At 43.4% G+C, this 72,089-nt stretch overlaps 1 protein-coding gene across 4 annotated transcripts; it reads right to left on the bottom strand.

Annotated features, from left to right (window-relative positions):
- Positions 1-30,102: 30,102 nt before the first annotated feature.
- Positions 30,103-54,395, bottom strand: fam169ab (family with sequence similarity 169 member Ab). Of its 4 annotated transcripts, none has more exons than XM_021622773.2 (13): positions 54,184-54,395; positions 42,231-42,367; positions 42,047-42,146; positions 41,709-41,794; positions 40,815-40,986; positions 39,063-39,242; positions 33,960-34,076; positions 33,569-33,672; positions 33,280-33,322; positions 33,042-33,153; positions 32,799-32,925; positions 32,348-32,503; positions 30,103-32,148 (listed from the first exon to the last, which is right to left on the bottom strand). In XM_021622773.2, the coding sequence occupies exons 1-13, from the start codon at positions 54,392-54,394 to the stop codon at positions 31,315-31,317; spliced, it is 2,379 nt and encodes a 792-aa protein (XP_021478448.2). In that variant the 5' UTR covers position 54,395; the 3' UTR covers positions 30,103-31,314. The 4 variants fall into 4 exon arrangements, with proteins under 4 accessions (XP_021478448.2, XP_036792928.1, XP_036792929.1 ...); XM_036937033.1 differs by lacking the exon at positions 54,184-54,395 and adding an exon at positions 54,057-54,115; XM_036937034.1 differs by lacking the exon at positions 54,184-54,395 and adding an exon at positions 53,987-54,081.
- Positions 54,396-72,089: the final 17,694 nt, after the last annotated feature.

The following is a 72,089-nucleotide window of genomic DNA, read 5'->3' as shown; positions in this document are numbered from 1 at the left end:
TCCAGACCCCCCTCGTCACAGATACTGGTGTTAGAAGTGGATTTTTATAATATATATGTTTCATATATGTTTGTCTTACATAGATAACACCATTGATACCCAGGGCTGATCAGGCCTTAGAAAAACAGCAGCACTTACAGTATTAACAAAGGCAATGTACAGGAAAGACAGTTGGCTGACTTAGGTAGAAAAGTTAACACTGGTCATGAAGGAGCCTGACTTACAGATCTGACCCAGCTCCTATCACAGAGAAATAGAGGGAAGGAGAGAAAGAAAGACTGTCATCATACAGTCATGGAAGCCAGCAAACACTGATTGCATTATCAATGGTGGTTATGTCCTACATTACTCTGAAATGGGACTGGTATCTGGCCACTGGTTCCTTATCTGGGGATCTGTCATCATTATTTTTGCCCTATAAAATACACAATAATGTTGTTGCTTGTTAGCATATTTTTTGGGGTGTGCTGAAGCCCTCAAATGCTAGCTAGCTAGTTTGCTTGATAATTTAGCAGGGATCTTACAGTAGCAAGCCAGTTCGAATTAAAACATTATTAAAAGCAAGCTGGCAACATGCATTGATTATTAGCTAACTAGCTAACGTTAGCTTGCACGGATCAACATGAGTTCAGGTTCAATGTAAATATTCCTCTCACATTACACATTAGGGAGAGGCTATGTATTCAGCGAGTTACATCACAGTATCATAGCCTAGCATCATGGCGGCATAACCTGTCAAATAATGTCATGTTGCTATCTATAAAGAAAACATAGCTACTTACCAACAACACACCAGTCTCAGGTTTGACGTTTACAGGGTTGGAACCATAGACATTAAAACCTGTAAAAGTGATAGCACTGACGTCACCCACGTATTCCTATGGCAAATAAATGTTGCAAATAAGGTCTGAGGTTAATAAATAAATGCATATATAAATGGATGATTGAATGCATACAAATAATACAATAATGAATCTCACTTTCATCTTATTCATTTAGATTATTTATTAATTTCTGTCTTTCTATATTTCTTCTTCCAATATGATAATAAGGAGGTGTCAATCAAACATATGTGGGTGGTATCTAACAAACCATTGGTTGATCAATGCCACGGTGCGTTGCTCAATTGAATTTGTTTTGTCTGAGTTCAGCATGACAGAATGTGTTCAAAGGTCATGTTTCACGTTAGCACCCCCCCCCCAAACAACGTGTAGCACATATACAGTTGAAGTCAGAAGTTTACATACACTTAGGTTGGGGTCATTAAAACTCGTTTTTCAACCACTCCACAAACTATAGTTTTGGAAACTAGGTTAGGACATCTACTTTGTGCATGACAGAAGGAATTTTTCCAAAAATTGTTTACAGACAGATTATTTCACTTATAATTCACTGCATCACAATTCCAGTGGGTCAGAAGTTTACATACACTAAGTTGACTGTGCCTTTAAACAGCTTGGAAAATTCCAGAACATTATGTAATGGCTTTAGAAGATTCTGATAGGATAACTGACATCAGTTGAGTCAATTGGAGGTGTACCTGTGGATGTATTTCAAGGCCTACCTTCAATCTCAGTGCCTCTTTGCTTGACATCATGGGAAAATCGAAAGTAATCAGCCAAGACCTCAGAATAAAAATTGTAGACCTCCACAAGTCTGGTTCATCCTTGGGAGCAGCTTCCAAACACCTGAAGGTACCATGTTCATCTGTACAAACAATAGTACGCAAGTATAAACACCACCCGACCACGCAGCCATCATAGCGCTTTGGTGCGAAAAGTGCAAATCAATCCCAGAACAACAGCAAAGGACCTTGTGAATATGCTGGAGGAAACAGGTACAAAAGTATCTATATCCACAATAAAACGAGTCCTAGATAGACATAACCTGAAAGGCCGCTCAGCAAGGAAGAAGACACTGCTCCAAAACTGCCATAAAAAAGCCAGACTACGGTTTGCAACTGCACATGGGGACAAAGATCATACTTTTTGGAGAAATGTCCTCTGGTCTGATGAAACAAAAATAGAACTGTTTGGCCATAATGACCATCGTTATGTTTGGAGGAAAAAGGTGGACGCTTGCAAGCCGAAGAACACCATCCCAACCGTGAAGCACGGGGGTGGCAGCATCATGTTGTGGGAGTGCTTTGTGCACTTCACAATATAGATGGCTTTATGAGGAAGGAAAATTATGTTGATATATTGAAGCAACATCTCAAGACATCAGAAGTTAAAGCTTGGTCGCAAATGGGTCTTCCAAATGGACATTGACCCCAAGCATACTTCCAAAGTTGTGACGAAATGGCTTAAGGACAACAAAGTCAAGGTATTGGAGTGGCCATCACAAAGCCCTGACCTCAATCCTATAGAAAATGTGTGGGCAGACCTGAAAAAGCGTGTGCGAGCAAGGAGGCCTACAAACCTGACTCAGTTACACCAGCTCTGTCAGGAGGAATGGGACAAAATTCACCCACCTTATTTTAGGAAGCTTGTGGAAGGCTACCCAAAATGTTTGACCCAAGTTAAACAATTTCAAGGCAATGCTACCAAATACTAATTGAGTGTATGTAAACTTCTGACCAACTGAGAACGTGATGAAAGAAATAAAAGCTGAAATAAATCATTCTCTCTACTATTATTCTGACATTTCATATTCTTAAAATAAAGTGCTGATCCTAACTAACCTAAGACAGGGAACTTTTACTGGGATTAATTGTCAGGAATTGTGAAAAACTGAGTTTAAATGTATTTGGCTAAGGTGTATGTAAACTTTTGACTTCAACGGTAGCTATGTACCAATATAATGTAACTTTTTTGGGGGAAATTGGAAATTATATCTATGATATGTGCATCATAAAGACACACAAAATAACAAATGGAATGTTGTCCTTACTTGCTGTAAAAACAGTTGAATAGTTTTGAAAGACTGAGCCATTGACTGACTGCCTGCCTGCACCAGCTGGCTGTGTTACGAGTGGGTTGCTTTTGATAATAAGGCCCTGGACTACAGCCATATAGTTTTGAACCTAGATGAAGATCATAAGACGGGAGTAGGCAAGAAGGAGTTGACCGGGAGGAGCGAGAGGAATGTCCAGTTGGCCAGAAAAGTATCAGGATAAGGTAAGACCCAGATGCAGACCGTGTCGAAGTAACAAAGTTTATTACAGCAACAGAGGCAAAGGTACAGGATGGCAGGCAGGCTCAGGCTCAGGTCAGGCAGAGGTTGGAAATCCATATAGGGGCAAAGATACAAGAAGGCAGGCTCAGGGTCAGGCAGAGTGGTCAGGCGGGCGGGTTCAGGGTCAGTGTCAAAGGCAAGTGTCAAAAATCAGGAGGGCGAGAAAAAGAGAGTCTGGGAAACGACAGGAGTTGACAGGACAAACAATGGTAAGCTTGACAAACAAGACGAACTAGCAACTGACAAACAGAAAACACAGTTATAAGTACACAGGGGATAATGGGGAAGATGGAGCAGGGTGGAGACAAGCACAAAGACAGGTGAAAAAGATCAGGGCATGACAGAAAAGCATGGTAAGCTAACGTTAATGAGTATCAAGCTATCTAACTTGGCTAAAACTGACAAAGTTGAGTTGGCTAGCTAGCTGCATTTTACATCCAGTGTCTCAGTCTTAGACTTAGCTAGTTAGCTAGCTTATGGAGGACCAAACCTGCTGCAATTATAATTAAATGAATGAATAAATAATACACATAAATAGATAAATAAATCATCTGTATTTCAACCTCCAATATGATAATGAGGGGTTGTTAATCAAATGTCCGTGGGTGATATCTTAAACACCATTGGTTGATCAATGTCAAGGTGCGTTGCTCGACTGCTTTTGCTTGATTTTGCACTACCAATATGAAATTAGCCACAATAAGGATTAGCCACAATAGTAGAATTTGCAGTTTGCCTTCAGAATAAAAGTCCTGACTTAAAACTGATGCAAACAGATACAACTTGTGTAGTCATGGCATATTTGGACTGGATAATGTTTAACGAGTTTGGAATGGTATATAAATCCAACAAAAGACAATAATTAGTTGATTTGACCAAAACATTTAAATCAGTTGAAATCGCAGTGGATGTATTAGACTTCACAGAATTGATTTGTGGGCATACTGTATGCATTGTACAGCCTTACCTATATATATTGGGTTCATGAAATGTTCACATCTGTGAAGAGTTTACACAAATATTAGCATCGTAACTTTTATTGCTGGACGTTAACTGTGGGAAATCATCTCACTATTCAGCGTAATGGGCGTACTGAACATTCAAATTGCAATGTACAGCTTTACCTATTGATCTTGGGTCCACGAAATGGGCTATTAGTCCAGAACACAACTGAAATGGGCTATTAGTCCAGAACACAACTGAAATGGGCTATTAGTCCAGAACACAACTGAAATGGGCTATTAGTCCAGAACACAACTGAAATGGGCTATTAGTCCAGAACACAACTGAAATGGGCTATTAGTCCAGAACACAACTGAAATGGGCTATTAGTCCAGAACACAACTGGAATGGGCTATTAGTCCAGAACACAACTGGAATGGGCTATTAGTCCAGAACACAACTGAAATGGGCTATTAGTCCAGAACACAACTGAAATGGGCTATTAGTCCAGAACACAACTGGAATGGGCTATTAGTCCAGAACACAACTGAAATGGGCTATTAGTCCAGAACACAACTGAAATGGGCTATTAGTCCAGAACACAACTGAAATGGGCTATTAGTCCAGAACACAACTGAAATGGGCTATTAGTCCAGAACACAACTGGAATGGGCTATTAGTCCAGAACACAACTGGAATGGGCTATTAGTCCAGAACACAACTGGAATGGGCTATTAGTCCAGAACACAACTGGAATGGGCTATTAGTCCAAAACACAACTGAAATGGGCTATTAGTCCAGAACACAACTGTGAAGAGTTTACATAATATTAGTGTCGTAGCTCTTATTGCAGGACTTTGACACAAGTGTGAAATGAGCCACATTAGCTCACCAGTCAACCTACTGTCTATTGAACGTTCACAATGCAATGTACAGCCTTACCTACTGTATGGATCTTGGGTCCATTTCACACCCACAGAACACACCTGTGAAGAGTTTACACAAATATTAAGGTTGTACTGTAACTCTTATTGCAGGACTTTGACACAAGTGTGTAATGACACTACTGTGAAATGAGCCACATTAGCTCACCAGTCAATAAGTCGAATAATGAGGTGATTTCCCACGTTAAAGTCCAGCAATAAGAGCTATGACGTGTGTTGTGGCAGAATCAGAATTATTTAGGTAATATTTATAAATCAAATGTTTTATTTATTTATTTCATGCTTATGTGAGATATGTCATTAGAATGTCTATTTTTGGATAATACTGTTGGCCGGTTGCAGTTATCTGTTCTCTGTCAGGGTTCAGTTACTTGGGCCGTGGAAAGGGGAGAGGTCAAGCTTGTCTTCACATGTAAACATATCTTTTAAACCATGTGAATGGATTGATTGAGGGGGAACCAATTATCTCTTGGCTCCACAATGTCTGTGTGCCAGTCACTGTGTCTCTGTGAGCTTGTCCGGAATGGGAGTGTCTAAAATGACAATTGATATATATCCTAATGTCTTGGTACTATGTTGTACCAAGAACGAGAAGTAGAACCTCGTTTTAGGAGAGCAAACTGAACGATAATTTATAGCTAATGCTGTCTGGCTATGGGATACTCCTCTCTCAAGTAAAGTCTTCCTTTGTAATGTTCCTAAGATCTGTTATTCGTCATGTGAGTTGAGAGGGGTGTGTCTTGGCTATAAATGATACTAAGACCGGTTTTGTAAGGACTCTCAGAGAATTCATTTATAGACACTGAATTGATCTGAGAGTCATAGGGTTGTGATGGAGCTCATATAATTAAAGATGGACTTCATGATAACTCTGACTTGTGTGTGGTTTGCTCTCGTGATTTGGTAAATACAGGACATTTCCACTACACTCAAATATTTATGTACTCTTTTCACAGTTGTGTTCTGTGGGTGTCACTGAGTAGGCTGATACCCCATTTCATGGACCCAAGATCCTTTGGTAAGGCTGTATATTGCAATGTAAATGTCCAATACAAACAATAAACTGACTGGGGAGGTGATATACCACAGTCAAAGTCCTGCAATAAGAGCTACCATGCTAATATGTGTAAACTCTTCACAGTTGTGTTCTCTGGGTGTCAGTCACTGAGTAGGCTGATTTTTACATGTGGGTCAGCTTGCTGCTACAAGGGACACATAGGTTAATGAATATATTTGCAAGCTGTTCTGATTGATAAATTGCAAGCTGTTCTGATTGATAAATTGACACATCTGTCATTCTGCCCCTGAACCTAGGCCGTCATTGAAAATAAGAATTTGTTCTTAACTGACTTGCCTAGTTAAAAAAAAAGGTAAAATAAATTAAAAAATGTAAATTAAAAAATGCCATGAGCTATTGCCTTACTACCGCCAACAGAGTTCACGTTAGCTAGCTAAGTGGACTCAAGCTAGGTTTCTAGAAAATAACAACTAGCTATATAATTGGTAGCTTTAAAGACAAGCTAGTGTAAGAATATTTAAAGATAAATACACAACGCAGGGAATTAACGATCAATGGAAATAGTTTGTTTTTCTGTAATAGGGAATTAAACATCAATGGAAATAGTTTGTTTTTCTGTAATGGGAACCTGAAGATTAATGGGTCAGGGACACGGGTTGTTTTTCAGTTCAACATATGTTTAGAATCTGTGTAGGGGTTCCAGTCCGGGAATCATAGCTACATGTGGCAATTTCTCATTGGTCTCATTGTCTATACATTGAGCCTGAAACAGGATGCTGGGTATTTGGCCATTGGCCCAATTTTATTGCAAGGAATTCTAATTGGTCAACCACAGGCTAGGCTTGGGTATAAACTACATCCAGTCTCTTTGTTCAGAGGAGAAAACACTGAGAACAGGGAAGAATGAAATTTACCATCCACTTTCCAGCACAACTACTATGATTTTTTCTCTTGAAATAAATATATTTTTCTCCTCCTGATTTGCTCTGGCGTCTGTGTTATTGAAGAATAACATCAACTGCTAACACTAGTTACCATAAATTATGTTGATCTGCACACACAAGCTCGTTAGCTAGCTAGCTTTGGTCCAACGTTAGTTAACTCTCTGAAGTTCAGAGAAGCCACTCCTCCGTATACAATTCTGTGGACCTAATTCAGATAATGCATGTCATAACAACAAGATGCACAACGCTTCAAGCCAAACCTCCTCCTCCTCCACCTTCTCTTGCTCTCTCCCCACCCACAAAATGTCAGTCGCATCTCGCGCCCTACACTCGTCTGCCCAACACATGTAAATAGCTTGCCCGCTCCATAGCAAGCTGCTCTATCTGCACTGATTGGAGAAGTAATTTAATGTTGATCTAAGTATATAAAAATATGTATTTCAGAGGTTTAAAAAGGAACAGAAAGGAACAATATAAAGCGTTACTTTTTTTTGTTTGAAAAGGTTCCGAACTTTATTTCGCTGGTCAGAATGGTGGAACAGAACAAAGAAATATATGGTTCGGTTCAGAACAAAACAATTAGAAAATCATTTTGGTTCCAACCCCTGGACGGTTAGAATCCATATCCTGCCATCTACCCAAGATTGTTGAACAACTTTATGGAAGCACATTTTTATTAGAGTAGCAATTTCCTGAGCAAGGACAAGTACTAACCACATGTTTCTTGTCTGGGTACCAGCACATGTTAATAAGAAAAAGGGAGCATGAATTGTAATCCAAACCCAACCTTCAGATTACAAACTCTGTTTTGGAAGAGACTGACTTTATAACCAAAATGATGCTATTTACACTTTGTAGTCAATTTTGACACTAGAATAAATGTTTCTGACTCATATCGACGCCACATAGGCCATTTTCAAAAGGATTAGTTCAAAGGGGTGAAGTCAGAGTTGGGATGTTCCAAGGATCCCGTTTATACTTTCCCCATCCTCGAGGTCCTCCTCCCTACTCCCTCCAATGAAAGTTCTGGACATACAGGCCTACATGGGGTTTTACAAGGGCAGCCCATAGGCATAGACTGTGTGTGTGCCTGAGTGTGTCTATGCTGGGGGAGCCAGGCAGGCTGGCAGGCCCATTAGAAATGCAGCGCTGGGGAGCAGGCCAGGGATTCACAGTAATTAGATGACAAAACGGTGTCGGCTGGAGATGAGAGAGAGAGGGTCACACACACACACACACACACACACACACACACACACACACACACACACACACACACACACACACACACACACACACACACACACACACACACACACACACACACACACACACACACACACACACACCCATACACACTGCCTCCAATGCAGGGCAATCTGTAAGTGTCAATCACCACACTACCGTGGGGAAAAGAGAGGGAGAGGGATGGGAGAGAAAAAGAAAGAAAGCGAGAGGGGGACAGAAAGGAGAAAGGTGAGAGAAAGTGAGGAGGAGGGAAGAGAGTGTGATGAAAGAGAGGGAAAGAGGGGGAGAGGGAGTAAAGAAAGAGAGCGGGGTGAAAGAGAAGAAAAGAGGGAGGGAGGGAAGAGAGTAGGGGTGAAAGAGAGGGAGAGAGGGGAGAGGGAGGGAAGGAAGAGGGCATGGGTGAAAGAGAGGGAGGGAGGGAGGGGAGCAGGGGTGAAAGAGAGGGAGGGAGAGAGTGAGGGAAGGAAGAGGGCATGGGTGAAAGAGAGGGAAAGAGGGGAGAGGGAGGGAAGGAAGAGGGCATGCGTGAAAGAGAGGGAAAGAGGGGAGAGGGAGGGAAGGAAGAGGGCATGGGTGAAAGAGAGGGAAAGAGGGGAGAGGGGGGAGGGAGGGGAGCATGGGTGAAAGAGAGGGAAAGAGGGGAGAGGGAGGGAAGGAAGAGGGCATGGCTGAAAGAGAGGGAGGGAGGGATGGGAGCATGGGTGAAAGAGAGGGAGGGAGGGAGGAGAGCAGGGGTGAAAGAGAGGGAAAGAGGGGAGAGGGAGGGAAGGAAGAGGGCAGGGGTGAAAGAGAGGCAGGGGGAGGGGAGCATGGGTGAAAGAGAGGGAGGGAGGGAGGGGAGCAGGGGTGAAAGAGAGGGGGAGGGAGGGGAGCATGGGTGAAAGAGAGGGAGGGAGGGGAGCAGGGGTGAAAGAGAGGGAGGGAGGGGAGCATGGGTGAAAGAGAGGGAGGGAGGGGAGCAGGGGTGAAAGAGAGGGAAAGAGCGGAGAGGGAGGGAAGAGGGCAGGGGTGAAAGAGAGGGAGGGAAGGAAGAGGGCAGGGGTGAAAGAGAGGGAGGGAAGGGGGGGAGCATGGGTGAAAGAGAGGGAAAGAGGGGAGAGGGAGGGAAGGAAGAGGGCATGGGTGAAAGAGAGGGAAAGAGGGGAGAGAAAGGGAGGGAGGGGAGCATGGGTGAAAGAGAGGGAGGGAGGGGAGCAGGGGTGAAAGAGAGGGAGGGAGGGAGGGGAGCAGGGGTGAAAGAGAGGGAGGGAGGGGCGCATGGGTGAAAGAGAGGGAGGGAGGGGAGCATGGGTGAAAGAGAGGGAAAGAGGAAGGGGAGCAGGGGTGAAAGAGAGGGAGGGAGGGGAGCAGGGGTGAAAGAGAGGGAGGGAGGGTGGCATGGGTGAAAGAGAGGGAGGGAGGGATGGGAGCAGGGGTGAAAGAGAGGGAGGGAGGGAGGGAGGGGAGCATGGGTGAAAGAGAGGGAGGGAGGGGAGCAGGGGTGAAAGAGAGGGAGGGAGGGAGGGGAGCATGGGTGAAAGAGAGGGAGGGAGGGAGGGGAGCAGGGGTGAAAGGGAGGGAAAGAGGGGAGAGGGAGTGAATCAAAAAGATGAGAGTTTATACTTCTACTATTATCTACTTTATAGTGAATACATGTGGATAGCGTTATGGACAAGTAGTGTATGTGATGACAGGTGACGTGTGAGTTCCATCCCTTCAGGTCACGAGAGAGGATATTCAGTGTCTTCGTCTGTTGCCTAACCATATACACATACATAATACTGAGGGTATATTACCTAACCATACACACATACATAATATTGAGGGTATATTCATATGAAGGATATATATTAAGGATATATTCCATACAGTATATATGACATTGTTTTGTGAGTTGTAAGACTGATTGTAAGACTTGACAGAGGACAGACCATGTTAACAAGGGAACATCACAGGACAGAGGACACACTATGCTAACACTGGAACATCACAGGACAGAGAACACACCGTGCTAACACTGGAACATCACAGGACAGAGAACACACCATGCTAACACTGGAACATCACAGGACAGAGAACACACCATGCTAACACTGGAACATCACAGGACAGAGAGCACACCATGCTAACACTGGAACATCACAGGACAGAGAACACACCATGCTAACACTGGAACATCACAGGACAGAGAACACACCATGCTAACACTGGAACATCACAGGACAGAGAACACACCATGCTAACACTGGAACATCACAGGACAGAGAGCACACCATGCTAACACTGGAACATCACAGGACAGAGAACACACCATGCTAACACTGGAACATCACAGGACAGAGAACACACCATGCTAACACTGGAACATCACAGGACAGAGAACACACTTTGTTTATTAAATGACACTGGAAGAGTGATTATTCAGATTGCAGCTTCATACACCTCCCACATGTAGGACCTGCTAGTTAGAGGGGACTACAGTTCAATTAAAAGCACTTACCTCAGAGCTTTGGTTGATAAGCTGTGTGTGTGTGTGTGTGTGTGTGTGTGTGTGTGTGTGTGTGTGTGTGTGTGTGTGTGTGTGTGTGTGTGTGTGTACTTACTTATACAAATATGGGCTTCCTGTCCTTAAGCTCATCATCTTATTTTTATTACATTAGAAGATAAATACAGAACACTACCATGCATTTGTTACAGAAAGTCTCACATTGATATCTATAAATTATTTAAGTAAAAGTCAGAGTTCTACGCTCTTATTTCAACTCTGAACCGGCCCTTTACCTGACCCAAGCTAAGAAAAAGGACTTTCGATTCTTATCGTACATTAACTTTATTTTCTAATCATAACCTTAAATTAAACCATATGACAATCATATGTTGCAAAGGTTGACAGTAAAGTCGATTATATGACATTTTCCAAATGTAGGCCTAAATATCATATGAAAAGAGCAAAATGTCAGTATCCATCGTTGTCCATCCACTAGGGCTGCTAGAGGTCGTAGTTTGTCCGCTAGGGCTGCTAGAGGTCGTAGTTCGTCCACTAGAGTTGCTAGAGGTGGTGGTACATCCACTAGGGGAGCTAGAGGTTGTAGTCCATCCAGTAGGGGAGCTAGAGGTTGTAGTCCATCCACTAGGGGAGCTAGAGGTTGTAGTCCATTCACTAGGGGAGCTAGAGGTTGTGGTCCATCCACTAGGGGAGCTAGAGGTTGTAGTCCATCCACTAGGGGAGCTAGAGGTCGTAGTCCAACCACTAGGGGAGCTAGAGGTTGTAGTCCATCCACTAGGGGAGCTAGAGGCTGTAGTCCGTCCACTAGGGGAGCTAGAGGCTGTAGTCTGTCCACTAGGGGAGCTAGAGGTTGTAGTCCATCCACTAGGGGAGCTAGAGGCTGTAGTCCGTCCACTAGGGGAGCTAGAGGCTGTAGTCCGTCCACTAGGGGAGCTAGAGGTTGTAGTCCATCCACTAGGGGAGCTAGAGGCTGTAGTCCGTCCACTAGGGGAGCTAGAGGCTGTAGTCCATCCACTAGGGGAGCTAGAGGCTGTAGTCCGTCCACTATGGGAGCTAGAGGTTGTAGTCCATCCACTAGGGGAGCTAGAGGCTGTAGTCCGTCCACTAGGAGAGCTAGAGGTTGTAGTCCATCCACTAGGGGAGCTAGAGGTCGTGGTCCATCCACTAGGGGAGCTAGAGGCTGTAGTCAATCCACTAGGGGAGCTAGAGGTTGTAGTCCATCCACTAGGGGAGCTAGAGGTTGTAGTCCATCCCCTAGGGGAGCTAGAGGTCGTGGTCCATCCACTAGGGGAGCTAGAGGTGGTGGTACATCCACTAGGGGAGCTAGAGGTTGTAGTCCATCCACTAGGGGAGCTAGAGGTTGTAGTCCATCCACTAGGGGAGCTAGAGGTTGTGGTCCATCCACTAGGGGAGCTAGAGGCTGTAGTCCATCCACTAGGGGAGCTAGAGGCTGTAGTCCGTCCACTATGGGAGCTAGAGGTTGTAGTCCATCCACTAGGGGAGCTAGAGGTCGTGGTCCATCTAGGGGAGCTAGAGGTCGTGGTCCATCCCCTAGGGGAGCTAGAGGCTGTAGTCCATCCACTAGGGGAGCTAGAGGCTGTAGTCCGTCCACTAGGGGAGCTAGAGGCTGTAGTCCGTCCACTAGGGGAGCTAGGGGTTGTGGTCCATCCACTAGGGGAGCTAGAGGTTGTAGTCCGTCCACTAGGGGCGCTAGGGTTGTGGTCCATCCACTAGGGGAGCTAGAGGTTGTAGTCCGTCCACTAGGGGAGCTAGAGGCTGTAGTCCGTCCACTGGGGGAGCTAGAGGCTGTAGTCCGTCCCCTAGGGGAGCTAGAGGCTGTAGTCCGTCCACTAGGGGAGCTAGGGGTTGTGGTCCATCCACTTGGGCTGCTAGTGGTCATAGTCCGTACATTAGGGGAGTTAGAGGTCGTGGTCCACCCACTAGGGGAGCTAGAGGTCGTGGTCCATCCAGTAGGGATGCTAGAGGTTGTAGTCATCCACTAGGGGAGCTAGAGGTTGTAGTTCATCCACTAGGGGAGTTAGAGGTCGTGGTCCACCCACTAGGGGAGTTAGAGGTCGTGGTCCATCCATTAGGGCTGCTAGTGGTCATAGTCCGTACACTAGGGGAGCTAGAGGTTGTAGTCATCCACTAGGGGAGCTAGAGGCTGTAGTCCGTCCACTATGGGAGCTAGAGGTTGTAGTCCATCCACTAGGGGAGCTAGAGGTCGTGGTCCATCTAGGGGAGCTAGAGGTCGTGGTCCATCCCCTAGGGATGCTAGAGGTTGTAGTCATCCACCAGGGATGCTAGAGGTTGTAGTCGTCCACTAGGGGAGCTAGAGGTTGTAGTTCGTCCACTAGGGGGGCTAGAGGTTGTAGTCTGTCCACTAGGGAGCTAGAGTTTGTAGTCATCCACTAGGGATGCTAGAGGTTGTAGTTGTCCACTAGGGGAGCTAGAGGTTGTAGTTCGTCCACTAGGGGGGCTAGAGGTTGTAGTTGTCCACTAGGGGAGCTAGAGGTTGTAGTTCGTCCACTAGGGGAGCTAGAGGTTGTAGTTCGTCCACAAGGGGAGCTAGAGGTTGTAGGAGGTCAAGAAGCCTTAGGGTTATGATGTTCTTTGAGCATCAGCTGCCCTGCCCTTCTCAGACCATGGATGGTGGCCCATCTTTGCTTGATGGTATGCTCTTCTGGAGGGAAGGCAAACACTGTGTGTAGGAGCAATAATGAGCAAAGCCAAGCTGCCTGGGGAAGGCTTTCCTGTGAATACGGAAATGCTGATAGAGGAATGTGTCCGGAGTTTTCAATACCCACAGGACAGGCGGCTAGGGCCATTACTGTGTTCTGAGTTTACTAATGACCTTCCACTGACCTTGTATAAAGTCTGTGTGTCTATGTACACTGATTACTAAACAGTATACACGTCGGCTACGACAGTAAAGTAAATAACTGACACCCTTAACATTATAATGAGTAACTATCAATAGGCAGGTGCTAAATATTTCCAAAACTAAAAGCATCATTTTTGGGACAAATCACTCGCTCAATCCTAAACCTCATCTGAATATATTATTGAATAATGTGGCGATTGAGCAAGTTTAGGAGACTATACTGCTGGGGGTAACCCGAGATAGCAAGCTGTCATGGTCAAAACATATAGACTCAATGATTGCTACAATGGCAAGAGGTCTGTCCTGCTTTCTTGACATCTCTGCTTTCTTGACATCTCAGTCGACCAGACAGGTCCTAGTTTTGTCGCACCTCGACTACTGACCTTGACTTCTGCCCAGCTGTGTGGTTATGTGCGGCAAAGAGGGACATACAGTTGAAGTTGGAAGTTTACATACATCTTAGCCAAATACATTTCAACTCAGTTTTTCACAATTCCTGACATTTAATCCTAGTAAAAAATCCCTGTCTTAGGTCAGTTAGGGTCACCACTTTATTTTAAGAATGTGAAATGTCAGAATAATAGTAGATAATAGTAATTTATTTCAGCTTTTATTTATTTCATCACATTCCCAGTGGGTCAGAAGTTTACATGCAATCAATTAGCATTTGGTAGCATTGCCTTGAAATTGTTTAACTTGAGTTGGAGGAATTTTGTCCCATTCCTCCTGACAGAGCTGGTGTAACTGAGTCAGGTTTGTAGGCCTCCTTGCTCACACACGCTTTTTCAGTTCGGTCCACAAATGTTTTATGAGATTGAGGTCAGGGCTTTGTGATGGCCACTCCAATACCTGGACTTTGTTGTCCTTAAGCCATTTTGCCACAACTTTGGAAGTATGCTTGGGGTCAATGTCCATTTGGAAGACCCATTTGTGACCAAGCTTTAACTTCCTGACTGATGTCTTGAGATGTTGCTTCAATATATCCACATAATTTTCCATCTTCATGATGCCATCTATTTTCTGTAGTGCACCAGTCCCTTCTGCAGCAAAGCACTCCCACAACATGATGCTGCCACCCCGTGCTTCACAGTTGGGATGGTGTTCTTCGGCTTGCAAGCATCCCCCTATTTCCTCCAAACATAACGATGGTCATTATAGCCAAACAGTTCTATTTTTGTTTCATCAGACCAGAGGACAATTCTCCAAAAAGTATGATCTTTGTCCCCATGTGCAGTTGCAAACCGTAGTCTGGCTTTTTATGGCAGTTTTGGAGCAGTGGCTTCTTCCTTGCTGAGTGTCCTTTCAGGTTATGTCGATATAGGACTCGTTTTACTGTGGACATAGATACTTCTGTACCTATTTCCTCCAGCATCTTCACAAGGTCCTTTGCTGTTGTTCTGGCATTGATTTGCACTTTCCGCACCAAAGCGGTATGACGGCTGCGTGGTCCCAAGGTGTTTATACTTGCGTACTATTGTTTGTACAGATGAACGTGGTACCTTCAGGCGTTTGGAAATTGCTGCCAAGGATGAACCAGACATGTGGAGGTCTACAATTTTTCTTCTAAAGTCTTGGCTGATTTCTTTTGATTTTCCCATGATGTCAAGCAAAGAGGCACTGAGTTTGAAGGTAGGACTTGAAATACATCCACAGGTACACCTCCAATTGACTCAAATGATGTTAATTAGCCTATCAGAAGCTTCTAAAGCCATGGAATTTTCCAAGCTGTTTAAAGGCACAGTCAACTTAGTGTATGTAAACTTCTGATCCACTTCTGACCCAAATAATCTGTCTGTAAACAATTGTTGGAAAAATGACTTGTGTCATGCACAAAGTAGATGTCCTCACCGACTTGCCAAAACTATAGTTTGTTAACAAGAAATTTGTGGAGTGGTTAAAAAACAAGTTTTAATGACTCCAACCTAAGTGCACGTAAACTTCCGACTTCAATTGTCAGTAAATAGCAGTTGGTCCAGAACAAAGCAGCATGTATTGCACTTAGATGCACTCCTCAAAGTTGAAGAGAGATTGATTACATTACTGTTGGTCTTTGTGAGAGGTGTTGATGTGTTGAAGGTATCAAACTGTCTGTTCAAGCAGTTGGCAACACAGTTCGGACATTCATCAGTACCACACAATACATGCAATCAGAAGTCTCCTCACAGTCCCCAGGTCCAGAACAGAGGCTGGGAAATGCACAGTATTAATTAAAGCCATGAGTACATGGAACTCTCTGCCAGCCCAGGTTTCTCAAGATAGCAATAAAAACAGATAAAAGAACAGATAAAAGAACACCTTATGGTACAACAGGGACTGTAAAGAGACACAGATATTTGATGTATTTGGTAGATAAGTGGCCTTGCACGAACCTTGGCCTGTGCAAGCTGGAACGGCTCATAAGGCAGGGGCCATTTGCTGTTTCTGAAGTGTGATGCAGAGGCAGGAGATGTAGTATTATGAAGTGTTATGTAGGAATATGAAAACTGAGTGTACAAAACATTAGGAACACCTAACTAATATTGAGTTGCACCGTTTTTTTCCTTCAGAATTGCCTCAATTTGTTGGGGCATGGACTTTACAAGGTGCCAAAAGCGTTCCACAGGGATGCTGGCCCATGCTCCACAAAGTTGTGTCAAGTTGGCTGGATGTCCTTTTGGTGGTGGACCATTCTTGATGCACATGGGAAGCTGTTGAGCGTGAAAAACCCAGCAGCATTGCAGTTCTTGACGCACAGACACCGGTGCGCCTAGCACCTACTACCATACCCCGTTCAAAGGCACTTAAATATTTTGTGTTACCCATTCACCCTCTGAACGGCACACATACACAATCCATGTCTAAATTGTCTTAAGGCTTAAAAAGCTTCTTTCTTTAACATGTCTCCTCTCCATCTACACTGATTGAAGTGGATTTAACAAGTGACATCAATAAGGGATCATAGCTTTAACCTGGATTCACCTGGTCAGTCTGTGTCATGGAAAAATACAGGTGTTCTTAATGTTTGTATATACAGTGCCTTGCGAAAGTATTCGGCCCCCTTGAACTTTGCGACCTTTTGCCACATTTCAGGCTTCAAACATAAAGATATAAAACTGTATTTTTTTGTGAAGAATCAACAACAAGTGGGACACAATCATGAAGTGGAACAACATTTATTGGATATTTCAAACTTTTTTAACAAATCAAAAACTGAAAAATTGGGCGTGCAAAATTAAGTCGCTTGCGGTATGTCTCTATCAGTTTTGCACATCGAGAGACTGAAATTTTTTCCCATTCCTCCTTGCAAAACAGCTCGAGCTCAGTGAGGTTGGATGGAGAGCATTTGTGAACAGCAGTTTTCAGTTCTTTCCACAGATTCTCGATTGGATTCAGGTCTGGACTTTGACTTGGCCATTCTAACACCTGGATATGTTTATTTTTGAACCATTGCATTGTAGATTTTGCTTTATGTTTTGGATCATTGTCTTGTTGGAAGACAAATCTCCGTCCCAGTCTCAGGTCTTTTGCAGACTCCATCAGGTTTTCTTCCAGAATGGTCCTGTATTTGGCTCCATCCAGCTTCCCATCAATTTTAACCATCCTCCCTGTCCCTGCTGAAGAAAAGCAGGCCCAAACCATGATGCTGCCACCACCATGTTTGACAGTGGGATAGTGTGTTCAGCTGTGTTGCTTTTACGCCAAACATAACGTTTTGCATTGTTGCCAAAAAGTTCAATTTTGGTTTCATCTGACCAGAGCACCTTCTTCCACATGTTTGGTGTGTCTTCCAGGTGGCTTGTGGCAAACTTTAAACAACACTTTTTATGGATTTAAGAAATGGCTTTCTTCTTGCCACTCTTCCATAAAGGCCAGATTTGTGCAATATACGACTGATTGTTGTCCTATGGACAGAGTCTCCCACCTCAGCTGTAGATCTCTGCAGTTCATCCAGAGTGATCATGGGCCTCTTGGCTGCATCTCTGATCAGTCTTCTCCTTGTATGAGCTGAAAGTTTAGAGGGACGGCCAGGTCTTGGTAGATTTGCAGTGGTCTGATATTCCTTCCATTTCAATATTATCGCTTGCACAGTGCTCCTTGGGATGTTTAAAGCTTGGGAAATCTTTTTGTATCCAAATCCGGCTTTAAACTCCTTCACAACAGTATCTCGGACCTGCCTGGTGTGTTCCTTGTTCTTCATGATGCTCTCTGCGCTTTTAACGGACCTCTGAGACTATCACAGTGCAGGTGCATTTATACGGAGACTTGATTACACACAGGTGGATTGTATTTATCATCATTAGTCATTTAGGTCAACATTGGATCATTCAGAGATCCTCACTGAACTTCCGGAGAGAGTTTGCTGCACTGAAAGTAAAGGGGCTGAATAATTTTGCACGCCCAATTTTTCAGTTTTTGATTTGTTAAAAAAGTTTGAAATATCCAATAAATGTCGTTCCACTTCATGATTGTGTCCCACTTGTTGTTGATTCTTCACAAAAAAATACAGTTTTATATCTTTATGTTTGAAGCCTGAAATGTGGCAAAAGGTCGCAAAGTTCAAGGGGGCCGAATACTTTCGCAAGGCACTGTATCATATAATGTTATAACATTCTGTATATTACTTTAGTTATGTTTTGTTTCATGTTTGGAACCCGGGAAGAGTAGCTGCTGCTGCCTTGACAGAGGATAATTGGGGATCCTAATAAAATACTAAATACCAATTAGACTGTTATGTGAAATAAGTCCGCAGGAATGTGCAAACAGTCTGAGTCTATGGGCTATACAGTATCCACACAGAGTGTAGATTGTAGAACCTGTATCTGAGGCTTGTGGTCTGGGGCTGAGTCTGAAATTTAGGGTGGCAGGTAGCCTAGTGGTTAGAGTGTTGGGCCAGTAATTGAGAGGTTGCGGGTTCAAATACCTGAGCTGACAAAGTGACAAATCTATATATGTGCCCTTAAGCAAGGCACTTAATCCAAAGGCACTGTACTACTACAGCTGACCCGTAAAACAACACATTTCACCTATCCAGTGTAGATTATAATGGCACCCCTACATAGTGCACTATATAACACCATAGGATCTGATCCAAAGTAGTGTACTATATAGAGAATAGCATGCCATTGATGCAGCATGGGTCTTAGTGCTACAGTACCACCCCAGAGTGATGCAGCATGGGTCTTAGTACTACAGTACCGCCCCAGAGTGATGGAACATGGGTCTTAGTACTACAGTACCACCCCAGAGTGATGCAGCATGGGTCTTAGTGCTACAGTACCACCCCAGAGTGATGCAGCATGGGTCTTAGTACTACAGTACCACCCCAGAGTGATGCAGCATGGGTCTTAGTGCTACAGTACCACCCCAGAGTGATGTAGCATGGGTCTTAGTGCTACAGTACCACCCCAGAGTGATGTAGCATGGGTCTTAGTGCTACAGTACCACCCCAGAGTGATGGAACATGGTCTTAGTGCTACAGTACCACCCCAGAGTGATGTAGCATGGGTCTTAGTGCTACAGTACCACCCCAGAGTGATGCAGCATGGGTCTTAGTGCTACAGTACCACCCCAGAGTGATGCAGCATGGGTCTTAGTACCACCCCAGGGTGATGTAGCATGGGTCTTAGTACCACCCCAGAGTGATGCAGCATGGGTCTTAGTACCACCCCAGGGTGATGTAGCATGGGTCTTAGAACTACAGTACCACCCCAGAGTGATGCAGCATGGGTCTTAGTACCACCCCAGGGTGATGTAGCATGGGTCTTAGAACTACAGTACCACCCCAGAGTGATGCAGCATGGGTCTTACAACAGTATCTCGGACCTGGGTCTTACCAATATACCTGTTACCCCAGAGCATGGGTCTTAGTACCACCTGTTACCCCAGAGTGATGTAGCATGGAAGGAGGCTGAGGGGTCGACCAACACAACAGTTTCAATTTATTATTCTGTGATTGTGAGGAAAATAGTTATCTGATCTGTTTGTCTTAAAAAAATGTCGTTTTTAGGTGAAATGCTGAAAACAAGTTTTATGAAATAATCAAAATATACTGCATATTGATTCCCAAAGCAGAGGCTCTGTGTTGGGTGTGTTTCTGCATGTCTATCTGGTAGATCAGCCTGGTTGGACTGACAGGCTGGCAGGCTTGTGTGTATATGTCCCCTCTGTCCTATTCAGAGTGGGCACAATGGGGAGCTCTGTTGGCATATCTCCAGCAAGCAGTGTGTGTGTGTGTGTGTGTAGGGACATGAGTCCAGACAATGGGTGAGCAGAGCTGCCCCGTGTGTAGAGCACAGAACCGACACACACAGCGTGCTGACATATAACCCTCTTGATGTACTGTAATACACACTGACAGGAGCTCAGAACAGGAACATAACTCTCTGCATGTACTGTAATCAAATTGTCACATACACCGAACACACCTTACAGTGAAATGCTTACTTACAAGCCCCTAACCAACAATACAGTTAAGAAAAACAAGTTTTAAGAAAGTATTTACTAAAATAAACATAAGTTAAAAAAAAAAATACAAAAAAACATAAGTAAAGAGCAACATTAAAATAACAATAACGGACCACATCAGTATTGAGCAAGTCATTGGTACATGCAGCTTTAAATCAAATCAAATCAAATTTTATTTGTCACATACACATGGTTAGCAGATGTTAATGCGAGTGTAGTGAAATGCTTGTGCTTCTAGTTCCGACAATGCAGTAATAACAAGTAATCTAACTAACAATTCCAAAACTACTGTCTTGTACACAGTGTAAGGGGATAAAGAATATGTACATAAGGATAAATGAATGAGTGATGGTACAGAGCAGCATAGGCAAGATACAGTAGATGGTATCGAGTACAGTATGTACAAATGAGATGAGTATGTAAACAAAGTGGCATAGTATAAAGTGGCTAGTGATACATGTATTACATAAGGATACCATCGATGATATAGAGTACAGTATATACGTATGCATATGAGATGAATAATGTAGGGTAAGTAACATTTATATAAGGTAGCATTGTTTAAAGTGGCTAGTGATTAATTTACATCATTTCCCATCAATTCCCATTATTAAAGTGGCTGGAGTTGAGTCAGTGTCAGTGTGTTGGCAGCAGCCACTCAGTGTTAGTGGTGGCTGTTTAACAGTCTGATGGCCTTGAGATAGAAGCTGTTTTTCAGTCTCTCGGTCCCAGCTTTGATGCACCTGTACTGACCTCGCCTTCTGGATGATAGCGGGGTGAACAGACAGTGGCTCGGGTGGTTGATGTCCTTGATGATCTTTATGGCCTTCCTGTGACATCGGGTGGTGTAGGTGTCCTGGAGGGCAGGTAGTTTGCCCCCGGTGATGCGTTGTGCAGACCTCACTAACCTCTGGAGAGCCTTACGGTTGAGGGCGGTGCAGTTGCCATACCAGGCGGTGATACAGCCCGCCAGGATGCTCTCGATTGTGCATCTGTAGAAGTTTGTGAGTGCTTTTGGTGACAAGCCAAATTTCTTCAGCCTCCTGAGGTTGAAGAGGCGCTGCTGCGCCTTCTTCACGATGCTGTCTGTGTGAGTGGACCAATTCAGTTTGTCTGTGATGTGTATGCCGAGGAACTTAAAACTTGCTACCCTCTCCACTACTGTTCCATCGATGTGGATAGGGGGGTGTTCCCTCTGCTGTTTCCTGAAGTCCACAATCATCTCCTTTGTTTTGTTGACGTTGAGTGTGAGGTTATTTTCCTGACACCACACTCCGAGGGCCCTCACCTCCTCCCTGTAGGCCGTCTCGTCGTTGTTGGTAATCAAGCCTACCACTGTTGTGTCGTCCGCAAACTTGATGATTGAGTTGGAGGCGTGCGTGGCCACGCAGTCGTGGATGAACAGGGAGTACAGGAGAGGGCTCAGAACGCACCCTTGTGGGGCCCCAGTGTTGAGGATCAGCGGGGAGGAGATGTTGTTGCCTACCCTCACCACCTGGGGGCGGCCCGTCAGGAAGTCCAGTACCCAGTTGCACAGGTCGGGGTCGAGACCCAGGGTCTCGAGCTTGATGACGAGCTTGGAGGGTACTATGGTGTTGAATGCCGAGCTGTAGTCGATGAACAGCATTCTCACATAGGTATTCCTCTTGTCCAGATGGGTTAGGGCAGTGTGCAGTGTGGTTGAGATTGCATCGTCTGTGGACCTATTTGGGCGGTAAGTGGGTCTAGGATGTCAGGTAAGGTGGAGGTGATATGGTCCTTGACTAGTCTCTCAAAGCACTTCATGATGACGGATGTGAGTGCTACGGGACGGTAGTCGTTTAGCTCAGTTACCTTAGCTTTCTTGGGAACAGGAACAATGGTGGCCCTCTTGAAGCATGTGGGAACAGCAGACTGGTATAGGGATTGATTGAATATGTCCGTAAACACACCGGCCAGCTGGTCTGCGCATGCTCTGAGGGCGCGGCTGGGGATGCCGTCTGGGCCTGCAGCCTTGCGAGGGTTAACACGTTTAAATGTCTTACTCACCTCGGCTGCAGTGAAGGAGAGACCGCATGTTTTCGTTGCAGGCCGTGTCAGTGGCACTGTATTGTCCTCAAAGCGGGCAAAAAAGTTATTTAGTCTGCCTGGGAGCAAGACATCCTGGTCCGTGACTGGGCTGGATTTCTTCCTGTAGTCCGTGATTGACTGTAGACCCTGCCACATGCCTCTTGTGTCTGAGCCGTTGAATTGAGATTCTACTTTGTCTCTGTATTGGCGCTTAGCTTGTTTGATAGCCTTGCGGAGGGAATAGCTGCACTGTTTGTATTCGGTCATGTTACCAGACACCTTGCCCTGATTAAAAGCAGTGGTTCGAGCTTTCAGTTTCACACGAATGCTGCCATCAATCCACGGTTTCTGGTTAGGGAATGTTTTAATCGTTGCTATGGGAACGACATCTTCAACGCACGTTCTAATGAACTCGCACACCGAATCAGCGTATTCGTCAATGTTGTTATCTGACGCAATACGAAACATCTCCCAGTCCACGTGATGGAAGCAGTCTTGGAGTGTGGAGTCAGCTTGGTCGGACCAGCGTTGGACAGACCTCAGCGTGGGAGCCTCTTGTTTTAGTTTCTGTCTGTAGGCAGGGATCAACAAAATGGAGTCGTGGTCAGCTTTTCCGAAAGGGGGGCGGGGCAGGGCCTTATATGCGTCGCGGAAGTTAGAGTAACAATGATCCAAGGTCTTTCCTCCCCTGGTTGCGCAATCGATATGCTGATAAAATTTGCTTTTTGCTTGTAAGCAGGAATCAGGAGGATAGAATTATGGTCATATTTTCCAAAAGGAGGGCGAGGGAGAGCTTTGTACGTGTCTCTGTGTGTGGAGTAAAGGTGGTCTAGAGTTTTTATTTTCTCTCTGGTCGCTCATGTAATGTAGAAATGAGGTAAAAACAGATTTAAGTCTCCCTGCATTAAAGTCCCCGGCCATTAGGAGTGCTGTCTCTGGGTGAACATTTTCTTGTTTGCTTATGGCCTTATACAACTCATTGAGTGCGGTCTTAGTGCCAGCATCGGTTTGTGGTGGTAAATAGACAGCTACAAAATATGAGATCTCTCTTGGTAAATACTGTGGTCTACAGCTTATCATGAGATACTCAGGCGATCAAAACCTTGAGACGTCCTTAATATTAGATTCCGTGCACCAGCTGTTATTGACAAATAGACATAGAACAGCTGCCTCTAGTAAGTGGTGGTCTATCTTGCTGACGCACTGAAAACCCAACCAGCTGTATGTTATCCATGTCGTCATTCAGCCACGACTCAGTGAAACATAAGATATTACAGTTTTTAATGTTCTGTTGGTAGTATAATCTTGTTCGCAGCTCATCCAGTTTATTATCCAGTGATTGTACGTTGGCTAATAGGATGGAAGGTAGAGGCGTGTTACCCACTCACCGTCGGATTCTTACAACGCACCCGACCTACGACCCCTATATCTCCATCTCTTCTTCACGTGAATGACGAGGATTTGGGCCTCGTCGGGTGTCTGAAGTAAATCCTTCACGTCAGACTTGTTAAAGAAAAAAATATTTATCCAGTATGAGGTGAGTAATCGCTGTTCTGATATCCAGACGCTCTATTCAGTCATAAGAGATGGTGGGAGAAACATTATGTATAAAATAAGTTACAAATAATGTGATAGAACACAATAGCACAATTGGTTTGGTGCCCATGAAACTGGGCACTGCATTCTGCAAGAGGATAAGATCCTGACAGAACACTTTAGTGGTAGTTGATTTGTGTGTCATAAAGAAGTGGATTATAGAAATGAACCATGAAACCAAGGAATTTAAAGGGTCCACAAGTTGACCCTCTACTGCAGGTTTAGTAATTAAAGAAACATAACTGAAAGTATGTCTGTGTGTGTAGCTGAAAGTCATCAAAGCCCACACAAGGCCTGTTTTCTGAAACAAGGTGAATTGATCACTCAGGTAATTGAAGAGAAACATGGAGCAAACATGCGCACACACACATCTTTTGAAATATATTTTAATTGGCAGATGATTCAATTCTACTCACTATTTTACCTTCCACACAAAGAGTAATCCACAACAAAACGTTAATAAACCTTCATTGAGGTCTCTGTGTGCAACCTGACAGCCCACCACGCAGCAGGGGTCTCAATACATATGAACTCTGTTTACATCACAGCTGCCAACAGCAGACGGAACCAACAGCTTCCTGCTAATAAACAGAATAAATAAATAATGTCTAAAATGGCGTGTTTACCACGCCAGCCGCCGTGTATCCACACTAACCGATCGAAAGCTGCAAATGAGCTCCAATTTCGCTGACTAGGATACAGAGTGAGTCACCCCAAAATCACACAAGGGCTATTCGAGGCTCAGTACTGCATTAGCTCAAGGCTTTCGGATTAGCATTAGTTTATTCATTACTATATTACCCATAAATCATTGATAGTTATCAGTAAGTCTACAGACTCTATAAAGCATTCTCTCAGAGCATGTATGCGTCACTGTTTAGATATTGGGGCGGGGGGTAGAGGCGAAAACGTTCCGTGGGGTCAGAGAAACAACAGAGAGGAGGATGAGGGATGGGTTTGGATGAGAGCGGGCCAGAGAAGGTAGGAAAGAGAGAGCGAGAGAAAAAAAAAGAGTAAAAATGAAGATAGAGACAGGGAGGTGGGTGGGGGTGTAGGAAGGAGAGGAGGTCAGGAGATGGAGAGAGACTGCCTGCACACACTGTCAAGACAGTTAATGTAAGGTTTGGAGATAAGGTCCTGCAGACAAACATTGACCAAATCAGCCATTTCAGCGTGCGAGCCTGAACTGCCAGTCACAATGAGAGACGGCGCAACAATCAGCACTCACTCGCAGATAAGAGCTCTACTGGGGCGTGCAGGAAACAGCCAATCTACTGGCTGCCTGGCAAGGAGGGCGTTAGAGAGGGGAAGGAGAGAGGGAGAGAGAGAGAGGGAGAGAGCGAGGGAGGGAGAGCAGACAGCGAGAGAGAAATGGGCAATAGACCTACAGAGAAGATGTGGACAAAGAATAAACGGCACAGTGGAGGAGTGAGAGAACAGTACCAGGGAGAGGGAGAGCGCAAGTGAGGATGGTAGAGAGAGAAGGCAAAAAAAAAAAAGATCTTTCCACCAACCTCACATCCACCCCCATCCCCCCAAAACTCTCACACAGAAAGAGACAAGAGAGAAAAAAACAGGAGTGGTGTGATATCAGCTCTTAAAATAGTGCCTCTCCCTGGTCTCTGTCACCTGGGAAAAGTTAGGAGAGAGAAAGAGAGAGTGTGTGCACACAGACAATGATCCTACAGTTGACTCGCTCATTCTCCAATGCTCTGTTTTCTTGTCTCACACAACAGCATAATTGTATTGCCTCAATTAATGGTGCATGCACTTGTGTGTGTGTGCGCGCACGTGAGGGGTGGGATAACCCTTCCTATCCATTGATATTGTCTCCTAGGCCAGAGAAATCCACACAAAATAAAATAAGCACATTGAATGCCAGAATGGATGCCTGAGGGAAGCCAAGCTAACTAACCATTGGGCTGTGATGTGGGACCTTGGAACCATGCTGGCCCCTTCTGGTCAGAGCATGCACTACAGCTGAGACCATCACAGCTGGTTGGGAAACACTGCTAGTCACTTACCTTTGTCAGACACTTCGACTCAGTCGAGCAAAACAGTGGGCAATAGCTAACGCTGGCTTGCTAAAACTATTGGTGTTCCCTTCGAGTCAGAAGAGTGGGGGCCTCAGTGGTTGAATCACACAGCTAATATATTCTATTTTTCTGTCCACTGATAATAGTGTGAGTAATTAACACATTGATGTTACTACCATCATGGGTGCCTGTGTGTGTGTGTGTGTGTATATACACGTCTGGGCAAGTGCGTGTGTGTATAGAGAGGTAGGTGAAAGGGTTAAGTCCCCTCCCAGGCTGCATGCAGCTTTCCCTTTCTGTGTCAAGCCCCATTAAACCAGCTACACCACAGCAATATGGGGCCATCAATTATACACGTCACACCATCAATGGAGAGAGGGAGAGGGGGAAGAGGGGTAGAAGAGAGGCAGGAACACATAAACAGGACAAACGGCTACATAAAAGACCTGCAGCCTGGCTCACACACACACACACATCCCTCTCGTTGCTGCACTCTAGACAGCTGACGATAAGGCTCTGCTGGGCTTATCTGACGGCAAGCACACACACACACACACAGATAGAAGGCTGTGCTCCAGTGAGGAATATGACAGGCTGTGTGGAGAGGCAACAGAGTTGAGATCACCTAGAGAGATGTCCCTGTAGCGACGGAGGCACAAGGCAGATCTGGAGCACGTGCCTTTCTACAAGGTTCACGTGATATACAGATATAACTAAATCAATGGCTGGTGGTGGGAGGAGCTATAGGAGGATGGGCTCATTGTAAAGGCTGAGATGGAATTCATGGGATGGAGTCAAACAACAAAACCACGTTTGACTCCGTTCTGTTAATTCCATCCCAATGATCTAATAAAATAGGATAAAAAAAGGAAGGGGAAAGGTAAGCTGAGGGTTTACTGTCAGTCCTCTCAGGCTGCTAGAGACAACAAATAAATACAAAGTGTAATTCCAGAAAAAAATAGTTTATTAACTACAAGGAATTCATAGGCTGAAAGACGTTCAGTAAGATATATTAAGATAAACAGTAGTCCATACTAAAACAGCTGACGAACCAATAGTAAATGTCCAGTAACATCACAAGATGCAGGAATTAGTTTAAATCTACTATAACTCAGTGAATTCAGGTGATTTGAAATTCTACTTACTAGTTAAAGCTCAACACGGAAAACAAGGTCCCTAACACAGGCAGGGATCATTAAATAAAAGGCACACATTTTTCTTTCTTTTGAAATCATAGGAAAGTAAACACTCAATTCATTAATTTCATCTAGATTCTTCTCCTGAATTGATTGATTTTAAACCGAATCAGTCCCTGAAATGAAATCACTCCCATAGCAGATGTCTTACATTGGTGTCAACACAAACTGTCCATCTCTCCAACCACAAACTGTCCATCTCTCCAACCACAAACTATCCATCTCTCCAACCACAAACTGTCCATCTGTCCAACCACAAACTGTCCATCTCTCCAACCACAAACTGTCCATCTCTCCAACCACAAACTGTCCATCTGTCCAACCACAAACTGTCCATCTCTCCAACCACAAACTGTCCATCTCTCCAACCACAAACTGATCACTGAAAACATTCAACAGAACAAACATAAGTGTATCCTACATGGCACCCAGTTCCCTTTATAGTGCACCATTTATTTATTTTATTGGCGCAGCGGACTAAGGAACTGCATATCAGTGCTAGAGGCATCACTATAGACCCTGGTTCGATTCCAGGCTGTATTACAACCAGCTGTGATTGGGAGTTTACATATGGCGGTGCACAATTGGCCCAGTGTCGTCCGGGTTAGGGTAAGGCCGGGGTAGGCCGTCATTCTAAATAAGATTTGTTCTTAACTGACTTGGCTAGTTAAATAAAAGGTTATAGTGGACTATATAGGGAATAATTTGACATTTGGAACAGACACACTAAAGCCTGCCATATTCTGGCTATTGGTTGTGAATGAGGTCAATAAGATTTAGAGTATTAGGGTACGTTCAGGAAGGTGCCACGTTCTGAACATTGCAGACAGGATTGTCTTGTGCCCAGCTAACATAATCTCTTTCCATCTTAACCTTCTGTAACATCGCACCCCACTGAACACAGCCCTGGGGTAAGCCTGTAGATATCTAGGAAGTCTGTATAAAACCACCCTAGACAGAGAAGACAGTGGGAACCACAGCAGCCAAGGCAGAATATGAGCACCACCAAGAGGTGACTTCTATAATCAACCTGAATCTGAAAACAGTAGTAGAGGCCATGCTAAACTAAATGCAGCTCAATGACTCCTCCTCTGGCTCCCTCCGGTGTTGCCTTATATCCAGGACATATTCAAACTGAAAACAACCAGAACTAACATGGCTGTATAACATTCCGTACATCGGAGTTAAAACTAAGCCTTGATTCACATTTTGGGGGATCGGGGTCAGAGTATTAACAGGTGGATGATAGCAACATACGTAAAGGAATCAACCCACAAGTGTAGTGGTGGTTGAAACTGATTTTCCACAATCAACAAATGGGGTGCATACAGTGGCATCCTCTCCTCGTCTCCTTCACTGATCTGGAAGTGGAAAATCCCCAGGTAGGTTTCTGCCATATTGCTTTAACTTATCTCTAGTTGTTTTCAGATCCGTGCAGGTGAAGGAGAGCTAAGGAGACAAAACCCCTGTAGACTATTGAGATCCACCAGGTGTTTTACGATGTAGCTTTTACATGACCAGCCTGGACACAGCTATAGCTAACAAACAGCAGTCATACTAATAGAGAAACACTTTGCCTAAAACCAGTCTCAGGTAGTCCCTCCCTGTTTAAGGTTTCCTTCTTTCATTTGGTGCTTAGTGAATATGACCCAGGTGTAGGGTCTATATACACTGTTCAAAAAAAATTAAGGGAACACTTAAACAACACAATGAAACTCCAAGTCAATCACACTTCTGTGAAATCAAACTGTCCACTTAGGAAGCAACACTGATTGACAATAAATTTCACATGCAGCTGTGCAAATGAAATAGACAACAGGTGGAAATTATTGGCAATTAGCAAGACACCCCCAATAAAGGAGTGGTTCTGCAGGTGGTGACCACAGACCACTTCTCAGTTCCTATGCTTCCTGGCTGATGTTTTGGTCAGTTTTGAATGCTGGAGGTGCTTTCACTCTAGTGGTAGCATGAGACGGAGTCTACAACCCACACAAGTGGCTCAGGTAGTGCAGCTCATCCAGGATGGCACATCAATGCGAGCTGTGGCAAGAAGGTTTGCTGTGTCTGTCAGCGTAGTGTCCAGAGCATGGAGGCGCTACCAGGAGACAGGACAGTACATCAGGAGACGTGGAGGAAGAGGGCAATAACCCAGCAGCAGGACCGCTACCTCCGCCTTTGTGCAAGGAGGAGCAGGAGGAACACTGCCAGAGCCCTGCAAAATGACCTCCAGCAGGCCACAAATGTGCATGTGTCTGCTCAAACGGTCAGAAACAGACTCCATGAGGGTGGTATGAGGGCCCGACGTCCACAGGTGGGGGTTGTGCCTACAGCCCAACACCGTGCAGGACGTTTGGCATTTGCCAGAGAACACCAAGATTGGCAAATTCGCCACTGGCGCCCTGTGCTCTTTACAGATTAAATCAGGTTCACACTGAGCACATGTGACAGATGTGACAGAGTCTGGAGACGCCGTAGGAGAACGTTCTGCTGCCTGCAACATCCTCCAGCATGACCGGTTTGGCGGTGGGTCAGTCATGGTGTGGGGTGGCATTTCTTTGGGGGGCCGCACAGCCCTCCATGTGCTCGCCAGAGGTAGCCTGACTGCCATTAGGTACCGAGATGAGATCCTCAGACCACTTGTGAGATCATATGCTGGTGCGGTTGGCCCTGGGTTCCTCCTAATGCAAGACAATGCTAGACCTCATGTGGCTGGAGTGTGTCAGCAGTTCCTGCAAGACGAAGACATTGATGCTATGGACTGGCCCACCCGTTCCCCAGACCTGAATCCAATTGAGCACATCTGGGACATCATGTCTCGCTCCATCCACCAACGCCACGTTGCACCACAGACTGTCCAGGAGTTGGCGGATGCTTTAGTCCAGGTCTGGGAGGAGATCCCTCAGGAGACCATCCGCCACCTCATCAGGAGCATGCCCAGGCGTTGTAGGGAGGTCATACAGGCACGTGGAGGCCACACACACTACTGAGCCTCATTTTGACGTCCAAATCCAGACCTCCATGGGTTGATACATTTGATTTCCATTGACAATTTTTGTGTGATTTTGTTGTCAGCACATTCAACTATGTAAAGAAAAAAGTATTTAATAAGAATATTTCATTCATTCAGATCTAGGATGTGTTATTGTAGTGTTCCCTTTATTTTCTGAGCAGTGTATTAACCCATAGCCATGGAACATAAACAGCCCACTGACAGATTCTGTTTTATCTTTGCCTCAACGTAACTTTACCAGTGAAGTGACACGGTCAATGACAGCATCAAATTCACGCAGAAATAGCTCAACTTGTGTAGCAAATTTGTGTTTCTAAACAGTGAATGTTGTGGCATTATACAACAGTGTATATAACAAAAATATCACCGGTACATAGTCACATTCACTTCAATTCTGCCATCATCTACTTGCTGTAATATACATATTTTACCCTTAAAATCAATACACTTGCAATTAAACATGCTATTAGATATAAGATCAAGTTTAAATTATAATCTTGAATTATACTTGGGCAAGAACAATAATAACCAAATCTATTTTTCCTATTCAAATTTCAGTTACTGGGTATATTCATAAAATACTATAGTTGTGTGTTTACACGTTTATATATCAATGTGCATGTGTGCGTCTGTGCCGTGCAACTTACATATTATAATTGCCGTTCATTCACAGCTTTTTCCTAAATAAAAAGTATTTCAGCACATCTGAAGAGATAAGACAACATGGAGAAAACCCCAGGTATTTTTGGAACATTTCATTCCTTAATACAAGTGACTGGTCATAAAACAGGGGGTGTAGGAAAACTGGTCTTCAAGAGCAACTGGGTCGGCTGGCTTTCATTGGAACAGAACTTCAATGACTGTATTTATCAAATGACTCCTCCAACATCTCCAAACTAAGGAGGTGCATTTCAACCCAAACTATTTAAATACTGTAAATAGTATAAATGTAACAACCACAGACTCAGTGTAGGACAAGGCTATTGGAAAAAATTTAACTGAGCTAGAGAATGAAAATCATCTTCAAATTACCACATCAGGCCTGTGAAACTCAATCTCAGTCAGTACCGAGTACAAGGCAATAAAAACATGAATAAAGTCAATTCTGAACATTAAAAATACTTCACATTGACTTATTGCAACAGAGAGTATTGAGTATTCATGTACTTAAACCTTTCATAAAACGACCTAAAGTAAAAATCTAAACAAAATCGTACAGAGATAATACATGTTCACTTTAGATGCCTTACAAACCCTAAAACCAGGTAGAAAACACCCCTTACTGCACACCTCTAAACATGTGTTTTGTGTGTGTTTTTATATATGCAACGTCTGCTGTGTTTAGATCTTGCTGCGTCGTTTCCCTTTGGCTTTCTTTGGAGCCTGGACCTGTCGGCTCTTCCTCCTCAATGCTCTCTGGTCAATCACTGGTGGATGCTCCTCTTCCTCCACCTCTTCCTCAGCCAAGCTCTTCTTTACAGCCCCCTCTTCCTCCTCTGTCGTTCCAGCTTCCTCCTCCTCTTCCTCCGTGACCTCCGGCTGCTCTATGCCCTGCTCCTCAGGCTCCATGATCACTCTGCTCAGTCTCTTAGATTTATGTTTAGGCACCGCCGCTTGGCCACTGCCTCTCCTCCAAAGGACCTTACCGTCACCACCCTCGTCTGAGCTCTCACTCTCTCCCTCCTCTTTCTCATCCTCTGTGGTTGTAACATTCTCCATCTCTTCTACCTCTTTCTTTTCGTCCCCTTTGACCTCTTCTCTTGCCTCCTCCGCTCCTTCTTCCTCTGTGAGAGGCTGGTTCTCTCCTTCCTCCGTAGGCTGGTAGGACAGGCCTGCTACCCCTACCTGGACCACTGTTTCCTGGCTACTGCTGTCCACTGTGATGGCCGCCTCCATGGATTTCTCCTCTTCCTTCACTGCTTTCTCCGCCCCTTCCTTTTCTCCCTCTACCTCCTCTCCTTCCATGGGTGTAGCTGCGGCCTCCTCTGGAGGTTCGCCTGCCTCCTCAATCACCTCCCCAGAGAGGGAGGGCTCTGCTGGGGCTGGCTCTGCAGGCGGAGGGGACTTCTCTGTAGCAGAGGCTGGTTCTTCTAACAGGAGAGGAGCCTCCTTCTCCACCACAGCTTCCGTCTCAGCCAATTCCTCTGATGCCACAGGAGCTGCATCTACGGTGTCCTGCAGAGGACAAAGAGAAAAAAGTAATGGCGAAAAACATATTCCTCAATTCCCTTTCTAACACATACTGTAGAAACATGTCCACAGTACAAATAGGAACTTTCCAACATCGAAAGGATCCTATTGTCTCATCTGTGAACCCCTTTCTCCAATAATGGCCCCATCTCACACATTCCAACTGAGGCATTGAAACACATACTTTAGCCTCAATGGAATCTTCCTCCTTCGTATCCTGCTCTTCCATTTCCACATCTTCCTCTGTCGTTCTGTTCTCCAGCACAGCATCAGGCTCTTGTGTGGCAACCTCTTCCTCCTCTCCCTGGTCATCAGTCAGTTCTCCTTTGACCTCAGCCTCCTGAGGATAGAAAAGCCACAACCAATGGTCAACGCCTCCTTTTCCTGATTAACCATACACTCTGTATGTAATGGCACTCTACTAACTATGAAGTGCACTACTTTTGACCAGGGCCCATAAGGAACAGGGTGCAATTTCTTGCGCAACAAGTGCGAAATACGCTATGATAGTGGCTGGTTATTCGCTAACAACAACCATAGTAACATAAAACAAAGACAAGCAACCCAGAACAGCCAAATGAACTGTTGTTTCCTAATGATGTATTCATCTTAAATCACGTCCGTCATCCTCTCACCTGAGCTTTGGCCTCCTCTATAGGGGACAGAGCAGCCTCTGCTTCTCCAGTCTCTGTCTCATCCCCCCCGCTTCCTTCCTCCTCCTCTCCCTCTACAGCTGTAGTGGTGGGCTCTGCCTCCTCCAATCTGAACACACAGTAAACCAGAGGTATTGTGATTTTCAGCCAATGGGAAGTTTTCATACATACATTTCATTAATACTTTGATGGATGTTGTTATTTCACTGAGACTCCTTGTCTAACCTGTTCATCTTCAGAGGCTGGCTCTCCTCCTCAGAGTCTTCCATCTCTTCTCTGCCACGCTTTTTAGGTCCACTACTCCAGGTATGTGTTGACACTGGTGTGCCCTCCAGGGCTAGAGTAACCATTTTCATTCCCATGTGTATTCACACAAAAAGACAGCATTTTATGTACTCAGAAACACCAAAATCTTTCTCATAGTTATTTATTTCAGGACTCAAGACTTCTCTGAGCTACTTACCTTCTATTAACTTGAGGGGCTTATTCAGCACCAAAACATCCTCCTAAAAAACAAGACCATATTAAATCCTCATTACTTGATTATATTGTCCCTACACAACTTAAATCTGACGTTTGAGGATATTCTTAAACTATAAACAACAAATACATCCACATAGCTCTTCAGGAGGCGAGAGACTAAGGAAACCCAACAGAATGGAGAGAGAATTTTTTTTAAAGAAAGACAAACAAGAACAAAGTTGGATAGATGAGACAGAGAGAGAGAGAGACAGACAGAGACAGAGACGTACGGTGATGTCCAGACAGCTGTCTGAGCCCTCTTCCATGTTGATGTCTGTGCTGTCCAGAGAGGCTGCTTGGTGATCTCCATTAGCCGTCACCACGGGAAGCACCACTTTATGGGAATCAGCACAACAATCAGAAGTCAATTACCAGTCATGTGAGAGTCTGGCCACTGTGTCTGACATCACTAAGACCCTACAGCACAGCTAATCGGGACTGCTATCATCCTGCTAAGGTCCAGATGGATGTTATGAATTGAGCTGCCGTCGCGTTTCCTATTCTTCATGACAGACAATCATATAGGTTCTACTTAACACATTTCTATCTGAAGGTACTGTAAACATCACATCCTCCTTGACAGGCCATTGGGTGTTAGATCTCCTGCTACTGTGTCCGTACCCTTCAGTGTTTTGATCTTGTTGGCCACTCTCTCTCTCTGGTAGGGTCCTCCCACTCCCTCTACCACCCACAGGAGGTCCTGGTCAGCTGGGTACCGACACAGATACTGGCCACACACTGCAGGTCAGGGAGAGATGATACACTTTGATTGACCAATTTATTTATTTAGGGGCTGCAAAGTTGTACAGTTATAGAGTACAGTAGAGAGGGGCAGAGAGAGAGAGAGAGAGAGCAAACTACTACTAACCTTCACACACACACACACACACACACACACACACAGTGAGAGCCTAGACAGTTCTTCAATAACTCACAATACCAAAAACTATAAAGAAGGTGTCAATTCGGCTACTAAAAACATCAAGTGCATACTCCAAAAAGCAGCATCAAAAGCACATTTGAGAAAACCAAAACATTGCAAAAGAAACAAAAAACTCAAATGTTTCTGAAATATGGTTTTATAACGAACGTAAAACAATTAGAAAACAAGCAGCCAAACAACCCAGGGCTAAGCTATGAATATTTACACTGAAACGCAATAAATTCATTTATACAAACAAGACACGATGAAATTGAAAACACAATTGACCAAAATCAGTTCTGGGACGTGTGGAACATTTTAAGCACGACAAAGCCACAATAATTAAACATACAAGATGAAGGAATTTGGAAAACTTATTTTGATAATCTATACAAAATCATCCCACAAAAAAACAGAACCAATTAGAAATTCAATTTTTTTTTTTACATCCTTGAATCAGTCATTAAAAACAACCAAAATCCATTAGATTACCCAATAACCCAACAAGAACTAAATGAAAAGCTCATATCTATAAGATCAAAGAAGGCTTGTGGTCGAGATAACAGCAGAAATGAAATGCTGAAGAACAGCACAACTGAGTTGCAAAATGCTGCGCTTAAACTGTTCAACATATTAACCTGTCTGCTTTCCTGATATCTGGAACCAGGGGCTCATCTCCCCTATCCACAAAAGTGGAGACAAATCAGACCCCAATAATTACAAGGAAATTTGTGAAAAAACAGCAACTTGGGAAAGGTTTTCTGTAGCATTTTGAACTCAAGAATTCAAAACTTCCATTAAGAAAAAAAAGGTAATAAGTAAAATGTCAAATTGGCTTTCTCCCCAACCACCGCACTACTGACCACATATACACCTTACACTCATTAATAAACACCACCTCACTACTGACCACATATACACCTTACACTCATTAATAAACACCACCTCACTACTGACCACATATACACCTTACACTCATTAATAAACACCACCGCACTACTGACCACATATACACCTTACACTCATTAATAAACACCACCTCACTACTGACCACATATACACCTTACACTCATTAATAAACACCACCGCACTACTGACCACATATACACCTTACACTCATTAATAAACACCACCTCACTACTGACCACATATACACCTTACACTCATTAATAAACACCACCGCACTACTGACCACATATACACCTTATACTCATTAATAAACACCACAACACTACTGACCACATATACACCTTACACTCATTAATAAACACCACCGCACTACTGACCACATATACACCTTATACTCATTAATAAACACCACAACACTACTGACCACATATACACCTTACACTCATTAATAAACACCACCTCACTACTGACCACATATACACCTTACACTCATTAATAAACACCACCGCACTACTGACCACATATACACCTTACACTCATTAATAAACACCACCGCACTACTGACCACATATACACCTTACACTCATTAATAAACACCACCTCACTACTGACCACACTTACACTCATTAATAAACACCACAACACTACTGACCACATATACACCTTACACTCATTAATAAACACCACCTCACTACTGACCACATATACACCTTACACTCATTAATAAACACCTCCGCACTACTGACCACATATACACCTTACACTCATTAATAAACACCACCGCACTACTGACCACATATACACCTTACACTCATTAATAAACACCACCACACTACTGACCACATATACACCTTACACTCATTAATAAACACCACCGCACTACTGACCACATATACACCTTACACTCATTAATAAACACCACCGCACTACTGACCACATATACACCTTACACTCATTAATAAACACCACCGCACTACTGACCACATATACACCTTACACTCATTAATAAACACCACCACACTACTGACCACATATACACCTTACACTCATTAATAAACACCACCGCACTACTGACCACACTTACACTCATTAATAAACACCACCGCACTACTGACCACATATACACCTTACACTCATTAATAAACACCACCTCACTACTGACCACACTTACACTCATTAATAAACACCACCGCACTACTGACCACATATACACCTTACACTCATTAATAAACACCACCACACTACTGACCACATATACACCTTACACTCATTAATAAACACCACCGCACTACTGACCACATATACACCTTACACTCATTAATAAACACCACCGCACTACTGACCACATATACACCTTACACTCATTAATAAACACCACCTCACTACTGACCACACTTACACTCATTAATAAACACCACCGCACTACTGACCACATATACACCTTACACTCATTAATAAACACCACCGCACTACTGACCACATATACACCTTACACTCATTAATAAACACCACCGCACTACTGACCACATATACACCTTACACTCATTAATAAACACCACCTCACTACTGACCACATATACACCTTACACTCATTAATAAACACCACCGCACTACTGACCACATATACACCTTACACTCATTAATAAACACCACAACACTACTGACCACATATACACCTTACACTCATTAATAAACACCACCGCACTACTGACCACATATACACCTTACACTCATTAATAAACACCACCGCACTACTGACCACATATACACCTTACACTCATTAATAAACACCACCGCACTACTGACCACATATACACCTTACACTCATTAATAAACACCACCGCACTACTGACCACATATACACCTTACACTCATTAATAAACACCACCTCATTACTGACCACACTTACACTCATTAATAAACACCACCGCACTACTGACCACATATACACCTTACACTCATTAATAAACACCACCTCACTACTGACCACACTTACACTCATTAATAAACACCACCGCACTACTGACCACATATACACCTTACACTCATTAATAAACACCACCGCACTACTGACCACATATACACCTTACACTCATTAATAAACACCACAACACTACTGACCACATATACATACACCTTACACTCATTAATAAACACCACCGCACTACTGACCACATATACACCTTACACTCATTAATAAACACCACAACACTACTGACCACATATACACCTTACACTCATTAATAAACACCACCGCACTACTGACCACATATACACCTTACACTCATTAATAAACACCACCGCACTACTGACCACATATACACCTTATACTCATTAATAAACACCACCTCACTACTGACCACATATACACCTTATACTCATTAATAAACACCACCTCATTACTGACCATATATACACAAACTAATTAATAAACACCACCTCACAACTGACCACATATACAAACACCCCCTCACCACTGAACATATATACACACACAAATGAATAAACAAGTCCACCCCCCAAAAAACAAGGCAAAATCTCGAATTGCTTTATTGACTTTAAAAAAACATTTGATTCTATTTGGTACGAAGGGCTATTCTACAAAATTCTCCAAAGTGGGCTTGGTGGTTCAGGTGTATGACTTAATAAAATGTATGTACACAGAAAACAAGTGTGCAATAAAAATCAAAAACCAAAGAACAGAATTATTTTCACAACGTCGAGGTGTGAGACAAGGCTGCAGTTTGAGTCCAAATCTGTTCAACATGTATATCAATGAATTAGCAGACATGTTGGTCCAGTCTCCAGCCCCAGGACTCACACTATTTGACACAGAGGTGAAATACCTGCTATATGCTGATGACTTGGTACTTCTATCACCAACCAAAGAAGGTCTTCAACAGAACCTTAACATTCTAGAGCAATATTGCCATAAATTGGGCCCTGGCAGTAAATAAAAAAACAAAATGAAAATCATGATTTTCCTGAAAAAAACCAGGATGTCAGACACAGAAATATAAATTTGTCCTGAACAACAACAATTGAACACACAAAAAATTACTCGTACCTTGGTCTGACCATATCTGCATCGGGAGACTTTAATATGGCAGTGAATGCATTCAAAGAAAAAGCAGACACAGCGCATTGTACGCAATAAAAATGAAATTACTCAAAATCAACATCCCAATTAGAATGTGGACCAAAATATTTGACAGTGTAATCCTACCAATAGCTCTTTACAGAAGTGAGGTTTGGGGCCCACTCAATAAACTGGACTTTACAATGTGGGACAAACATCCAATTGAATCCCTACATGCAGAATTCTGTCTGAAAATTCTACAAGTCCAGAGAAATACACCAACTAATGCGTGTCGGGCAGAACTGGGCCTCTTTCCAGTGGTAATGAAAATACAGAAAATATCAATTTTTTTGGCTACATCTAAATTCAAGTCCAAATTCAAGTCTGCAATTTAAAAGCACTTCAAACCCAAACTGATCCACAAAGAATTTGAAAACATCCCCGATTTTGGTAAACTCCCATATCAACTGGGTGAAATACCACAGTGTGCCATCACAGCAGCAATATTCATGGCCTGTTGCCACAAGAAAAGGGCAACCAGTGAAGAACAAACACCATTGTAAATACAACCCATATTTATGTTTATTTTCCATTTTGTACATTTTGTAATCATTTGCACATCGTTACAACACTGTATACATACACAAATAACATCTGTAATGTCTTTATTCTTTTGGAACTTCTATGAGTGTAATGTTTAATGTTCATTTCACTTTTGTATATTATTCTACTTCACTTGCTTTGGCAATGTTAACACATGTTTCCCATGCCAATAAAACCCATTGAATTGAATAGATAGACTACTACCACTAACCTTTATACATGGTTAGAGAGAGAGGGTACTTCAGGCCGAGCTGGTCATCTTTGAAAGAGTCCACAAAGTCCTCCAGCATCTGCAGACCATGACTGTTTCCACGATGACACTTCCTGACAAAGATGGAGTCCATAACAGGCAGCTGGTAGCGTTGGGTCACAAAGCCATTACACAAGCTGTCTGGAGAGAGAGGAAGAGATTCTGTTAATTCATGTCTTGAAAGTAGAGGTTGACCGATTAAAATCGGAATGGCTGAATAATTAGGGCCGATTCCAAGTTTTCATAATCGGAAATCGGTATTTTTGGACACCGATTTTGTCAATTTTTTTTTTACATTTACGCCTTTATTTAACCTTTATTTAACTAGGCAAGTCAGTTAAGAACACATTCTTATTTTCAATGACGGCCTAGCAACGGTGGTTTAACTGCCTTGTTCAGGGGCAGAACGACAGATTTATACCTTGTCAGCTCGGGGGATACAATCTTGCAACCTTACAGTTAACTAGTCCAACGCAATAATGACCGTTGCACTCCACAGGGAGACTGACTGCCTGTTACGCGAATGCAGTAAGCCAAGGTAAGTTGCTAGCTAGCATTCAATTTCTTATAAAAAACAATCAATCATAATGACTAGTTAATTACACATGGTTGATGGTATTACTAGATATTATCTAGCGTGTCCTGCGTTGCGTATAATCTGACTAGGCATACAAGCATACAAGTATCTAAGTATCTGACTGAGCGGTGGTAGGCAGAAGCAGGCGCGAAACATTCATTCAAACAGCACTTTCGTGCCTTTTGCCAGCAGCTCTTCGTTGTACATCATGCATTGCGCTGTTTATGACTTCAAACCTATCAACTCCCAAGATGAGGCTGGTGTAACCGAAGTGAAATGGCTGGCTAGTTAGCGCGCACTAATAGTGTTTCAAACGTCACTCGCTCTGAGCCTTGGGGTGGTTGTTTCCCTTGCTCTGCATGGGTAACGCTGCTTCGAGGGTGGCTGTTGTCGTTGTGTTCCTGGTTCGAGCCCAGGTAGGAGCGAGGAGAGGGACAGAAGCTATACTGTTACACTGGCAATACTAAAGTGCCTATAAGAACATCCAATAGTCAAAAGTTAATGAAATACAAAGGGTATAGAGGGAAATAGTCCTATAATTCCTATAATAACTACAACCTAAAACTTCTTACCTGGGAATATTGAAGACTCGTGTTAAAAGGAACCACCAGCTTTCATATGTTCTCATGTTCTGAGCAAGGAACTGAAACGTTAGCTTTCTTACATTGCACATATTGCACTTTTACTTTCTTCTCCAACACCTTGTTTTTACATTATTTAAACCAAATTGAACATGTTTCATTATTTATTTGAGGCTAAATTGATTTTATTGGTGTATTATATTAAGTTAAAATAAGTGTTAATTCAGTATTGTTGTAATTGTCATTATTACAAATAAATCGGTATCGGCTTTTTTGGTTCTCCAATATCCGGTATCGGTGTTGAAAAATCATAAATCGGTCAACCTCTACTTGAAAGTATGCTATAATTGATTGAGACATGATTGACTAATTCTATGTATAAAGTCTGTCATTATAGTAATCATCTTCAGGAGGTTAAGGGTCACAGACAGCCTTGTGTAAGTTAAGGGTACTGTCCAGTGCCAACTCTCCAGCTAACTTCACCTATCAAATAAGACCAGTATGGTTTGAAACCAAAGATGACCGCTACCAGTGACAGTTTGACCAGACAAAAACCTTTGGGTTTGACAGAGTAGAAACCGACAGCGTGTCCATCCTTCCAAAGGAGCTTGGCGAAGTGGTTCTGTCCGTGGCACAGGAAGGGCACCTCAGGTTTGTCTATCTCACCCACGCGGTACACGATACGGTTCAGAATGTACAGGACGATCCTCTCACCAAGACTCCTCACCTGGGACACACACACAGATAAAGACTGTCACTTAATGAAATGTTAAGGTAACACACACACAACTCTCCTTTGAAGTTTTTACATGAAACACACTGAACACACTTTCCTCTCTGCTCAATTGACATGCACTCTAGTAGGACATAGTACCTTGGCTTAGTACATGGCATAAGTAGTCTTTCACCTCCTACGTAAATGTTGGAAGTGACAGCTCTGTAGCTTTGCCAAACAGAAACTGACAATTAACTGTGGGTTTGGATCATGACCCTGAACACTGCTCCTAGTTTTCTACCACCGTAACACACTTCCCACCAGTATGTATGTGTGTCTGTCTGTACATGTGCACGCTGTGTGTTTCTCTATTGTTCGATGCTAATCAGAACCATTTGCTGGGCAAACTGACAGAAACACACACACGCAACACATGCAGAGGTTGAGATTCTGTTCAAAACAATGTCATTATGCATTTCATTGGGTTGATAAACATGCCAGGTTAGTTTGTGTCTGTGTGCTCTCAGTCATGTTGTTGTAGGATCCTGTGTGTCCTCCCTCATATCCCATCAGACTGAGCCTCTCCTCACACCAGATAGACAAACCCAATATCCTACCTCTACAGAGTCAGTTTGTGACACCTTGTGTTTGTGTGTTTCAATGTGCTAGCTTTATGTTTCTCGATGTGTCAACTCAACAATCATCTCGTGTTGTATGTATTGCAGTTTGTGAACCTTGAGGAGGCCAGTTCTGGAGGGGTCGGAGGTTCTGAGGATGTCCTCGACAGACCACCACTGACCCGCCAGAAACAAAGCTACCGCTGGAGAGAGAGAGAGAGAGACAGAGAATTAGAGTTAGATGAGTATGACATCTGGTTAGAATCCAAACGTGTCTCTGTAAAATATAAACCCCCAGACATTATGAAACTTTTCGATCTGATGTGTGTAAACTTGTAGCTTTAAATAAAATAGCTTACATCCATCTATGTGGTGGAAACGACCAGCTTACACTGACTGTATCAACGGACAGACAAGAGGCTAGAAACTCGTTCTGTGCTGAGGGAGGGATGTACCTGTGAGCTGGTCCTCTGGGGCGAACAGGGCCAGAATCTTATGCTTCAGGTCTCCTCCATAGATGGGAACAAAACCAACGTTACACAGACTGATACAGATCTGAGGGAGAGCCAGAGAGACATGGGGTTAGAGTCAATTAAACCAACCATGCATGTAGTACTGTAGGTGTGTTTGTGTGACTACCATTCTGTGGCTGGTCAGGGTAAAGCTCTCGGCCTTGTCGGGGATGATGTATCGTAGCTGGGTCATGTAGCCCTCTGCTGCCTGCTCCTCCTCCTCATGTCTCACTGATCCCAACACGTCCACAGGGAACTCCATCCCTACAGGGCAGGGGTCACATGTCAGTGGTCAGTGTCACTCAACATGCCAAACAAAATACACAAGTCTATCACGTCTATCACTAACACACAGGGAATTATTCCTTTTGCACAAGCAAAACTTGCCTTGTCCTCATCATACCCAAAATAAACCCAATCAATCCAAATGGAATCACACAATGTCCAATCAGACAAGGACTGCACAATAAAAAAAAAGCTTTTCTGATGTTACTATGAAATCAACACTTCAGTGACACTTCCAATGCTGCCCTCCCTGAAAGAAACAAACTGACTTATAGAACACCTATGGGTGTCTTAAATTCACGGTGAGCCAGAGTGTGTTCAGAGCTTGGTTAGATTGTCCCGTTTGTAATGTCAGAGCAGCTCTTGGAGCATTGGGTTCATCTGAGCATTTTGACCTCATAACGACAGTCAAGCATCCAAGCTAAGTGGCTAAAAGTTGGCTAGCTTACTAGCATTTCCAGACACAAATGAGAAAACACCTCACTCTGACCATTTTACTCACCCTAGCAGAGCTAGATGGGAGGTTATGTTATTTAGAGCATTGGTGACCAACTGTGCTGCTGACTGACGTTTTGGAAACGTTTACTGCCACCGGTCATATTCAGGGTACTGCACATTTGTAAATGCATCTATTATTCTGAGCTCTGGCACACTCCGATGAGAGTGCTCTGAAAATCAGAGTAGATAGCCAGAGTGAATTTACAAACGCACCCTACATATAAAACCCTCAACATGGACTACAAATAGGACATACCACTTCCATCCGTGGTCCTCCGTAGCTCAGTCGGTAGAGCACGGCACTTGTGGGTTCGATACCCGGGACCACCCATTGTAAAAATGTATGCACGCATGACTGTAAGTAAGTCGCTTTGGATAAAAGCGTCTGCTAAATGTCATATGCAGTGTATTCGGAACCTATTCAGACCGTGATTTTATCCACATTTTTCTTCTAAAATGTATTAAAATGTTTTTTTGCCCCCTCAATCTACACACAATACCCCGTAATGACAAAGCAAACACATGGTTTGTAGACATTTTTGCAAATGTATTAAAAATAACAAACTGAAATATCACATTTTATATTTATTCAGACCCTTTACTCAGTACTTTGTTGAAGCACCTTTGGCAGTGATTACAGCCTTGAGTCTTCTTGGGTATGAGGATACAAACTTGGCAAACCTGTATTTGGGGGGTTTCTCCCATTCTTCTCTGCAAATCCTCTCAAGCTCTGTCAGGTTAGATGGGGAGCATTGCTGCAGAGCTATTTTCAGGTCTCTCCAGAGATGTTAGATTGGGTTCAAGTCTGGGCTCTGGCTGGGCCACTCAAGGACATTCAGAAACTTTTCCCGAAGCCACTCCTGCATTCTCTTCGATGTGTGTTTAGGGTCGGTGTCCTGTTGGAAGGTGAACCTTTGCCCCAGTCTAAGGTCCTGAGCTCGCTGGAGCAGGTTTTCAATGTCTCTGTACTTTGCTCTGTTCATCTTTGCCTCGATCCTGACTAGTCTCTTGAGTCGCTGCTGCTGTAAAACATACCCACAGCATGATGATGCCACCACCATGCATCACTGTAGGGATGGTGCCAGGTTTCTTCCAGACCTGACACTTGGCATTCAGGCCAAAGAGTTCAATCTTGGTTTCATCAGACCAGAGAACAATGTTTCTCATTGTCAGAGTCCTTTAGGTGCCTCTTGGCAAACTCCAAGCAGGAGTGCCTTTTAATTATGTTTTTATAAAAAGGTACTCCTCCCCACATCTGTGCCTCAAAACAATCCTGTCTCTGAGCTCTACGGACAATTCTTTCGACCTCATGGCTTGGTTTTTGCTCTGGCATGCACTATCAACTGTGGGACCTTATATAGACAGGTGTGTGCCTTTCCAAATCATGTCCAATCAATTGAATTTACCACAGGTGGACTCCAATCAATTTGTAGAAACATCTCAACGATGATCAAATGGAAAAGACCGGGCTCTGGCTAGGCTACTCAAGGACATTCAGAGACTTGTCCCAAAGCCACTCCTGTGTTGTCTTGGCAGTGTGCTTAGGGTCGTTGTCATGTTGGAAGGTGAACCTTCACCCCAGTCTGAGGTCCTGAGCGCTCTGGAGCAGGTTTTCATCAAGGATCTCTCTGTACTTTGCTCCATTGATCTTTCCCTCGATCCTGACTAGTCTATTCCTCCAGGGGGTTAGAGATGGGGCCTGGTGGGTTAGAAAGCAGACTAACTGCTTCTCGCTCTCTGAATGAGTCTCCAAACCGGCAGTTGGGGAGGATTAAAATTAGAGAGAAGACTTGACTATCTACTGCCAATGTGCCCTTAAGCAAGTGTTGCTCTGCGGCTCACCCAGTGCTCTGTGTAAGTGACAGGAGCTAGAATATGGGACGTTGGTGGTAACCATAGTAAAAGATAAATGTTCTCTCGGAAAACAGATCTTTTGGATGTTACTGTGCTTCATGACATTACTGTGTAAACGTTAGTTACTTTGGGTGAGTGTCTTTTTCCCTATAGGCCGACTTGAGGCAGCCTTGAGCCCCCACTACCTTTCTAGGGCCCTAATAAAATATGCGATGCGGGGAACGTGGACGTAATCATGCAATACAGACATTAAAATGGAATTCAACAATATTCATAATTGCATTGAACTTAGTAGGGAATCAACTAAAAGTATTTAAAATTACATTTTGAATGATTCTGTACACTATACTTTCTTGTTTTGTCACAAACTGAAATTAGACAAATCAGAATTTTAGCAACCAGGAAATGACAGAGCGATATCTGCATAGTGCATCTAACTACAAAAAGTAGCCTATGCTTACCTGTCAGAATGATAGGATTATTTGCATCAGTCCAATGGGTATTTGTTTTGCAAATTCTACCATCACCTGTGCACTACAAAAACACTGCTAAACTACAGCCTTTTGCTGGTGCACACCGGAATTAAAATGGGTACTACACACAGACCTCAAAATTGGTTTCCTGATGTGGTTTAAAGGGATAAGTCTGTATTTTGGGTAATTCTCTACTTACCCAGAGTCAGACGGACTCATGGATACCATTTTTATGTCTCATCATGCAGTTTGAAGGAAGTTAAAAAAGGTAGCATATTGTTATCTTAGCTGGAAGTCTGTGGGTATCTACTTGCCAGCTCCCCTCAAAAGCAGGGAAAAAGACCTAACTACTAAAAAGCTGGGTGGTTAGCACTTGGTACTCACGGGTATTCTTTACAAGTATATATGAAATTAGAATATTTTGATTATAGTTGTTGGAAAAACATTTATTTTTGGAACTATTTTCTCAGAACTAAGCATTTCATTAATGCAATGTGATAGCTGGCACAAGGATAGGCTGTGCGCGAGTGTCAACATAGCTGGACAGTTTTGAATGAGTTTGCTAGATATCAAGTAAGCAAAGTTTGAGAGGAATACATCAATGATAAACCCCACAGAAGAAGAGTTAAGACTGCCATTGGTTATCCAAAGCAATATTTTTAACCTTGCAGCCGTGACTTTCAAACTTCAAGATTTCCACCGATCTAATGTCCATTGCTTGTGTTTCTTGGCCCAAGCAAGTCTCTTCTTACTCTTCGTCCTTTAGTAGTGGTTTCTGTGCACAATTTGACCATGGCCTGATTCACGCAGTCTCCTCTAAACAGTTGATGTTGAGATGTGTCTGTTACTTGAACTCTGTGAAGCATTTATTTGGGCTGCAATTTCTGAGGCTGGTAACTCTAATGAGTTTATCCTCTGCAGCAGAGTTAACGCTGGGTCTTCCTTTCTAGTGGTGGTCCTCATGAGAGCCAGTTTCATCATAGCGATCGATGGTTTTAGCGACTGCACTTGAAGTTTAAAGTTCTTGACATTTTCCAGATTAAGACATGAAGCTCAGTCAAAGTAATGATGGACTGTCATTTCTCTTTGCTTATTTGAGCTGTTCTTGCCATAACCCTATTTGATAAAAGACCAAGTCAATATTATCTTCTGTATACAACCCTTACCTTGTCACAACATCAACTGATTGGCTCAAACGCATTTTAGGAAATAAATTCCACAAATTAACAAGGCACACCTGTTAATTGAAATGCATTCCAGGTGACTACCTCACGAAGCTGGTTGAGAGAATGTCAAGAGTGTGCAAAGCTGTCAAGGCAAAGGGTGGCTATTTGAAGAATCTCAAATATATTTAGATTTATTTAACACTTTTGGGGTTACTACATGATTCTGTGTGTGTTATTTCATAGTTGATGTCTTCACTATCATTCCACAATGTAGAAAATAGTCAAATGAAAGAAAAACCCTTAAATGAGTTGGTGTGTCTAAACTTTTGACTGGTACTGGAACTCAGTAAAATCTTTGAAATTGTTGCGTTTATATTTTTTATTCAGTGAAGTTTGCTCAGAGTTTTTTTTTTTACCCAGAGACTATTATGAGAGTATAAAATTAACAAGCCAAGATGGGATGTTTCCTGTGGGATATAGCAGTCCCATCAATGGGCATTCAATGCACACCAGCACAAAGTGCAATGGGGGAAAGATGATAATATAACATTATCTGATGATTGAATTGTAGCTAGCTTTTCTCATGATAATATGTGATAGCCTGTCCACGAGAAAATGTACAGGCCTATCATCCGTTACATCTTTCTGAATGCTCAAATCCTAAGAATAGCAGGAGTACAACAAAATGACTAACAATGCTCTAAAAACTATGCTCTGTTCTTTTTTCATTATTCAAAATTGAGCGGTGCCATTATTTGTCTTTATTCAGCTTCATTCAACTACTTTCCTAAATAATTTTACAATTTCCACATGCTTGAGAAACAAATAAATTGACTTGACTTAGTGTTAGCTATGTAATAGATAACAGCATGCCACTAAAACAGAACAGCTATTATGACCTTCAAGTGTGTTCTCCTTTGTTTATTTCAAATGAATAAACATTTCCTGGTCCCCTTTTCCGTTATTTCTCACACAGGTTGAGATGGGAGACGTGCCTGCTGTGGACAGTCCACAAGGAAGGGACTCCATGTCTGCTGGAGTAAAAATCACATTCAGAACCAGAATAGAGGACAAGCCTCAGCCGTTGCTGGCAGGTACTCAAAATATGCCATCAATGTTCTGGTTTACACTTGTTGTCACGGGATGCAATCCTTGGCCTATCTAGACAGATATTCATGAGTCTGGTCAACATGTTCTGTCATATTGGGATGGTAATGCAATCATTGGGCCTGTCCAGACATCTATACTAACAAAAGGACAGGTAGCCTAATTGCCACTCCAGGATAGTTTGCTTGAGGGGGGGGGGGGGGGGGGGTCTTTGGGGGATGGTGTTTCCTTTCAAGTGATTTTAAGAGTGAAAACCAGAAAAAAAAACTGGGGGAAACAGATACCTGGAAAAACAAAACAGTAAGGACGAATTTTGGAAAAAATGAAAGGGAATCAGGGGAAAAAAAAGAATAGTGTCCTACCTTCCCTGCAGCTAGCTAGCTGTCTAGCTCTGCACTCTATCCCCCAAGCTCTTTTCTTCATCAGAATCATTTGGTTGCAACCAGTTTGAGCTGGCATGTGTCACTACTGCCTATTGCCTTGGAGGGCTCAGCGCCCCGCCTATATGATCCAAGTTTGAGGTAAACATGTCGATCTTGCACAAGGACACACAAACAACCCAACACCCACATCAGAAACACCAAACAACCCCACATTCACTCTCTCTAAACAGCGCCCCACCCACAGAACATTACCATGGCATTCCAGCCTGGAAATTCCAGACCTTTGCTGTATGTTCAGTTAGGGCAGGTTAACACCCCGGCCTGTGGTCCACTAGAACAGGGTGGAGGAGGGGTGTTAAAACCTGCCGTGTGTTCCTTTAGGTGTCCCCATGCTTCACATCTGACACAGTTTGTGCATATATTATGATGCCACTGATATTTTTGTTAATTTTGATCTCCGGTAAGGATATTTGTCATTTGTCTTCAGCTGTTCGTGCACACTATTTTTTCCCAAGGCAAACCAAATTTTGGTACCTGAAGTCTAATCCTCTTCATCAAATCAAAGTGTATTTGTCACGTGCGCCAATCTTACAGTGAAATGCTTACTTACAGGCTCTAACCAATGGTGCGGGAAAAAAAGGTATGTGTGTAGGTAAGTAAAGAAATAAAACAGTTGACATTTGAAAAAAAGAGTAGCTAGGCTATTTACAGACACCTGTTTGTCAGGCTTATTGAGGTAGTATGTACATGTGGGTATTGTTAAAGTGACTATGCATATATGATGAACAGAGAGTAGGAGAAGTGTAAAAAGAGGGGTTGGCGGGTGGTGGGACACAATGCAGATAGCCCGGTTAGCCAATGTGCGGGGAGCACTGGTTGGTCAGGCCAATTTAGGTAGTATGTACATGAATGTATAGTTAAAGTGACTATGCATATATGATAAAGAGAGAGTAGCAGCAGCGTAAGAGATGGGTTGGAGGGGTACACATGCAAATAGTCCGGGTAGCCATTTGGTTACCTGCTCAGGAGTCTTATGGCTTGGGGGTAAAAACTGTTGAGAAGTCTTTTTGTCCTAGACTTGGCACTCCGGTACTGCTTGCCATGTGGTAGTAGAGAGAACAGTCTATGACTGGGGTGACTGGGGTCTTTGACAATTTTTAGGGCCTTCCTCTGACACCGCCTGGTGTAGAGGTCCTGGTGGCAGGCAGCTTGGCCCCAGTGATGTACTGGGCCGTACGCACTACCCTCTGAAGTGCCTTGCGATCGGAGGCCGAGCAATTGCCGTACCAGGCAGTGATGTAAGCAGTCAGGATGCTCTCGATGTTGCAGCTGTAGAACCTTTTGAGGATCTCAGGACCCATGCCAAATCTTTTTAGTTTCCTGTGGGGGAATAGGCTTTGTTCGGCCCTCTTCACGACTGTCTCGTTCATTGGTCAACAGTACTTCCATGAAGTAAGTGTTTGTCGTCATTCAACGAGAGGACTGCAAATGTTTTCACTTGAGAAATACTGCACCAAACATCTTATTTCGAAGTAAAATTGCACGACTGAGCTCCTTGGCAAAACCCTCAAAACTGTCATGAATAGTCGGAATGAATTATCTTAGATTAATTCCGACTATTTTGAGGAAGTACATACAGGCTACAACGTCTCAAGACGGACAAACCGTACTACTGTGTTTTTTTTATTTTTCTTTTAAGGGTGTATACGTTCGGTTCAGTAACAGAGTTGGGCTTGGCACCAGCCGAACCAAAACATGCAGAAGCCTTTAGGCCAGGGTGGCGGTGTGGTGTTAACACCTGCCCTACTGACATTTTGTGTTGCTCCTGGTTTCTACCATGTTACACACTACTGTCACACCAGCGAAATGGGAGTTAGGCAGAGTTTATATCCCTCGTTAACTATAGTAGGTTCTTCTTTTCTCAATATGTTGAGGAAAACCTACCGTTGTTCTTGTATGGAGCTGGACGCCAAAATGGGGAAGAACTGTGTGTAAGTGATTGTATGCAGTGTAGTATGTGAACTCATATGAGACTTTCATCTTCATATCAGCAGAGACCAAAATAACACCACACTAATGACACGAAAACAGCCAATCCAAATTGGCCATCAGGAACATCCAAATAGAAATAAAAGCTCAGAGTATGCCTATCAAATGCACAAACTGTACATACATTGCCTTCGGAAAGTATTCAGACCCCTTAACTTTTTGTTACGTTACAGCCTAAGTCTAAAATTGATGAAATGAACAAAAAACATCCTCTGCAATCCACACACAATACCCCATAACAACAAAGCAAAAACAGGTTGAGAAATGTTACGCAAATGTATAAAAAATGCTAAATCTGAAATACCTTATTTACATAAGTATTCAGACCCTTTGATATGAGACACGAAATTGAGCTCAGGTGCATTCTGTTCCCATTGATCATCCTTGAGACGTTTCTACAACTTGATCGGAGTCCATCTGTGTTAACTTAAATTGGACATGATTTGGAAAGGCACACCTGTCTATATAAAAAGGTCCCACAGTTGACAGTGCATGTCAGAGCAAAATCCAAGCCATGAGGTGGAAGGAATTGTTCATAGAGCTCCAAGAGAGGATTGTGTTGAGGCACAGATCTGGGGACGGGCTTCCAGCATTCTTAAATGGAAGAAATGTGTAAACACCAAGACTCTTCGTAGAGCTGGAAGCCCAGCCAAACTGATCAATCGGGGGAGAAGGGCCTTGGTCAGGGAGGTGACAAACAAGGTCAACACTCTGACAGCACTCTAGAGTTCCCCTGTGGAGATGGGAGAACCTTCCAGGAGGACAACAATCTCTTGAACTCTCTACCAAATAAGGCCTTTATGGTAGAGTGGCCACTCCTCAGTAAAAGCCACACGACAGCCCGCTTGGAGTTTGCCAAAAGGCACCTAAAGGACACTCAGACCATGTGAAACAAGATTCTGTGGTCAAACTGAAACCAAAATTGAACCGTTTGGCCTGAATGCCCAGCATCACATCTGAAGGAAACCTGGAACCATCCCTACGGTGTAGCATGGGTGGCAGCATCATGCTGTGGGGATGTTTTTCAGCGGCAGTGACTGGGAGACTCGTCAGGGTCGAGGCAAAGCTGAATGGAGCAAAGTACAGAAAGATCCTTTATGAAAACCTGCTCCAGAGCGCTCAGGACCTGACTGGGGCAAAGGTTGACCTTCCAACAGGACAATGACCCACAGCAACGACAACACAGGAGTGGCTTCACGACAAGCTTCCTAATGTCCTTGAGTGGCCCAGCCAGAGCCCGGACTTGAACCTGATCGAACATCTCTGAAGAGACCTGAAAATAGCTATGCAGCGACGCTCCCCATCCAACCTGACAGAGCTTGAGCAGATCTGCAGAGAAGAATGGGAGAAACTCCCCAAATACATGTGTGCCAAGCTTTTAGCATCCTACCCAAGAAGACTCGAGGCTGTAATCACTGCCAAAGGTGCTTTAACAAAGTACTGAGTAAAGGGTCTGAATACTTACGTTTTTTTTAATATATATACATTTGTAAACATTTCTAAAAACCTGTTTTTGCTTTTTCATTATGGGGTATTGTGTGTAGATTGATGAGAAAAACTTTAATCAATTTTAAAATAAGGCTGTAACCTAACAAAATGTGTGTGTGGGGGGGGGGGGGGGGGGGGATCAGGGGGTCTGAATACTTTCCGAAGGCACTGTACCCGCTGTAGTTAACCCTTGGCTCACACTACGTGTGTGTGTGTGTCCGGCTGTACATGCGTGTGTGCGCGTGTAGCATACAGTTGAAGTCGGAAGTTTACATACCTTTGCCAAATACATTTAAACTCAGTTTTTCACAATTCCTGACATTTAATCCTAGTAAAAATTCCCTGTTTTAAGTCAGTTAGGATCATCCCTTTATTTTAATAATGTGAAATGTCAGAATATTTGTAGAGAGAATTATTTATTTCAGCTTTTATTTCTTTCATCACATTCCCAGTGGGTCAGAAGTGTACATACACTCAATTAGCATTTGATAGCATTGCCTTCAAATTGTTTAACTTGGGTCAAACGTTTTGGGTAGCCTTCCACAAGCTGCCCACAATAAGTTGGGTGAATTTTGGCCCATTCCTCCTGACAGAGCTGGTGTAACTGAGTCAGGTTTGTAGGCTGTGGTGTCCCATGGTGTTTATACTTGCATACTATTGTTTGTACAGATGAATGTGGTACCTTCAGGCGTTTGAAAATAGGCCTTGAAATACATCCACAGCTACACCTTCAATTGACTCAAATTATGTGAATTAGCCTATCAGAAGCTTCTAAAGCCATGACATAATTTTTTGGCATTTTCCAAGCTGTTTAAAGGCACAGTCAACTTAGTGTATGTAAACTTCTGACCCACTGGAATTGTGATACAGTGAATTATAAGTGAAATAATCTGACTGTAAACAATTGTTGGAAAAATCACTTGTGTCATGCACAAAGTATTTGTCCTAACCGTCTTGCCAAAGCTCTAGTTTGTTAACAAGAAATTTGTGGAGTGGTTGAAAAACGAGTTTTAATGACTCCAACCAAAGTGTATGTAAACTTCCCAACATAAACTGTACATTACCTAATGATGGTAATAGTAATAGGGGTAGTGCAGGAAACAGACACCCAATCGGGGCCTCAGAGCTGGCTCCTAGGTACGTATACAATGTGTGATGTCACAGCAGATGTAGGATTACCCACCACAGTAAATACTGTGTGTGTGCACTCAGACAGGCAAATGTGGAGGTGCAAAATCAAGGAGCAATTTAGCTTGTTTCAATATACACACATATACAGAGTTATAGAATAAAATATGCTTGCTGTAACATAATGGATTGCTTTCCATACATATTCTCACACACCCCTTCTCTGGGAGATAGATAGCTGATAAGTGTGTTTTCAATCAATCATGTTTTTAATTTTATTTAATATTTATTTAACCGTCATGTCTGACGAAGCGTAATATTCTTCATCCAAACCTTTACCCTCTATTCCCCCGCTGGTCTCTACTCTACCCCACATACAGCCTCCTCTGGCTGGGTAGTGGTAGGGCCAGCTCAACCCTATGGGTCTTCCCTCTACCCCACATACAGCCTCCTCTGCCTGGGTAGTGGTAGGGCCAACTCAACCCTATGGGTCTTCCCTCTACCCCACATACAGCCTCCTCTGGGTGGGTAGTGGTAGGGCCAGCTCAACCCCACATACAGCCTCCTCTGGCTGGGTAGTGGTAGGGCCAGCTCAACCCTATGGGTCTCCCCTCTACCCCACATACAGCCTCCTCTGGCTGGGTAGTGGTAGGGCCAGCTCAACCCTATGGGTCTCCCCTCTACCCCACATACAGCCTCCTCTGGCTGGGTAGTGGTAGGGCCAGCTCAACCCCACATACAGCCTCCTCTGGCTGGGTAGTGGTAGGGCCAGCTCAACCCTATGGGTCTTCCCTCTACCCCACATACAGCCTCCTCTGGCTGGGTAGTGGTAGGGCCAGCTCAACCCTATGGGTCTTCCCTCCCACCCATAGAGACTCTGGGCTATAGTTAAAATATTACATAGATATAAGCAACATACTAATGTGTTTGTCTGTTCTGACCGCCGGGGGGGGGGGGGGGGATATTGCTACACCACTGTAACCTACTGTGAACTACCGCAAACAGTGCAACGAAGTAAACAATATATTAATATCAAGAAATAAGATGGTCTTGTCGAGGTCCTTGTTAAATAAATGTTTTAAAAAGTCGAACCTAATAACGCACAAACACATCAACTGTACGATCTCTAATAAAGTAGGTTACATGTGCAAGAGTAGGAGGGGGCGTGGTGGTATAGGGCATACTCAGCAAAAACTTGCCACTACATATATCGAAGTTCATCAAGCAAACACTATGCGAAATGCAATATTGCCTAGTAACCCAGGTGAAGTGAACAATAACTTTGTATAAAATGTTAAGAGATTCCTCATTCCCCACAGCACACCTCACCCTGATACTCAAGATTTCATTCCCAAATTCCTGACCGTGCTCTTGGATGCCGCGGCTAGTGAAAACACAGGCCCTATCCAAACATATTTGACCAAACAAATGTTTAACATAAACAACACCTACATGTATATAAAAGAGAATGTAAGCTGTTCTTAGCGAGCCTTCCTGTAATCCTGTCCAAAGTGATGCTTACTCATCAGCAGGGCCGAACCAGCGCCAGCACCGAACATCCATCCCACGCAGCGTGTTTCAGGGCTCCAAGCACTCCGGCAATCTCCAATATAAAATACACTGTGCACGTGAAATGATAGGAAACTCACCTAATCCTGTTGATGACACGTAGGCTGTTTCTTTGACTTCTTTTGGATAAACTATAGGTTTTATTTCTTGAATGTTTTCAAAAGCACACAAGCCTCCGTTGCTAGCTTGTCCTAGCCTGTTAACACTGCGTACGCTCTCAGTGGTGTGTGCATTGCCTGCTGGGACAGAGAGAATTTGCCAGATCGCGCAAGGCAAACGTTCCACCAACATAACCAACCAGGGACCACAGTAAGACAGGCCTACTCAAATATTTATTTAGAACATTATGAGAGAAAAGTACATGATTATAGTTATTTATAGTGGCTTATATCTCTTGATATATAACTTGATTTGCAATCACTCTGATATCCTAAAAACATTTATTTTAAGTAATCCTAGGCTACATATCGTTTATTCACATACGTGTGTGTGTTATACTGGTGCTTTATAAATCCACAAAGCAATGAACAGTAGATAGAGTCAAAGCGTTAAGAAACATCTTCTCTTCCGTTTTCAGACGAGCAACAAAGGTAGCCTTTAGGCTAGGCTACAAGGTATGGAGCCTTACATCAAAGTGGTCTGTCCTGTGTCCCACATAGGTTTAAGGAGTACAGTAAATGGTTGCAAACACATATTTTGCAGTTGTTATCCCGAGTGTAGCGAAATGCTTATGTTCCAGCTCCAGCTGTGCAGTAATACCTAACAATACATGCAAATCCCAAAATTAAGAAATATACAAAATATTAGAATGAGCAATGTCAGAGTGCAGAATATATATATATATGATGGTGTGCATAGACATAACGGCCAGTATATGAATAGAACTATTGTGTACAGCAGTAGTTACATTATATAGGATGAACCTTGACTAGAATACAGTATATACATATAAAGTGGGTAAAATAGGATGTAAACATAAAGTGACATCTGAATACAAAAAAAATGTAATCAGATTAGATACTTTTGAAAAACTAGATTACTTCTTGGATTACGTTTAAATTCTGAAAGGATGTTTGCTAAACAATACATTTTCTGTTTTTGTTTGTTTCACCTGAGTCAGAGACCACTATGATGACACACCAAATGTGTTCGATGGCTCCTTTTAATGCCTCTTTTGGGGAAAGTAATCCAAAAGTAACTGAAAGTAAATCAGATTCTTACCGAGTTTGGGCACAGGATGATGAAATAATCTGCTGCTGCTACCCAACGCCAAGGGATACTGAAGTTCCTGAAAAGGTTTGTCCAATAAATGTTCATTGGTATATTTTATTTCCAAAGATACATTACTCCTAACAATTTTGGACAGGTAACTAGTAACTGTAACCTACCCAACTCTGCCAATATGGTACAGGTAGCCTACGTGTGGTGCGCTTTCACTGTTTGGTTGCTGGTTCAGTTCCCAGACTGGACTGTACCCCATTGATTGCTGGGTCATGCTTGAATTGCGGTGGAATTTGCCTTTGCAACCATGAAAAACATTTTAAAATGACAAATAGTTACACATCATACATGTTGTTTATATTGAACTGTTTATCAATGATAAAACATAATGCAAGTCCTTTATACGGCATAACTTTGTATTTTTTTTAAGTACTTAGGGAAAGCAAATTGGCTTGTCCCAGTAGTGACGTGTAGAGTTGTAGTGACATGTTTTGGGTATTGAGAGATATTTATAATTGAATGCTAAAAAGTGAACAAAAGTATTTAATGTATTGTATTGATCAATAAAAACAAAAGCTATTCAAATACATATTTTCTACTAGTATAATGTGTGTCCTTGGGTTTGTTATTGGTGTTACTGCGTTGAAATATCAGTCATTACACAGATTTACAAGGACCTTCAGCATTCTCTCCAGGGACCAGCTTTTATCGGGGAGGAGTCTATTTTAAAGGAAATTATTAGCTAATGACAACCTTTTAGTATCCCATTCATTTGAGGATTCCATTGATAATTTGGTGTCTTCAATAAAAAGTGTCACGTGGTGTTACTCAATTTAAATAAAGGAAATAACATTGAGCAAAATAGTTAATATCACTTTAGTAAATTATTTTACTAAAGTGATAGAGATCCAATGCAGACATTTTTATATCAATATCAAATCATTTATTGGTAACAATGAAATACAGTTGTGATTGTTTTCAATTAAAATGAAATAAATGCTTCTTAGCAAAGAGCATTTTTTTTTTTAAACAGTTGAGTTGATGTTGGCGCCCCCCGGAAACTTAATTATCATGATAAAAAAGTCCCCATATTATCTGTCACTTTAAACTAGAGGTATATATTTTTTTGCTTTGGGGGCATTCCTCTGTCCAGTGTCTGTGTTCTTTTGCCCATCTTAATCTTAAATGTTTATTGGCCAGTCTGAGATATGGCTTTTTCTTTGCAACTCTGTCTAGAAGGCCAGCATCCGGGAGTCGCCTCTTCACTGTTGACATTGAGACTGGTGTTTTGCGGGTACTATTTAATGAAGCTGCCAGTTGAGGACTTGTGAGGCGTCTGTTTCTCAAACTAGACACTAATGTACTTGTCCTCTTGCTCAGTTGTGCACCGGGACCTCCCACTCTTTCTATTTTGATTAGAGCCAGTTTGCTCTCTTCTGTGAAGGGAGTAGTACACAGCGTTGTATGAGATCTTCAGTTTCTTGGCAATTTCTCACATGGAATAGCCTTCATTTCTCAGAACAAGAATAGACTGACGAGTTTCAGAAGAAAGTTATTTGTTTCTAGCCATTTTGAGCCTGTAATCGAACCCACAAAGGCTGATGCTCCAGATACTAAACTAGTCTAAAGGCCAGTTTTATTGCTTCTTTAATTAGAACAGTTTCCTAATTATCAATTAGCCTTTTAAAAATTATTATTGGTGAGAGAGAGGTCTCAAATATGACATTCATTTGCATACAGTATACACTATATATGAGTCACGGAAAAGTTTGTTCCCGTTTCAGTCTTGGGTCAAACAAACAGCCTAATGATTAGTTGACGATAGCGCCTACCACAATGCAGGAGATGGCTGCAGGATGAAGTCAGTGAGAAGCCAGTTCATACAGTTCACATGAATGTTCAAGTCAGAACAATTTTTATCCCCATAATGCAACACAGTTTTGAAAGGTGATGACCAACATGGTCACCGAAATGACAAAACTGATCCACTCAAACGCATCCACTATCCACATCTTTCTTGCTCTCACACACACCACACTGTTTAGGCACCTGTTAAGTGTTGGACTTCCTAACAGCCTGTAGATGGGGGTATTTAACAAGCATTCAACCAGTCTGCTCAGGTGTGAATAACCCTCAGAGGATGCATGGAATGGGTTTAGCTGACTCAAACTGAACAGTGATGTTACGAATCCCTTTTGGCCCGACAGTCTAGGGGGGATGTAATGAGACCCGTAACAACTCATACAAATTATAATAGTGACAAAGTAAAAGTGAGAACGAAATAACTACGACAACTGAAATCTACCGTCAAACTCAAGGTTTATTTATTTGTAAACACACGGTAATGGGGGGAGCAGGAAAAGGGGCTGAGCTGGACCCAAGGAAAGAAACAATAAGTATTCAAAAACACCCCTAAGCTAGACTAGCCTACTTTAACAACAGCTAACCAACCAAAAATACAGTGGGTGGTCCGCCCAGTTCTAACTAGTGTATTTAACAAAGTCTACATACGGGTAGTGTATGCCCATGGGCGACTTGTCTTGGTTTCCCCTTTTCCCACCAGCAATCAAACAAACACCATAACCAAAAACAATACCCACAGGTGATGACAAAGTGCTATGGAAGTGCTCAAACAAAAGAGAGGTTAATACACAAAGCGAGTGAAACAGAGATCTACAGATATGGCATTTACAGAGAGATTGAGCTCTAGAGCAAACAACTGACAGGGTTTTTAAACCAAGGGAAAGGAACTGTGATTGGGTAGGAAACAGGAGGTGTGTCTTCTGATTGGTGACTGATTGGGGAGTGATGATTTTCACCTGTGAGGGGAGAAGGAGAGAAAACACAGGATACATACACACACACACAGGATACCTGTATCCGTAACACTCCCACCCTTAAAAGAGCAACCCTAGGGATTGCGACCACAGTATTACAATAAATATTCACAAGATCAACAACAAAGTCAACCTTACAAAACATACAACAATCATTACACACGAGACAAAGCATCTGCCAACACATTATCTGAACCTGTACACAACTCTTGGGACAAGAACTGTTCTTTAAGGACTTTCATTGGTCCTCTCACTGTGACAAAACACTAGCTCAGCCAGGCTGAAACCTAGGGACTCCTGCACAGTTTCACAAGCAGCAAACAAAACTAGAGGAACTCCCTCATCCCAATCTTTCTCAGATTCCAAACAATATTTAAGTAGCATAGACTTCAGTGTCCGATGCCATCTTTCAAGCGCACCCTGAGACTCTGGGTGATAGGCGCTTGACACACGGTGCGTAATTGTTAAGGATTTAAACACCTGCTTGAAGAGCTTGGATAGGAAATTGGTAACTTGATCGCTTTGCACCACCTTAGGTAACCCGAATGTCGTGAAGAATTTTATTAAGGCTTTACTCACTACCGGGGCTGTAATCCTTCGCAGAGGAATGGCCTCGGGGTATCTTGTAGCCATACACATAATCGTTAACAAAAACTGGTTACCCGATTTTGTCTTCGGTAACAGTCGGACACAAATCAACCACCACATGCTCGAATGGTTCACCTCTGACAGGTATGGGACAAAGAGGAGCGGGAGGAATAACCTGATTTGGTTTTCCTGTTATCTGACATGTGTGGCATGTCCGACAGAACTGAGCCACATCTTGTTTTAAACCCGGCCAAAAGAAATGTTGAAGGATCCGATCACAAGTCTTTGTGATTCCTAAATGACCAGACCACTGGTGATCATGAGCAGGGGATAACACATTTTGTCGAAAGGCTGTAGGAATCACTATTTGGTAAACAGCATTCCAATCTCCACACGCGTCAACATGGGATTTCCATTTACGCATGAGGAGATTACCATCAATGAAGTAAGCCACGTTCTTCTTCTTCACATCTTCCAATGAGACAACACTAGAAAAACATTTATCAAGCTTGTTGTCAACCTTTTGGTTAGCAATCAGCTGCTCACGAGTGACTAGTAACTGTATTGCATCAGCAATAAGTTCAACGTTCTTTGATTCTTTCCTGGGCTATTTGTCAGAGGTGATCAGCTTCTCAGAGGTATCACACAATCCATCCTCTTGATCATCCTCTTTGAACAGAACAGTGTTCGACAAATCTATCACGTCACCCTCTTGTCGTGCCTGAGCACGAGTGACAGCACAAGCGGGGAACACATGTGGATAACTCTGTGCCAGCTCATGCGAGAGAGTGGTCACTTTTATCCAATACTTCCAATACGGGTACTACCTTTCCTCCGGCAATATCGTTACCCATTATAAAGGTCACACCTTTCACTGGCAACATAGGACGTACCCCCACTCTGAATATTCCACTGATTAACTCAGTGTACTTTCACAAAGTGCAATGGCACTGGGACAAAACCCATTTCAATACCCTGCACTAACACACTGGAAGCACAGTATGTATCGTCAGATAAGGGCAACACATCAGACAATATAAACGACTGCGCCGCACCAGTATCTCGAAGGATTTTAACCGGACGCTGAGACGCTCAAAAATGAATGGTTCATAACTGCAGTCGGGGACTGAGACTTTCAAACTACAGTGACCCTGAGGCACCTGTTTTGTTGCAGACCTCACAACCGTACGAATTAGACCAACACCTGTTGGCGGCTTGGCACAAAGAGGCATCCCTTGTTTGCGTTTTAGCAGGAAGCAATCATTAATCATATGTCCCACTTTATGAAAATAGAAACAGGGACGCTCATTCTTCTGGCGTGCTTGATATCCTACTGCTGGCCGACTAGGGCTAAAAGTAGGAAACTCTGTGGCTCTCTCAGTTTGAGCCGAAAACACTCTTGTGCGTCAACACAAACTCGTCTGCCAACACAGACGCTTCTGCCAGGGAGGATACTTTGTTCGTTTAGGTAAACTACAATGCGTTTGGGTAAGCAATTTTTAAACTCTTCCAACAAGATTAACTCCCGGAGAGAGTTGAAATCAGTTACCTTACTCGCAGCATGCCATTTATCAAACAGATTTCCCTTGTCTCTAGCAAATTCCTCATAAGTCTTACTAGAAGACTTTATGAGACCTAAATCTCTGTTGGTATGCCTCAGGCACAAGCTCATAGGCACAAAGAACAGTAGCTTTGACCACTTCCTAATTCAAACTGTCCTCCAGAGGTAGCGCTGACAAAACCTCTTGGGCTTTACCAGTTAATTTACACTGAAGTAATAGGCACCATACCTCTTCAGGCCATTTCAATGCTACGGCTATACGCTCAAATACACAAAAATAGGAGTCAACCTCCGACTCTGAACAAAGGTACTAAGGCAATCTGCCTACTAATGTCAAACGTGTTTGAGGACACAGCTGGTGAGGACGGCTCACTAACAGGCACAGTGGGAACGAAGGCTAGCCTTGCTGTCTCCTGTTCCATCTGGCACATTTTAAACGTCATCTGCCGTTGTTCTCGTTCTTTTTCTGCCTCAATTTTACACATCTCTTGGAACTGTGCTAAACGGACATCCCTCCTGGCATCACCCGTTGACAGTGGGGAGAGTGGATCGAAACGGGGCAATGTGGCTGGAGCTTTAGCCTCGCCCTCATTCTCAGACACCAATGGGCTTACAGGAGCAGCAACATCCCCTACAGGGGTAGTAGGCTCAGGCAGCGGTAACACAAGCACCTGCTCTTCCAACAATACATTTAACACTAGCTGTTTAACCTCCGCCTTAACTAAACTCTGCGGAATCGATATTGAATAATGGTCAGCCAAGGTAATTAAGTCAACTCTACGACATTTATCAAAAACCTCCCACGAAGGGTTATCCAAAAAGGATTTCAAATCAAAAGTAGTCATCTTACACTACTTCACAAGAGCCAACAAAAATAGCAAACACTAATGCTACTTCAGCTATGACGCTCAACACTGAACTATACCACTATCACAATCTACATGAGTGGTATGGGTGTCAGTTATGACAGATCCCGGATGAGCCCCCACTTATGTTACAAATCCCTTTTGGCCCGACAGTCTAGGGGGGGGGATGGCAATGAGACCCATAACATAACTCATACAAATTATAGTGACAAAGTAAAAGTGAGAACGAAATAACTACGACAACTGAAATCTACCGTCAAACTCAAGGTTTATTTATTTGTAAACACACGGTAATGGGGGGAGCAGGAAAAGGGGCTGAGCTGGACCCAAGGAAAGAAACAATAAGTATTCAAAAACACCCCTAAGCTAGACTAGCCTACTTTAACAACAGCTAACTAACTAACCAAAAATACAGTGGGTGGTTCGCCCAGTTCTAACTAGTGTATTTAACAAAGTCTAACTACAGGTAGTGTATGCCCATGGGCGACTTGTCTTGGTTTCCCCTTTTCCCACCAGCAATCAAACAAACACCATAACCAAAAACAATACTCACAGGTGATGACAAAGTGCTATGGAAGTGCTCAAACAAAAGAGAGGTTAATACACAAAGTGAGTGAAACAGCGAGATCTACAGCTATGGCATTTACAGAGAGATTGAGCTCTAGAGCAAACAACTAACAGGGTTTTTAAACCAAGGGAAAGGAACTGTGATTGGGTAGGAAACAGGAGGTGTGTCTTCTGATTGATTGGTGACTGATTGGGGAGGGATGATTTTCACCTGTGAGGGGAGAAGGAGAGAAAACACAGGATACATACACACACACACAGGATACCTGTATCCGTAACAAGTGAAATGCTTTACATAACTTTATTTCTATGTTTCATTGTTTATTATGAAATAACAGGTGGTATAGGATGAAAGACACACACACACAGTCTAGTTTTACTAACCTTGTGGGGACACACAATTTATTCCCATTCAAAATCCTATTTTCCCTAAACCCTAACTCTTAACCTAAACCTAACCCTTAACCCTAACAGTAACCTTAACACACTTAGAAATAGCCCTTTTCCTTGTGGAGACTGGCAAAATTTCCCCAAATGTGTGTTCATTTACTATTCCTTAAAGTAGTAAAAGACACAAGAGCTCCCGAGTGGTGCAGCGGTCTTTTGTACTGCATCTCATTGTAAATTGTAAGTAAGAATTTGTTCTTAACTGACTTGCCTAGTTAAATAATGGTAACAATTAAAAATAAGCTGGATTTCTGAGAAGATGCAAAGCATGTTAAGTAACACAGGTGTAGTGTAACCTATCATACATGTACTGGGTCAGGACTTGCTGTGTGTATAGTTTCCAGTAACTGTTAGTGCACTAATAACCAGTATGCTGAGGACTGACACATACTGTACGTGAAAAGAATACACCATTTTTTAAGCTGTCTTTTTTTTAACTACATGGCTATGTAACATGGTTCTATACTCTGAGTGTACAAAATATTAGCAACACCAGTTCTTTCCATGACATAGACTGACCAGGTGAATCCAGGTGAAAGCTATGATCCCTTATTGATGTCACCTGTTAAATCCACTTCAATCAGTATAAATGATGGAGAAAATAAAGATTATAGAATGATTTTTAAGCCTTGAGACAATTGAGACATGGATTGTGAACGTGTGCCATCTATAAACGTCGATATGTTTTGCCATATCAAGGCTGATCCAGGCCGGACCAAATCTGAACCAAACATAGACGTCTATGATTGGTCCGAACCGGACCAAATCTGAACCAAACATAGACGTCTACGATTGGTCCGAACCGGACCAAATCTGAACCAAACATAGACGTCAATGATTGGTCCGAACCAGACCAAAAATCAAAGTCCGTGGAAATCACTGTACCAAAAACATTTGTCCAAAAGACGTGGGCGTCGATCCGTGCTGACTGTGGTGTAGCCTACAGTGTTGACCCTCAGATGGAATTTGATTAATGGTAGGCCGTCCGTTTGTAAAACATGCAGTTGCATTGGCTTCATTAGTCCTGATTCCTGTGACTAATGCATTTGTCTATCAGCTACCCAACTTTATCAGGAGTCAAAAATTGACGGATGCAAACTTGAAATCACTGATAATGACAATTTAGCCCATGGGGTGAAATTCCTGGAAAGCAGTTGTGAGGAGCCTGATTGCCCATTCCATATTGTCCATTTTACTGGGGATACCTAGTCATTTTACTAGGGATACCTAGTCAGTTGTACAACTGAATGTTTTCGACTGAAATGTTTCTGAATCAGAGAGGTGCGAGTGGCTGCCTTAATCGACATCCACGTCAACGGCGCCCAGGGGACAGTGTGTTAACCACCTTGTTCAGAGGCAGAACGACAGATTTTTACATTGTCAAATCTGGTATGTTCTTTGTTAACATGTCAGGGCATTTTTTTACTTGATTGGGAACCATTTAGGTTAGGCTATTTGATGAGAGAAACCTGCATGTGTGTACAACTCATTACATTTTCATACACTTGATGTCCAGCCTGTAGGCTGCAGAAAACTCTTTCTACCAGTGGAGGCTGGTGGGAGGAGCTATAGGAGGACAGGCTCATTGTAATGGCTGGAATGATATTTACGTAACAGAGTCAAACATGTGGTTTCCATGTGTTTGATGCCGTTCCATTAATTCCATTCCAGCCATTACAATGAGCCCATCCTCCTCTGCTTTCTACCATAGGCTATATCTGCTTCGTGATTTCTGATAGATTATTTGTTGACAGAACATTAGTGGAGCACTGGGTCTCTCCAACAGCACCCTGGAGAGGATCACTGGGAATGGAAGAACACAATACTTTGCACCCCTACCTTTGACAAAGTGGGCACTGCTTATCACAGGGTGGCGCTCACTTAAAAAGACCGTAGGCCATTGGTTGAGAGAAATTATCATTGTTTTTGGGCAGAATTATGTGAGGTTTCTTGTGTTGTTGTAGGAGCGTCTTGGTCATCTTATCTCAGAAAATGCCGCCCTCTTCTAATCCTGCCTAATGGGCCATACAGCAACACTTAAAAGCTCTTACTAAACTTTGATACACAGGAAGTGTGACAGAGTAAACATGGACACTGAGCTTGCCCTCACCACCACCTCAGTCTCTGTGACAATCCACCTACACCAAACAACTGCTCACCACAAGTATAATTCCAAACATGTTTGAGTTTTGAACTGAGTGTACCTCTGATAACCACACTGAAACCAACATAGAGAAAATGTGTGTACAATTCCTGTTTATAAATGTGTCATAAGATAAAGGCCCCTATTAAAGAGGAATGCGGAAGAACCCTGGCCAGATAAAACCTGTTCTAGCAGAGTGAAACAGCTAACAGATCAGACCGGCACAAAGAAACAGGAACAAAACTATAATTTGCATACTGTAGCCTGCCAGACTAGGTTTTGTATTTACATACCGCTTTATTTACGAAAGCATTTAGTTGCCAAATTGGTTGAACCAGTATTTCTACTTGCACATCATCATCTGCATATCTATCACTCCAGTGTTAATTGCTAAATTGTAATTACTTCGCTCCTATTGGCCTATTTATTGCCTGACCTCCGTACGCCATTTGCACACACTGTATATAGATTTTTCTATTGTGTTATTGACTGTACTTTTGTTTATCCCATGTGTAACTCAGTGTTGTTGTTTTTTGTCACACTGCTTTGCTTTATCTTGGCCAGGTCGCAGTTGTAAATGAGAACTTGTTCTCAACTGGCCTAACTGGTTAAATGAAGGTGAAATAGATAAATAAATAAATAAATGTTTACATACATTGAGTGACAGCATATCTTTGTCTCTCACATTAATAGTTAGCTGTCTCATATTGTTCTGGTCTAGTTAACACCTGTTAATCTGTTTGTTGTGGCCTAGTTATAGCCTGCTAATCTGTTTGTTGTGGCCTAGTTATAGCCTGCTAATCTGTTTGTTGTGGCCTAGTTATAGCCTGGTTATCTGTTTGTTGTGGCCTAGTTATAGCCTGCTAATCTGTTTGTTGTGGCCTAGTTATAGCCTGCTAATCTGTTTGTTGTGGCCTAGTTATAGCCTGGTTATCTGTTTGTTGTGGCCTAGTTATAGCCTGCTAATCTGTTTGTTGTGGCCTAGTTATAGCCTGCTAATCTGTTTGTTGTGGCCTAGTTATAGCCTGGTTATCTGTTTGTTGTGGCCTAGTTATAGCCTGCTAATCTGTTTGTTGTGGCCTAGTTATAGCCTGGTTATCTGTTTGTTGTGGCCTAGTTATAGCCTGGTTATCTGTTTGTTGTGGCCTAGTTATAGCCTGGTTATGTTTGTTGTGGCGGTAGTTATAGCCTGGTTATCTGTTTGTTGTGGCCTAGTTATAGCTCGGTTACCTGTTTGCTTCTACCCCCAGGGTCCATAGCTTGTCCAGGTAGCATGTGGGCAGGTCGGTTCATCCTAGAGGCTGTTTAAACAATATGAGGCAGATTGGGTTTTCCAGATCAGATCAGATCAGGACAAGGCAGTGTCTTCTCGGATTGTAGCCTCTACATTACACCAATGGTTCTCAAACTTCTCCTTGAGGACCCCCAGCCGTTCCATGTATTTGAACTACTCCACAGCTAGCACACCTGATTCAACTGGTCAACTAATCAGCATGCCCTTGATTAGTGAATCAGGTGAGCAAATTCAGGTCTACAACAACATGATGAAATGTCTGGGGGTCCCAAAAGGAAGGTTTGGGAACCACTGCATTACATATCATAGACTTGTACACATTCTAAATAAGCCACTCATAGTATACACATAATACTTGTTATAGATGAATGACCTCTGACTAAATAAATAACGGTGGAGGAGCACAGGAGAGATGGGTAACAATAAGCATATACTGTAACAGACAAGTTTCATGTTTTATTGTCACGTCCACAAGTACAGTGAAATGCCTTTCTTGCCAGTTCTTTCCCAACAATGAAGCAATCAATATCAGTAGTATTATAACAAGTCTATACAAAAGTCAGGTAGAACAAAAACACACGAGAAATAGAAATAAGAAGAGAATGAGAAAGTAAGTAAGCTTTATACAGGGTCAGTTCCAGTACCATATTTACAATGTGCAGGGATACTGGAGTGGTAGGGTTAGGTATCTATAGAGGTAAGGTGACTAGGCATCAGGATATATGATTAACTAAGTAGTAGCAGCGTACAGTGTGATTGTATGTGAGTGTGTGTAGAGTCAGTATGAATGTGTGGGACGTGTTACATGTGTGAAGGAAAAAATGAGTTGTACGTGTGTTGGAGTGTCAGTGTGAGTGTGTGTGAGTGAGTGTGTAAAATGTGCATAGAGTGGGTGTGTGAGTGTGCATAGAGAAAATAAAGTTGAAGGGTCAATGGAGATTGTCAGTGTAGCCATTTTGTTAGCTATTTAGCAGTCATAGAAGCTGTTCAGGAACCTGTCAGACTTGTTTCTCCTGTACTTCTTGCCAAGGGGAAGCAGAATCTATGGCAGTCTATGGCTTGGGTGGCTGGAGTATTTAACAATTATCCGGACCTACCCTTCACCCCACCTGGTTTCGAGGTCCTGGATGGTAGGGAGCTCAGCCCCAGTGATGTACTGGGCTGTCCACACCAACCTCTATAGCGCCATGCGATCGAGGGACGGTGCAATTGCAATAATTGCAATAATTCCGCTCTCAATGTTGCAGCTGTACAACTTTTTGAAGATTGATGGGCCTATGCCGAATCTTTTCGACCTCCTGAGGGGGAAAAGATGCTGTCGCGCCTTCTTGTCGACTGTTTGCGGACCATTTTAAGTCCTTAGTGATTTGGACACCGAGCAACTTAAAGCTCTCGACCCGCTCCACTGCAGCCCCGTCGATGTGGATGGGGGAGTGCTCCCCCCCCCCCCCCTTTCCTGTAGTCCACGATCAGTTCCTTACTCAAACTGACGTTGAGGCGGAGGTTGCTGTTCAGGCACCACGTGCCAGGTCTCATCACCAGGCCTTGATGGTGTTGGAGTCATGCACGGCCATGCAGTCGTGGGTGAACAGGGAGTATAGGAGGGCACTAAGCGCACACCCCTGTGGGGCCTCCATTTTGAGGGTCAGTATGGCGGAGGTGATGTTGCCTACTCTCACCACCTGGGGTCAGCCCATCAGGAAGTCCAGGATCCAGTTGTAGAGGGAGGTGTTCAGTCCTAGGGTTCCAAGCTTGGAGGGGACTATGGTGTTGAACGCTGAGCTGTAGTCAATGGTTTAGTATGGCGCCGGAGGAGATGGCTGCCATTTTACAGGCTCCTAACCAATTGTGCTATTGTGTGATTTTTCGCGTTTTTAACTTATTTGGGAAATCATGTTTCTACCACCGTCTCTTTTGACCAAAAATAGCTTTTGGATATCAGAACAGCGACTACTTACCTCGTAATGGACAAGGAATTTTTCTTTAAGTCGGACGCAAAGGATTTAGTTCAGACACCGGACACGGCCCAAATCTCTGTCATTTGGTAGAGTATCTCATGATTGTCTGATTCGTGTGTATAGGTGGCAGAGAAGTCAGGCGCAGGAGAATTAAACTTAGTGAAATGGAGTTGTTTAATGACTGTAAACAAAACAGAACTCCAAACTAATAATAATAACAAAACAAAGTGGGTACGAGGACCCGTCGCGCACCTATACAAACAACACAAAACTGAACAACAAACAATCTCTGACAAAGACATGAGGGAAACAGAGGGTTAAATACACAACAGGTAATGAATGAATGGGATTGAAACCAGGTGTGTAGGAAGACAAGACAAAACGAATGAAAAATGGATCAATGATGGCTAGAAGACCGGTGACGTCAACCACCAAGCACTGCCCGAACAAGGAGAGGCTTCGACTTCGGCAGAAGTCGTGACAATGATAGGCTGTACAGTCGTGGCCAAAAGTTTTGAGAATGACACAAAAATTAATTTCCACAAAGTTTGCTGCTTCAGTGTCTTTACATATTTTTGTCAGATGTTACTTTGGAATACTGAAGTATAATTACAAGGATTTCATAAGTGTCAAAGGCTTTTATTGACAATTACATGAAGTTGATGCAAAGAGTCAATATTTGCATTGTTGACCCTTCTTTATCAAGGCCTCTGCAATGCTCCCTGGCATGCTGTCAATGTAATGGGTGCGTGTTGGTGGCAGGGAAGTCAGGCGTAGGAGAACGAACTTGGTATAAACGGAGTCGTTTAATAATTGATCATAAAACTCCAAAACCAAAATATACCAAAAATAATAAAAGTGGGTACAAAACCCATCGCACACTGACACATGACTCGCACAGTACATAAATCAAACAATCTCCGACAAGGACATGCGGGGAATGTTACGGTTTTCTTCTGGTGAAAGAGAGGACCAAAATGCAGCGTGGTTATCTTAATGAAAGATGAAAAATGAACAATATACAGTGCCTTGCGAAAGTATTCGGCCCCCTTGAACTTTGCGACCTTTTGCCACATTTCAGGCTTCAAACATAAAGATATAAAACTGTATTTTTTTGTGAAGAATCAACAACAAGTGGGACACAATCATGAAGTGGAACGACATTTATTGGATATTTCAAACTTTTTTAACAAATCAAAAACTGAAAAATTGGGCGTGCAAAATTATTCAGCCCCTTTACTTTCAGTGCAGCAAACTCTCTCCAGAAGTTCAGTGAGGATCTCTGAATGATCCAATGTTGACCTAAATGACTAATGATGATAAATACAATCCACCTGTGTGTAATCAAGTCTCCGTATAAATGCACCTGCACTGTGATAGTCTCAGAGGTCCGTTAAAAGCGCAGAGAGCATCATGAAGAACAAGGAACACACCAGGCAGGTCCGAGATACTGTTGTGAAGAAGTTTAAAGCCGGATTTGGATACAAAAAGATTTCCCAAGCTTTAAACATCCCAAGGAGCACTGTGCAAGCGATAATATTGAAATGGAAGGAGTATCAGACCACTGCAAATCTACCAAGACCTGGCCGACCCTCTAAACTTTCAGCTCATACAAGGAGAAGACTGATCAGAGATGCAGCCAAGAGGCCCATGATCACTCTGGATGAACTGCAGAGATCTACAGCTGAGGTGGGAGACTCTGTCCATAGGACAACAATCAGTCGTATATTGCACAAATCTGGCCTTTATGGAAGAGTGGCAAGAAGAAAGCCATTTCTTAAAGATATACATAAAAAGTGTTGTTTAAAGTTTGGCACAAGCCACCTAGGAGACACACCAAACATGTGGAAGAATGTGCTCTGGTCAGATGAAACCAAAATTGAACTTTTTGGCAACAATGCAAAACGTTATGTTTGGCGTAAAAGCAACACAGCTGAACACACCATCCCCACTGTCAAACATGGTGGTGGCAGCATCATGGTTTGGGCCTGCTTTTCTTCAGCAGGGACAGGGAAGATGGTTAAAATTGATGGGAAGATGGATGGAGCCAAATACAGCACCATTCTGGAAGAAAACCTGATGCAGTCTGCAAAAGACCTGAGACTGGGACGGAGATTTGTCTTCCAACAAGACAATGATCCAAAACATAAAGCAAAATCTACAATGGAATGGTTCAAAAATAAACATATCCAGGTTTTAGAATGGCCAAGTCAAAGTCCAGACCTGAATCCAATCGAGAATCTGTAGAAAGAACTGAAAACTGCTGTTCACAAATGCTCTCCATCCAACCTCACTGAGCTCGAGCTGTTTTGCAAGGAGGAATGGGAAAAAATGTCAGTCTCTCGATGTGCAAAACTGATAGAGACATACCCCAAGCGACTTACAGCTGTAATCGCAGCAAAAGGTGGCGCTACAAAGTATTAACTTAAGGGGGCTGAATAATTTCGCACGCCCAATTTTTCAGTTTTTGATTTGTTAAAAAAGTTTGAAATATCCAATAAATGTCGTTCCACTTCATGATTGTGTCCCACTTGTTGTTGATTCTTCACAAAAAAATACAATTTTATATCTTTATGTTTGAAGCCTGAAATGTGGCAAAAGGTCGCAAAGTTCAAGGGGGCCGAATACTTTCGCAAGGCACTGTACAAAACATGAAACGTGAAAAACCGAAACAGCCCTATCTGGTGCAACAAACACAGAGACAGGAACAATCACCCACTAAATACGTGCCTTAGCGTCCTTAGATTGGCGACCCTCTCCACCGACCTTGGCCTAAGAACCCTAACAGAGGGCCCCACTGGACTGAGTGGCAGCTCCGGACTGAGGGTCAGCTCGGGACTGAGGTAGCTCAGGACTGAGGGGTAGCTCAAGGCTGAGAGAAGCTCTGGACTGAGAGGAAGCTCAGGCAGGTTGATGGCTCTGGCAGATCCTGCTGAATGGCTGATCCTGGCTGAATGGCGGATCCTGGCTGACTGGCGGCTCTGGCTGATCCTGGCTGACTGGCGGCTCTGGCGGATCCTGGCTTACTGGCGGCTCTGGCTGATCCTCGCTTACTGGCGGCTCTGGCTGAACCCTGCTGACTAACGGCTCTGGCTGCTCCATGCTGACTGGCGGCTCTGGCTGCTCCATGCTGACTGGGCCGAGGACACGCACCTCAGGGCGAGTGCGGTGAGCTGCCACCGGAGGGCTGATGCGTGGAGGTGGTACCGGATAGACCGGACCGTGCAGGCGCACTGGAGCTCTTGAGCACCGAGCCTGCCCAACCTTACCTGGTTGAATGCTCCCGGTCGCACTGCCAGTACGGCGAGGTGGAATAGCCCGCACTGGGCTAAGCAGGTGAACCGGGGACACCGTGAGCAAGGCTGGTGCCATGTAAGCCAGCCCAAGGAGACGCACTGGAGACCAGATGCGTAGAGCCGGCTTCATGGCACTTGGCTCGATGCCCACTCTAGCCCAGCCGATACGCGGAGTTGGTATGTACCGCACCGGGCTATGCACCCGCACTGGGGACACTGTGCGCTCCACAGCATAACAGGGTGCCTGCCCGGTCTCTCTAGCCCCCCGGTAAGCACAGGAAGTTGGCGCAGGTCTCCTACCTGGCTTCGCTATGCTCCCTGTGTGCCACCCCCCAATACATTTTTGGGGCTGACTCTCGGGCTTCCATCCACGCCGCCGTGCTGCCTCCTCATACCAGCGCCTCTCCGCCTTCTCCGCCTCCAGCTCTTCTTTGGGGTGGCGATATTCTCCTGGCTGTGCCCAGGGTCCTTTTCCCTCCAAGATTTCCTCCCAAGTCCAGAAATCTTGATTTCGCTGCTCCTGCCTGTCACCACGCCGCTTGGTCCTGTTGTGGTGGGTGATTCTGTTACGGTTTTCTTCTGGTGAAAGAGAGGAGAACCAAAATGCAGCGTGGTTATCTTTATACATCTTTAATGAAAAATGAACAATATACAAAACATGAAACGTGAAAAACCGAAACAGCCCTATCTGGTGCAACAAACACAGAGACATGAACAATCACCCACGAAATACTCAAAGAATATGGTTGCCTAAATATGGTTCCCAATCAGAGACAACGATAAACACCTGCCTCTGATTGAGAACCACTCCAAGCAACCATAGACTTACCTAGAATACTTCACTAAACACAATCCCATAACCTACAAAAAAACCCTAGACAAAACACACCACATAAATAACCCATGTCACACCCTGGCCTGACCAAAATAATCAAGAACACACAAAATACTAGGGCGTGACAGGGAAACAGAGGGTTAAATACACAACATGTAATGATGGGATTGGAACCAGGTGTGAAAGAAGACAAGACAAAACCAATGAAAAATGGATCAGTGATGGCTAGAAGGTCGGTGACGTCAACTGCCGAACACCGCCTGAACAAGGAGAGGGACCAACTTTGGCGGAAGTCGTGACAGTCAATTAATTTCTGGGCCACATCCTGACTGATGGCAGCCCATTCTTGCATAATCAATGCTTGGAGTTTGTC

The sequence above is a fragment of the Oncorhynchus mykiss genome, chromosome 12 (genome assembly GCF_013265735.2).
Source record: "Oncorhynchus mykiss isolate Arlee chromosome 12, USDA_OmykA_1.1, whole genome shotgun sequence".
NCBI lineage: Eukaryota > Metazoa > Chordata > Actinopteri > Salmoniformes > Salmonidae > Oncorhynchus > Oncorhynchus mykiss.
Note: the sequence above shows the minus strand (reverse complement) of the source record. Positions and strands in the feature narration are given on the sequence as shown.

Excerpts from the sequence above, each read along its gene's own strand:
- fam169ab (XM_021622773.2), bottom strand. The coding sequence starts at position 54,394 with ATGTTGGTGGAACGTTTGCCTTGCGCGATCTGGCAAATTCTCTCTGTC. Across the intron at positions 41,795-42,046 it reads CCCAGAGGACCAGCTCACAG|CGGTAGCTTTGTTTCTGGCG; the intron begins GTACATCCCTCC and ends CTCTCTCTCCAG. Across the intron at positions 32,504-32,798 it reads TAGAGGAGGCCAAAGCTCAG|GAGGCTGAGGTCAAAGGAGA; the intron begins GTGAGAGGATGA and ends TTCTATCCTCAG.